The sequence below is a fragment of the Balaenoptera musculus genome, chromosome 7, assembly GCF_009873245.2.
Source record: "Balaenoptera musculus isolate JJ_BM4_2016_0621 chromosome 7, mBalMus1.pri.v3, whole genome shotgun sequence".
Classification (NCBI taxonomy): domain Eukaryota; kingdom Metazoa; phylum Chordata; class Mammalia; order Artiodactyla; family Balaenopteridae; genus Balaenoptera; species Balaenoptera musculus.
In genome coordinates, this window is record NC_045791.1 from 70,478,272 (window position 1) to 70,547,109 (window position 68,838).

Here is a 68,838-nt window from a genome sequence, read left to right on the forward strand (position 1 = left end):
TCCAGGGAAAACATCTTGTGATGTGTTTACGTCATTGCTCAGTAAGAGCTAGATATTTTGTCTGGGACCAATCATTACCTCATTATGATTGTAAAAACATGAGCAACAGAAAAACTTTCTAAATAGATGACCATTTGAAGGAGTTTTAGAAATTGTTTTCTAATACAGTTATTACATGCTCAATGAATAAACATTTTAAATTCAGGTAAGCACAAGAAAAAAAGAAGTCATGGTGAAGAAGGAATATTTCCTAAAGCCTTCTCTTATCCTCAGGATGGTTGAGAAGTCAGAGGCCTGTGATGTGAGTCACGAGAGAGTCTACAATGGTAAGACTGAACACGTTAGAAACAGTGGGCAGGGTGTTACAGGTGGCTAGATTTGATTTGTATAAAGACTCTAGCTTTTCTCCCTCCAAAGAATTCCTAACTTGTTGCCAAATTAGGAAAAACAGGCACAACACAAGGCATTTAACCCTGTGGAAACCTTGCTAAAATATTGCTGTTAAGAGTTTTGGGAGCTAAGGATATCCTCCTTTTCCTTGTTGAATCACACCAGGGCTTTGCTTTCCTTGAAGAAGACAAATGTCAGTGGTTTTCTTCCTTTAAGATCTCCAGGAAGAGGCTGTTTTTAGCCAAGAGCTGCTGCTTTGCCTATCACTGCAGTGCTGTGTAGGATGCCTGGTAGAGAAGGCAGCTGGAGAGGAGGACGTCTGAAACTGAGCCCGTGCAAGGAGAGAGCTGGGCAATCAAGAGAGAATGTGCTGGGACTTAAGCACCCAGCAAGTGCATCTTTTAGGTATAGCAGGCCAGGGAGCCTTTGGCAGTGTCTAGCCTTTCCAGGCTCTTTCATTTGCCTGGTGTTCTAGGAAGATCTGATTTATTTGTAGCATTTCAATGATATTGTGAGGTTAAAAATGTTTCCTTGTGCATAGTAATTAACAACAGGCTCTGCAGAATGGAATATTCCAGGACTTGGAGGATGCTAGGTATTTTATCAGCTGCAGCCAGCAGATGGTGGTAGCGTACCGTAAAAAAGCAAATAAATTGCGCTTGGTGAAGCTGGGAGGTTCAGTTTTGTTTTGCTTTGTTATTTAAGCTTGACAGTGCCCGTCTATATATTCTGTGGGCGCAGAGTGTTTGAGCCCAGTCTGATCTTAAACTTGTTTTATGATGATATCATTATTTTTTACTGCTACAAATTAACTGTCGGTTTCAATCTGCCCCATGTTTCAGCTGCCTTGCGGGATCATCTTGTCATTTATGCAGCTTTCCAATTTTATGGCTGAGATCAAGAATGATTCCTTAAAGGCACACGGGAAACACAGTGTGTCCTTAGAATGAAAAGTGGGAAAGTGGATGTGAACTTTGCTACATCGCATACTGTAGGTAGGCAGGAAAGATAGATAAGGGCAAATCACTAAGGCCCCTTTCAGTTTGAAATTTGAGTGTCTTGACATTTACTCAGGTGCAATCATTCATGTAAGTATCCATAGTGACCTACTATCAATGGAGTGAAATGGAGCTAGGTGAGTGCCAATATTATCTTACAGAATTATATTCAAACATATGAAAGTGTAAAGAGGAACTTGCAGGCAGCACCAGTGCTTCCAGATCTGTAGGAGAGTCTTTCACTAGGATATAAAATATCACTTGAAGTCATTCATTCATTCTTCCTTACATCTAATGCTTATTGAGTGCCTACTAGGTGCCTGCTCTTGTTCCAGGTGCTGGGGAGTCCTTGCAAACTTATCAGGCAGAAACTTGATTGCTGCTTAATCTTTTCTGGAAGTGTAAGGGCAAAAAAGAGATTAAGATCCCCTTTATAGAGATGGCACAGCACCATTGATTGATGATAAACTTGAAGGAGAAAGGGGTCATATCCCAGCTTGCCCCAGTCAAAGATTTCCATCAGCAGCACACTGTCATAAATCTATCACTGAATTCTGCTGCCAGCTAGCACGCTGTCTGAGGATGTACTGAGAGACAGGGAGAACTCCCTGCCAAATTATCTGCCGTCTACAGAATGTTTGTTACTCTAGCTTCCTAAGTAATGTGATACCTGCTCCTAGAACTTGCTGGTTTTTATCAGAATTGAATAAAAATGGCTATTCTATAGCATGCTCAATATGGGCCAGGCGCTTTTCAGGTACTGTTTCAGTCTTTATAACACTTATTCAAGGTAGTCATTATTATACTCTTTTTAGATATAAGATAACTGAGGCTTAAAGAGGTCGATTAACTTGCTTGGTAAACAGCCAAGCCAGGAATTTCACAAAGGGTCTGTCCATGCTCCTCCCACTATGCCATACTCCCTCTCTTTTGAAGCATTGTTTGCTACAGCACTGTTCCATTGGCTAGAACAGGTATGGAAGAGAGATAAAGGCAGCCATCCCAAGATTTGTGCTGAGAGGATGACAGATGTAATGGAGTCAGGCAGAATGGGCCCTGAGTCGGCCCCTCATCTGGTCTGCCGAGCTTTGGAATGTCGGGAAACAAAATCAGCAGACATGGCCTGGAGGTTTAGCCAGCAGAAATGGGGTGGCCTGTTCTGAGCAAAGTCTTCAGGGCAGCAGACCAACTGTGGAGCTAAAGGCAGAGAAACAAAAGCACAGTTACAGCTGCCACACCAGGAAAATCTTTACTTGAATGCAGGGTATAGAGAGGATGGATAGCGATGCATTGGTCTTTTCAGCTCCACTCTCAGGCAAGGGTAACAACGCGGCTGACAGAAGCATTTTGAAACTCAGACAGCCACCGATATTTACCTATAGAGAGAAAGTGTGCAGGGTGGGATAAATGCACAGAAACACTTTGAACACTAAGCGTCGTGCAAATGCATCCACTATTGATTCTTAGCGGAAATGTTCACATCTGCCTCATGAACAAATATTACTCCTGAGACCACCTTTAACAAAATATTTAGTCTGACTTCTCCAGACTGCATTTACAAGCTCCTTTCTCTCTTTACGTTTAGGGCTTTCCACTGAGATGGAAGTAGGCTCTGTGCAGCAGTCCTAGAAGACTTGCACAAGAAGAATTTCAGATGACAGAAAATAATCCTAAGCTATTGTGCAGTGGGTTTCCATTGAAAGGTATCATATCAATGCCGTAGAAAAAGAATGAGAATTATAGGAAGTTAATATAAAGAGATATAAAGGCACATTAGGGTATAGCATCAACTGGTGTGGCAGACCTTGGAATGCCAGGAAGCAAAATTGTCATTCATTGCCTTTTAGGTTTTCACCCCCAACTTGACTCCTTTTCCATATGCACATGATTGAATCCATTGTGACTGTGGACATAGCCAAGTTTGGAGAAGTACTTAGGGTAGTTTAAGAATCCATTAGAATCATTAGCTCTCCTCTGAGCTAGCCAGAATAATCAAATTTTGTCCAAGTGGAACTAGTGTAGTTGTCGATCTTACTTACTTTTCAAAAGAATTGCAAAGAAAATGTTATGCAAGATTCACTCACAAATGCCTTCTAATGGTTCTTTAAAAACATTCTACTCATCTCCAGTAAAAATAGCTTCAAATTTATGTTAGTGAAGGTCATTTTTCAAAATGTATTGAGACTTCATTTTAATAGTCTCTGAACTCAGGTTACCCGTAGGATGGTTTGGAATTGAGCAGTCTGTGACTATAACATAAGTGATGTAAAAAAAAAAAAAAAAAAAAATTAAGCTGCATATTTATTTGATTGCTCAAAGTTCTCAGTGCATTATCTGGATAGCCTGTCCATTTTTGTCTGGGTTAGTGTCAGAAATTTTCAATTGCCAGTCCCTCCTGCGCAGGACTGATGTCATCTCCATCACTTTGAGAGCTCCAGGCTCCTGATCCAATAAGCATTTCCTGAGTGCCCATTATAAGACAGGAATTCTCGACTGGAACACAGTACCCCTCCATCCAGAGATGGCAGCAAAGACATTTTCCTCCCTGCATAAATAAATGTGTGGCTACTCAAAGCTTTTTTTTCCCCCCTTCTGCAAGCTTCTCTTTCCCCTCTCCTGATCCTGTAGAGGGAAGGAAGGTGTGTAATTTTTTGAATTTTGAGTGTTCAATTGAAAGCTAAGGCTGATGTAAGTACGATTTGCTCAAAGCTATGGTGCTTGATGTTGTGTGCAGATATTTGGTTGTGTTTGGTCTTTCTGTCTCATTCTCTGTCTCTGTCTCTCTCTTTCTGCTTTTGCTGTAATCTCCTCAGAGTCAGGAAATAAATACACTGCATTGTGTCAACTACCACACCCCCTGCAGCCACCGCTGCTCTTTTATGCCTCAGGGCCTGCCACCAACAGCTTGGAGGCACTTTTGGTCATTGAGCTGTCTTGATCCTGTAAACCACATGATGTTTGCAGCTGATGTAGGAGAACAGGAACCCAAAGATACCAATCAATAGTTTTAGATAGATCCCAAAGATCTATCAATCTTAGGAACCTCACATGTTCAAAACTCTGTCTCGGTGGAAACATTTTTGGTATGGCTGTATAGACATCTGGAGTATTTGCCTTTTGATATAAATCATTTATATTTGTAGAAACTATTGTAGTTTTAGATCTTTTAATCACCTATTCTGGACAGTGTTGCCAAAGGTAGGGAATGAAGTATAGTGAAAAGCCCAGGGGATGAAGCCTATGACGCCACTCTAAAACTTACAGATTGGAGCAAGTTACTCTTTACAGGTCTCACTATTTCCATCAGTAAAGTGCTGGCAGTAATGCCTTCCCTGGCCTTACTTAATATAAGAAAATACAAGTCTTTTAAAATTCCAAAGTGCTTTACAAGTATATGGTTGGAAGGAAAAATAACATTTATTCAGCCTCCTCTCTGTATGACAAACCATGCTCAGGTAATAAGCCATGCTTATACTATGGTATAAGGAGAGAGCCTTGTCAAGAATAGTCCTTACTCTAAATTCTTGTACATAAACAGAGCATCATGGCACAAGCAACAAGGCAGTGTTAGTTTCATGGCTAAAAATTGGATTTTGGAGCCTTGGATTTTGGAGCCAGGCAAATATGGATTCAAATTCTAACTTTGCCATTTTGTGACCTTGTCACTTAACGTCTCTATTTTCTCATCCATAAAATAAAGTGAATAATTTCTATTTCATGGAGTTTTGGCAGAGATTAAACAAGATACTGTGTGATAAAATATGTGGCATGGTGTGAGTATGAAGCGCATTTATTAGTTAGGAACTTGAGTACTTTTCCACCTGAAAAGGTAATTTCTATTTGCTTTAGGTGAAATATTATGCCCTCACTAAAGTTATTAATTCATAAGAGTTATATATTTTATTTCATAAGCGTGCTTGAATTTCACACGAGAGAAATCTAGCTTTAGCCAACAATTTTTCCTGTACTGACCTCTCCCATTGAGGAATTAACAAACTTGTAGCATCATCAGCTTTTGTAGTGATTAGTCACTACACTATTCTGTTCTTAGATTCATGGTCTGCCACAAGCTCTCGGCCAAAAAGAGCCCATCATCATCTTATTGCTGTACTGCTCCTGCTATGTCAGAAAGGGCTGAGTTCAAATTATACTGGATCCCAGGGAATGTGCTTCGTCAGGGAGGTGTTAAGATTTAGCACATGGACTTTAGAGATAGGTCACCTGAATTAAATCCTGGCTTTGTTCATTATTCACTGTATGACCTTGAGAAAGTTACTGAACCTTTTAAATCTCTACATTTTCATCTTTAGTGAGTGGATAATAGTAATAGATGAGAAGTATTCAAGCTCTTTCCATGTGCCAGATTCTATGCTCAGTGTTTTTTTACATGTACTAACTCATTTAACCTCACCACAACCTGTAAAGTGGGGATTACTTCCAACACTCATTTTAAAAACAAACAAACATAGAGAAAGAAACCCAGAAATATATTTTCTGGAGATACACAACTAGTAAATGTTCCAGCTGGGCTTCATTCCCACCTACTAGCTTGTGTTCTGGAAGTGATAACACTTCATACTAGGACTGAACTCTTAACATTGTCTGGCACCTGTAAACACGAAAAAAATGTCAGTTAATGCTATTAGCAAGAAGGCTGCTTCTCTGGTTTTAGTGCTTTTGTCCACCTAGGTTGCGTTGTCCTTGGTTGAATTTCTGAAGAGGTAAAATTCTCAGTTATGAGACTGAGCTCAAGCTTATTAAAGAGATAAATTTGTATTAGTGTTAATTCAGAAAACCAGTCTAATCTTAGACGTCTGTAAACTCCACAAAATTTTAATGTTTTTACTTCGTACTTTCTTCTTCTCCATGTTCCTTTTCTTACTTTATCAATACATTTTATAAATATTCATTGATCCCCCCAACTAAATACAAATATTAGAAATAAAGTTTTATTCTCTTGCACCAATAATAAAACCAGAAGCTGCCATTTACACTCACAAATCAGGATTCTGATCCCCAGAGATGGTATATCAACTTGATCTGAGTATGAACAAAACTGTGCTGACCCTCAGTACTCCCTCTGGAGAAGGTCAGAACACAATTGTGGCCACAAAGAATAACCACTAAGCTCGGATATAAATAGCAGTGAATTGGTCATGCTGACTGCCAGCTTTTGTTGCCCCTAGGCTAAAAGATGTTTGGAGAAGGGTCAATGAAAGCTAATTATAACTTGAGGGTCTTGCCTTGATTGTATGAGGCCAGGGTTAGAAGCCCTTGCAAAGCTGGAATTTTGCTCTGCTTTTTAGAAACGATTTCTTTACAGATGTGGATGGAGCTGAGGAGTAAGGGAGGATGCCAGAGGGAGCCTTGTAATAGCTTACAGCTATCCTTTAACCGGAAGTCAATCTGCCATTTTCCTCTTATTCTCTGGTTCTTGGTTTGTAATTTTTTTCACTGCAGCAAATATTCTGCCCTCTTCCCTGTCACAGAAAATGTGACTTTCCTTATCTGTAAGGTGTCTTTAATTTAGTGGAAAATAGAATTGAGTCCACTGCCCACTCCCTGTTCCAGGAATGTTTTTCTCAAAATAGGAAATATATAATGTGTAGGCTGGGTGGCTAGAATTAGGTTGGATCAGTATGAAACAGGGAGATTTGTTTGCTTCAGAAAAAAATCTCCCACTGCCTTGGCTGCTGCAGAATCCAGGACAAATATCTGGACTCAGAGGTATAGAAACCAACTATCCTGAGTGGATTAGTATAATGATGACTCTCCCCATGGATTCCCACATGCCCTTTTAACAAAGGCTTTTGTGGCCAAACTGACATTTCTAGTTAAGATTTTGAAACCATTATTTTTGATGCCTTCTCATATTGATTAGGTCAAAAGAGAAAGAAATGGACTTTCCTATGGAGATAGGCAAATCTTTTCCTTCTTTGTCTGTATTTATAATGAACTCAAATATAAAGCTGGTCTGTTCTCTAGATATCCAGATGAAATTAATCACCTCAAAATGGAGAGGAGGAAAGTTCCAAGTGCAAAATATTATGTCTGAGTTTTTTGGTGGGTTCAAAGCACCCATCTGGGTAAAGACTACCGATTTATTGCTGTCTAGCCTTTGGATTCTTATTTCCTGTCTACCTGTTGGATAATAAAGGCTTAGATTTGTTTTGACTGTTTCAGTACATCACAGAGCAACAATGAAAATGAGAATCACTCCATCTCCAGCACAAAGTCTAGGAGGAAAGATGGGGAAAATGACTCACAGCATGTTTGGAATTTGTAGTGCCCATAATTGAGAGATGGGGAGGGTCACAAACCACAGGAGAAGTGTACATTTCTTACTGGGTGAAGGATTTCCATGTAACATGACTCACAGAATGCAAATAAAACTTGTAACTTAGGAAAGGAAACTTCTTTCTACTCCCCCAGTTCTCTCAGTCGAAAACTTCATTCCTCCATTAAAAAAGAATTGTGCTTTGTGATTTATAAAGGCTATTGCTTTTTCTTTAAATTGAATGTTAACGTTCTGCCTTGTGCCCTTAACTTAATGGGTATTCTCAAAACTGGCAGCTTTTCTTTCATGCGGGAAGAAGGAATAATTCTGAATTAAGAGCACCAAAATAGGTTAAGGATACATTATGTCAGAGGCTGTAGATTGTTAACAAGCAAAGAAAGCACAAGTCACAGGGGATAATACAATTAAAGGCAACTGGGTAAGATTGCCAGCCATTCCATCCCAATGACTTCACCTGTTGATGCCAGGGTGACCCTTTCCAGTCTGTCTAAAATTTGACAGCGTCCTAGGTGTTTTTCTAATTTCTGAGTGAATGGCAAATAGCATAGTAGATGCTTTAGGTGCCCTGCTTGAATCCCTTTACATTCTTCTCCAGCTGCTGTGAGCATTGGTTGCTAAAGGCCCACAGCAGCATGCCCCACCTCCCTCCTCTCTCTCCCTCCTCTTCCAGAAAATTGCTGATGGCAGCTGCATCTCCCGCAAGGTTATGATCCTCCAACTAGGAGCAGCCAATGATTGATGGATATTGGGCAGCAAATGGTTGGCCCCTTTGCATCAAAGGAGAGGGTCCTAATTAATTCTATGGTGTGATCCCATGGATCAGGTCAAGACTAGTCTGTATACGGGACCACACCCTTGCTCAGCCCTTTCCTCTTCCCTCTCCTGCTTATCATACCATCCCCTGAAGAGCTTTCCCCGAAGAGCGCTCCTTCAATAAACTTCATGCCCCTAAAATACTGTCTCAGGCTTTGATTCTCCAGACATACAACAGTAAGTCTGCCCATATATTTTAACTTATTTTGTCCCGATGAATTAAACAATGCAATGTCGTTGTTAACCAGAATTCTACTGGCAAACAATAAACTATTCTCTCTGAATTGTTGACTTCTGTTCTTTTGACCCTTAATAAGCCTTTGTAACAGAAGAAGAAAAGTTCCTTCAGTTCAGTAGTGTTCTCTGTGGAGCCTTTATCCATCAGCTTACAGAGAAGAAGCATGGTTGGCAAAGGATCAAAGCCACAAAGGTTGGAAATTTGAACTCAGTGCCTGATTTCTACTCTCTTCCTTCCAACTGTGGTAGTTTGTCTAATATTAACTCTATTTATAGCACTCCTTCTAAAAGCTTGGCTTTTCAAGTTAGAATGATGTCCTGCCACAATAGGAACAATTATTGTGGCCTTAGTATATGGTAGTCACCTGGGTGACATGATAAAAGATTTTCGCTTGGAATCAAACAGTCCCTCCAAGTCTGAAGTGGTATGTATTTCTGGGGTCTTCTGTAATTAGAAATGTGATTGTGTAAATGTCTGAAAATCTGTGCTGGTTTTAAAGATATTGGCTTAGAGCCCATTCTAATCCAGCTAAAATTTGCAGAGTTTGAAGGTCTCCTTGTATTGCTACCAGCTAGTGGTACGAGGGGGGGCTGATTCAGCAATTGGAAGAATGGTGATTCTAGCTGACAGGCACAGTCCTCAAGGAAATGTCAGGTTGACCCTGCCGCTTAGAAAAACAGAGCATACATAGAATTGATTAAAAAAAGACATAGAGAACAGAAATATTTTAAAGACAATATTTCTGTTGGGTAGGGCAAGGATTCATGATTCCACAGTGGAAGTTTGAACCCTTCATGGACATCAAAACTGGGCTTTGAATGAAACATAATGTCCAAATATGCTGACTGATGCACCAAATTAGATATTACTGATTCTCAATACAATATTTTGGTCTAAAGAAATTAGTTCTTTGTTTCTACCATGTTATGGCTTATTTATAATCAATATCTTCTAATTCATTCTAAAACATTCTTTGTAAAGCAATCAGGTGCTTGCTGTTTTCTGTTTAGCCATCTGATGTTCATTTTGGTTCAATTTTGGTCATGTTTGTAAGTGATTTTTGCTGGATTTGGAGGATGTAAAGTTGTAAGCATTGAACCTTTGAATGAGATTTATCCATCTGAAAGTCAGTACTGAAAAGTCAGGTAATTGTTTTTAATATTATATAATTTATGGTTTATTTGTGAAAATCACAGAATTTCGCGTTCTAAGACTATTTCCCAGGGATTCTGTTTCAAAAAGGTCACTGCTTTTTTTTTTTTTTTTTTTGAAATAGAACAGCTGTATTTATTCATGATACCAAACCATATATGTGATATACAACAAAAAGTTGTCCTGATACATTTCTAAAAAGACTCTATTGCTATAATTACTGTTTACAGAATAGTGGTATATAATCATTATAAGAAATCACAGAATGGTAACATTTAAGCATCACAACCCTGATCTCAAGGCTCTACTTTTGTGTAGTTTAATACCTACACAAGCTGTTAGAATTACAACTCCTCTTCAATATAAACCATCAGCTTTGAGAGTTCTAGGTCATGCCACAGCATGACAAGGTCACTGCTTTTTAAGGAAATACAAACACATTTTGTTGCTGTTCTTGAATTTCCAAACAAAAAAGCTTAGAACTTGCCCTTTTTTACTAAGAAAGTAGAGGTAATTATTATAGCCACTAATGCTCTTATTCGAAATCCTTTTCCCACTTGCCATATGATTATCATGCCACTTGAAACAGTTAGGTAACATAAGAATCTCTGAAAGTTAGGTAATTCCTATCCTGTTTGATAGAAAGAAAACAAGATTTGGTGAGTCAAAAGAAAACGGATTATTTCAGAAAACCTGAATTATTCCTTACTACTTTCCCTATGGCCCTCATGCATTTTATAACCATGCCTATCTAAATGAAAAGTCTGTTAAATTTTTGGAAACAAGAATGGTGGCACTGACAAAACGTTTGTGTTTAAGTTGTATCAGACAAAAATTGGGAATATAAAAGTGAACTTCAAATTTTACATTTTAATGTACTGTGTTATTAGAATGTTATATTCTCTAACTATTATATTTGTAAGATTTATTGAAAGGAAATTCAATGGAATTTGAAATGTTAAAATCCCATGAGAGTAAAATGTTGACTTTGATTAGCCCAAGCATCTCTAGTAGCATTTTTCTAAGTCACAACTTGGTAGGGAAAAAAAATTAATGGGTAAGAGGAAGGAGACATGCTATACAGTGATTATATCATCTCTGAGTTGGTTTAAAATATTGGTTTAATATTTAATTTAAAAATGTTCAAATTCTCTGGGGGAGGACCTTCAAGATGGCGGAGGAGTAAGACGTGGAGATCACCTTCCTCCCCACAAATACATCAAAAATACATCTTCATGTGGAACAACTCCTACAGAACACCTACTGAACACTGGCAGAAGACCTCAGACTTCCCAAAAGGCAAGAAACTCCCCACATACCTGGCCGTGTGGCTGATAGGGTCTTGGTGCTCCAGCCAGGTGTCAGGCCTGAGCCTCTGAGGTGGGAGAGCCGAGTTCAGGACATTGGTCCACCAGAGACGTCCTGGCCCCTCGTAATATCAACCAGCGAGAGCTCTCCCAGAGATCTCCAGCTCAACGCTAAGACCCATCTCCACTCATTGACCAGCAAGCTCCAGTGCTGGACACCCCACGCCAAACAACTAACAACACAGGAACACAACCTCACCCATTAGCAGAGAGGCTGCCTAAAATCATAGTAAGTTCACAGACACACAAAAACATACCACTGGACGCGGTGCTACCCACCAGAAAGACAAGATCAGCCTCATCCATCAGAACACAGGCACCAGTCCCCTCCAACAGGAAGCCTACACAACCCACTAAACCAGCCTCACCCACTGGGGGCAGACACCAAAAACAATGGGAACTACAAGCCTGCACCGTGTGAAAAGGAGACCTCAAACACAGTAAATTAAGCAAAATGAGAAGACAGAGAAATGCAGCAGATGAAGGAGCAAGGTAAAAACCCACCAGACCAAACAAATGAAGAGGAAACAGGCAGTCTACCTGAAAAAGAATTCAGAGTCATGATAGTAAAGATGATCCAAAATCTTGGAAATAGAATGGAGAAAATACAAGAAACATTTAACAAGGACCTAGAAGAACTAAAGAGCAAACAAACGATGAACAACACAATAAATGAAATTAAAAATTCTCTAGAAGGAATCAATAGCAGAGTAACTGAGGCAGAAGAATGGATAAGTGACCTGGAAGATAAAATAGTGGAAATAACTACCACAGAGCAGAATAAAGAAAGAAGAATGAAAAGAATTGAGGACAGTCTCAGAGACCTCTGGGACAACATTAAATGCACCAGCATACGAATTATAGGGGTCCCAGAAGAAGAAGAGAAAAAGAAAGGGTCTGAGAAAATATTTGAAGAGATTATAGTTGAAAACTTCCCTAACATGGGAAAAGAAAGAGTCAATCAAGTCCAGAAAAGCACAGAGAGTCCCATACAGGATAAATCCAGGGAGAAACATGCCAAGACATATTAATCAAACTATCAAAAATTAAATACAAAGAAAAAATATTAAAAGCAGCAAGGGAAAAGCAACAAATAACATACGAGGGAATCCCCATAAGGTTAACAGCTGATCTTTCAGCGGAAACTCTGCAAGCCAGAAGGGTGTGGCAGGACATACTTAAAGTGATGAAAGGAAAAAACCTACAACCAAGATTACTCTACCCAGCAAGGATCTCATTCAGATTTGATGGAGAAATTAAAGCATTTACAGACAAGCAAAAGCTAAGAGAATTCACACCACCAAACCAGCTTTACAACAATTGCTAAAGGAACTTCTCTAGGCAGGAAACACAAGACAAGGAAAAGACCTACAATAAAAAACCCAAAACAATTAAGAAAATGGTAATAGGAACATACATATCGATAATTACCTTAAATGTAAATGGATTTAAATGCTCCAACCAAAAGACATAGACAGGCTGAACGGATACAAGAACAAGACTCGTATATATGCTGTCCACAAGAGACCCACTTCAGACCTAGGGACACGTACAGACTGACAGTGAGGAGATGGAAAAAGATATTCCATGCAAATGGAAATGAAAAGAAAGCTGGAGTAGCAATTCTCATATCAGACAGAATACACTTTAAAATAAAGACTATTACAAGAGACAAAGAAGGACACTACATAATGATCAAGGGATCAATCCAAGAAGAAGATATAATATTTATGCACCCAACATAGGAGCGCCATAGTACATAAGGCAAATGCTAACAGCCATAAAAGGGGAAATCGACAGTAACACAATCATAGTTGGGGACTTTTAACACCCCACTTTCACCAATGGACAGATCGTCCAAAATGAAAATAAATAAGGAAACAAAAGCTTTAAATGACACATTAAACAACATGGACTTAATTGATATTTATAGGACATTCCATCCAAAAACAACAGAATTCACTTTCTTCTCAAGTGCTCATGGAACATTCTCCAGGATAAATCATATCTTGGGTCACAAATCAAGCCTTGGTAAATTTAAGAAAATTGAAATCGTGTCAAGTATCTTTTCTGTCCACAACGTTATAAGACTACATATCAATTACAGGGAAAAAAAATGTAAAAAATACAAATACATGGAGTCTACACAATACACTACTAAATAACCAAGAGATCACTGAAGAAATCAAAGAGGAAATCAAAAATACCTAGAAACAAATGACAATGGAAACACGACGACCCAAAACCTATGGGATGCAGCAAAAGCAGTTCTAAGAGGGAAGTTTATAGCAATGCAATCCTACCTCAAGAAACAAGAAACATCTCAAATAAACAACCTAACCTTACACCTAAAGCAATTAGAGAAAGAAGACCAAAAAACCCCCCAAAGTTAGCAGAAGGAAGGAAATCATAAAGATCAGATCAGAAATAAATGAAAAAGAAGTGAAGGAAACGATAGCAAAGATGAATAAAACTAAAAGCTGGTTCTTTGAGAAGATAAACAAAATTGATCAACCATTAGTCAGACTCATCAAGAAAGAAAGGGAAAAGACTAAAATCAATAGAATAAGAAATGAAAAAGGAGAAGAAACAACTGACACTGCAGAAATACAGAGGATCATGAGAGATTACTACAAGCAACTATATGCCAATAAAATGGACAACCTGGAAGAAATGGACAAATTCTTAGAAAAGCACAGCCTTCCGAGACTGAACCAGGAAGAAATAGAAAATATAAACAGACCAATCACAAGCACTGAAATTAAAACTGTGATCAAAAATCTTCCAACAAACAGAAGCCCAGGACCAGATGGCTTCACAGGCGAGAAGAGCTAACACCTATCCTTCTCAAACTCTTCCAAAATATAGCAGAGGGAGGAACACTCCCAAACTCATTCTATGAGGCCACCATCACCCTGATACCAAAACCAGACAAAGATGTCACAGAAAAAGAAAACTACATGCCAATATCACTGATGAACATAGATGCAAAAAAATACTAGCAAACAGAATACAACAGCACATTGAAAGGATCATACGCCATGATCAAGTGGGGTTTATCCCAGGAATGCAAGGATTCTTCAGTATACGCAAATCAATCAATGTGATACACCATATTAACAAATTGAAGAATAAAAACCATATGATCATCTCAATAGATGCAGGAAAAGCTTTTGACAAAATTCAACACCCATTTCTGATAAAAACCCTCCAGAAAGTAGGCACAGAGGGAACTTATCTAAACATAATAAAGGCCATCTATGACAAACCCACAGCCAACATCGTTCTCAATGGTGAAAAACTGAAACCATTTCCAGTAAGATCAGGAACAAGACAAGGTTGTCCACTCTCACCACTATTATTCAACATAGTTTTGGAAGTTTTAGCCACAGCAATCAGAGAAGAAAAAGAAATAAAAGGAATCCAAATCAGAAAAGGAGAACTAAAACTGTCACTGTTTGCAGATGACATGATAGTATACATAGAGAATCCTAAAGATGCTACCAGAAAACTACTAGAGCTAATCAATAAATTTGGCGAAGTAGCAGGATACAAAATTAATGCACAGAAATCTCTTGCATTCCTATACACTAATGATGAAAAATCTGAAAGAGAAATTAAGGAAACACTCCCATTTACCATTGCAACAAAAAGAATAAAATACCTAGGAATAAACCTACCTAAGGAGACAAAAGACCTGTATGCAGAAAACTGTAAGACACTGATGAAAGAAATTAAAGATGATACAAGCAGATGGAGAGATATACCATGTTCTTGCATTGGAAGAATCAACATTGTGAAAATGACTCTACTACCCAAAGCAATCTACAGATTCAGTGCAATCCCTATCAAACTACCAATGGCATTTTTCACAGAACTAGAACGAAAAATTTCACAATTTGTATGGAAACACAAAAGACCCCAAATAGCCAAAGCAATCTTGAGAAAGAAAAATGGAGCTGGAGGAATCAGGCTCCCTGACTTCAGACTATACTACAAAGCTACAGTAATCAAGACAGTAGGGTACTACTGACATATAGATCAATGGAACAGGAGAGAAAGCTCAGATAAAGATAAACCCACGCACATATGGTCACCTTACCTTTGATAAAAGAGGCAAGAATACACAATGGAGGAAAGACAGCCTCTTCAATAAGTGGTGCTGGGAAAACTGGACAGCTACTTGTAAAAGAATGAAATTAGAACACTCCCTAACACCAGCCACAAAAATAAACTCAAAATGGATTAAAGACCTAAATGTAAGGCCAGATACTATAAAACTCTTAGAGGAAAACATAGGCAGAACACTCTATGACATAAATCACAACGAGATCCTTTTTGACCCACCTCCTAGAGAAAGGGAAATAAAAACAAAAATAAACAAATGGGACCTAATGAAACTTAAAATCTTTTGCACAGCAAAGGAAACCATAAACAAGATGAAAAGACAAACCTCAGAATGGGAGAAAATATTTGCAAACGAAGCAACTGACAAAGGATTAATCTCCAAAATATACAAGGAGCCTATGCAGCTCAATATCAAAAAAACAAACAACCCAATTGAAAAGAGGGCAGAAGACCTAAATAGACAGTTTTCCAAAGAAGATATACAGATTGCCAACAAACACATGAAAGGACGCTCGACATCACTAATCATTAGAGAAATGCAAATCAAAACTACAATGAGGTATTACCTCACACCAGTCAGAATGGCCATCATCAAAAAGTCTACAAACAATAAATGATGGAGAGGGTATAGAGAAAAGGGAAGGAACCCTCTTGCACTGTTGGTGGGAATGTAAATTGATAGCCACTATGGAGAACAGTATGGAGGTTCCTCAAAAAGCTAAAAATAGGGCTCCCGTATGACCTGGCAGTCCCACTACTGGGCATATACCCTGAGAAAACTATAATTCAAAAAGAGTCATGTACCACAATGTTCATTGCAGCTCTATGTACAATAGCAAGGACATGGAAGCAATCTAAGTGTCCATCGACAGATGAATGGCTAAAGAAGATGTGGCACATATATACAATGGAATATTACTCAGCCGTAAAAAGAAATGAAATTGAGTTTTTTGTAGTGAGGTGGATGGACCTAGAGTCAGTCATACAGCGTGAAGTAAGTCAGAAAGAGAAAAACAAATGCCGTATGCTAACACATATATATGGAATCTAAAAAAAAAAAAAAAAAAAAATGGTTCTGAAGAACCTAAGGGCAGGACAGGAATAAAGACACAGACGTAGAGAATGGACTTGAGGACACGGGGATGGGGAATGGTAAGCTGGGTCGAAGTGAGAGAGTGGCATGGACATATATACACTACCAAATGTAAAATAGATAGCTAGTGGGAAGCAGCCGCATAGCACAGGTAGATCAGCTGGGTGCTTTGTGACCACCTAGAGGGATAGGAGGGTGGGAGGGAGATGCAAGAGGGAGGGGATATGGGCATATATGTATACTTATAGCTGATTCCCTTTGTTATAAAGCAGAAACTAACACACCATTGCAAAACAATTATACTCCAATAAAGATGTTAAAAAAAAATTTCCTTTCCTAATTCTTTCTTGTCCATTTTTGGAAATAAACCATGATTTCTGGAACTGGAACTAGAACTTCACTGTCAACCTCTTTTGATATTTTGGTCAAGTAATTGTTTGAATAGACTAGTGGTTTTTAAGTCATTAAGGCAGGTTAATCACCTATGAATAAGTAATTATTTTTGTGGACACAAATATGGTAGCACATGGAAAAACAGATCATTGTTATAATGGAAACCTTAAAATAGTTAAGCCTCAACTATATATGTTCATAAAAATGGCAGAGATATTCCAAGAGATAAATACTTCAGAAATCATCTGATATGTTTACATGCATTTATTTGATAGAGCAGATTTTCTTCCATAATTAAAATATTTAACATCAAATTAATTTGCATTCTCTGAGTTTCTACCAACTGATGACACAGTGAGGTCATCTAGAAATACTCAGTGTTGGAGGTCAGACAGTCCAGAAATAAAACATTTATTTTAGGCAGTTAGCTTACTAAGTGAATAAACCACATTTGGTTAATTGAGAACTATCTTCAAGCAGGAAAAAAAAATACAAAAGCATGGTAGCTGCACGCACAAAATGCATAAATACCCAAGCCTTTGCAACACATCGTGATAATTATTTCATTGTGTATATAAAATATTTGCTAAGTTAAGTTGTTCAGATTCTCAAACCATATAATGTGAAATCTACTGTAGCTGTACTGAGAAAGGATGGAATTGTATGTTGACAAGTTACCTACTCCCCTTCCTTAGGAGTTTTCCACAGGGCCATCCCTAGCATGTAGTGGGCCTCAGGCAAAATTTTTTTTGTAGAGTCTCTGTCTATAAAAAAATTTTGATTTAAAAAAATGTTATAAAATTCATGGACCTATATAAGGTATGGTAATTTTCAATCAAGCTTCAGAATAATGGGTAAAGTAGAGCTATTTACACATTTGTTTATTGTCCAGTCATTGCATGTAAGGAATCTTCACAGGGGCTAGTACCTAGGTGCTGTTTCTTCTTGTTCTTTATTGTCAAATGCATGGTTCCTGGCTAATTTCATATCTCCCACTATGTGAGGAAAAAGGTAGCAATACTGTTATTGTTCACAATGCCATGGCTCTTCAGATTGCTTTAATTGAAACAATATAGATCTTCTTGCCTCTGTGGTTTCTAATACCATTTATTTAAGGCTGGTTACATCATTACTCATGAGTCTACATCATCCATCATGCCATGATCACTGGTTTCCCAGGACTGTCTCAAAGGTTTTGCTGTGCTTTTCTGATGATGATCACAAATGCAAGTCTTATCTAGTACATGCAGGAAATGTGAGTGATAAGTTGTTTTCTGGTCATGTCAAATTTAGTGTTCAGAATTTTATAGCATAAACATAGAATGATACATCCTTCCATTATGCCTTCTCTTGAACTCTTTAGGTGGTGACCACGGCATTCCTAGAATATGATCTCTTTCAATGTTGGCTATACCCCTGCCTTCTACCACTTTCACCAGTGGGAAGATAGGGACAAGAAAAGTGGTCCCATTTGTATAAGAAATGTCCATCCCTTGTCCAGCATGGCTTAAGACCAGCTTAGTGGGGAATAACATCAACACATGCTGTAAGGCAAGAGACGACATGGATTGGAAGAATCTCTGGTCATAGGGGAACAAAGGGCTCGAAAACTCTTTGCGGTGTTTGGGGAGGGTAAGGCAACCCTGGGGAAGTAGCCTGACACATGATGTGGAACCTGAGGAGGAAGTGGAGTGATGGCCCTGGGTGAAGGACCCCCTGCTGCCACCTTGCTCCCTTGGTGCTGTAGACGGGAGGTGGCACTCTGTCATAAAAGCTTTTGTACCAGCCCACATGCATGACTCCAGCCCAGGGGTTGGCAGTATACCATCAGTATCCCAGAGCACTGGACTTGTCTTGTGTTCCTCAGAAATGTGGGTTTCCCGAAATCAGCATGTCGGCACTACTCCAGAGGCCCAATCTCATTCATACTCTCACGGCTTCATTAAAGAAATACTCTGCTAACTAGGAGTATTTTCCTCCTGAAAGCTCTTTGGGGAATCTGGTTTACCCCTTGCATGGGGTAGAGGTTTAGACAGCACTTGAAGGAGAGAAATGGAGACTGGGGCCCACAAGGGTCATTATCTGACCTGAGTCTTCCGTCTGATGACACCAGAGGGGAACTTAGAATATTTCTTGGAATGTTCTTTAAGACGTAGGACTCCCTGAGGGGCAGGCACAGGACAGGGTCTCTGCTTGTCTGGGTTTAAGGGCAGTATGGGATTTCCTCATAGCTTCTCTGTTGCATTTCTCTCTCTAGCAGTTGCCTCATACAAGGGTTTGTTCTTAACTTGCTGCTAAGTTACTACTAAAGTGCCCTCTTCCATGTCCAAGTAGTTAACCTGTAAAGATGTGTTTTTAGGACATCTCTTTGCAGTGGAGATGAAGAACTCTACGCTTTTAAGAGCAAATGACACATTTCTCAAAAATTAATGTAAATTCTTAAGCATTCACATTAGGTTTAATAGTCCATCTACATTTCAGAGCAGTGGACCAAGCTCTGAGGAGAAACTTTTGGCTCATGGATGCCTCACATAGAGAAAACACTCATGGAAATTGGGGCCATTATTATTGCTTACTGTGTTTTCGTTTAAACTGATGAAAGCAGAACAGCTTGTCACTTCAATAGAAAAAAAACGGAATGTATGAATTTTGTGGATGCTTCAAGAGTTGCAAGTTAAGACTAGTAATGTAAATCTGTTTTTTAATGTCTAGTCCCATTCAAAGAACAATGAAAGGTAGTGGAAGTCTCTTCGTCTTTTTGTACTTAGAAGAAACAGATATGAAAAATTGGTATTCTAAAGCCATAGATCAAACACTGTAGTTTAAGAACTTTAGAATGACAATAATTAGAAAGAAATGCATGTTTTGTGGAAAAAAGAAAGTGCTTTTTATTTCTTTGGTGTTGCTATGGAGAAAAGATGTGGTAATGCTCACAGGGTGGAACTTTATTCTTGTTCTGAAGCATAGAAAAATTCCTGACTTCAATTTAGTTTTAACTGATTTATTCTGCTTTTCTATTTTCTTCCTTCTGTTCCCCCTCCCCGCTTCCTCTTCTCCTTCTTCTTCCTCCTCCTTCTTATCTTTCTTCTTCTTTTTTGGTACCCTTCCTTCACATGTGTGGACAGTCTGTCAAAACACTTTTGTATCTAAATAGATCACCTCCTCCAGAAGTTATTATTTAAATTTACTTTGGAGAAAAATTACTTGATTCTCTTCCAAAATAGGGACTCCTGGGGAACCCATCTGCTCTAAGAGAAATAGGTGTTTCAGGTAGAACAATGGGTCTGATACAGACTCTGTCCACCATTTGAAAATCCTTGAGATAATAAATAATCTGTCTTGGTTTTAGGGATGATTCATTCTTGATCGCTTTGCTTATTCTTATGACTATTAAAAAAAATAAAAAGCTACTCCTGTGTAGCTGTGATAAAGAATAATGTAGATCCATATTTGCAACTAAGGAAAGAGCACCAGAGAGATTAAATGAGAAAAGTTAGGTGCAACAAGATCCTGATTATTTAAATATAAAGAGAAAATATACATATATATCTTTTATATTTTTTCCTGGAAGAATACATAAGAAAACTTTGACCATGGTTATCATCAGAGTATAGTGTTCGGAGAAGTGGGAAAAGGCTAACTTCTTTAATTTCCATTTAAAACCTTTTTGCATCATTTGAATTCCCTTACTATGTTCCATTATGTGGTAGGCAAAATTCTAAGATGGACCTAAGATTTACCACCTCCCTGGAGGACACACCCTGCCTAATCCCCAGATCTGTGAATATGATAGATTTTACTCTTGCGATTTTATTATGTTACATGGTGTAATTTACTTGAAGAGAGATTATCTAGGTGGTCCTGACCTAATCACAGGAGGACCTATAAAGCCTGAGAGGTTTTTTTTGCTGCTCGAAGAAGCATAGGCAGTCAGAGATTCAAAGCACACTAAAGAATTGGATGTGCCATTGCTGGCTTGAAGATGGAGGGGACTACATGGTAAGGAATGTGAGCAGCCTCTAGGAGCTGAGGGCAGTCCCGGGTTGACAGTCAGCAAGGAAGTGGGGACTTCCATGCTACAACTGAATGCAGGGAACTGAATTCTGCTAACAAGAATGTGCCTGGAAGCAGATTTCCCCCGGGGCCTCCAGATGAGATATCTTAATTTCAGCCTTGTGATACAATACATTGAACCCAGCCATGTACAGCAGGGATTATCTGGGCATTAGGATTATGGACCATTTCCCCCTACTTAATAATTGTTTAATCAAATAAAAAATCTTAGGAAGTATTATTTTAAAAAACCAACTCTTATTGTAAGGAGAATATGTACTCTTTCCAAGTTGGATGTAAAGTTACTTTACCTAAAGTAAGTCAGATTTTCTCATTGATTTCTATTGTGTATTTTTAATTATTCATTCCTGTCTCATCCTAGCAAAGATACTATATAACAGAAATTAGCGATGTGTTTCCACGAGAGAAAAATTCCCTAAAATTCAACAAACAAACCAAAGTCCCAAAACAAAATGAATTCGAAAACTTTTGGCAAGAGAGTGACTAAACAAGCAGTTTATTCCAGGGCACATTGGGATTGCAGGAGGGAAGGGCATGTCTTTTTGGTTTGCAGTGAACCAGTGAACCCAGTACCTTCACAAGTCTTGGTATACAGTATGTGCTCAAAACTTACTTGCAAATTAAAACAAATGAATGTGCTTGCTGTCAGTGTTGCGTTTTTAAAGACTATAGGTTTTCTTCCACTCAGAGTCTCCCTTCCACCATTTTGTTTCACACCTTAGCACAGAGAAATCTCTACTCTTGTGTATTCTTTACATCCACACAACTGTACTTTGTACTGTTTAGATTCCTTCTATCTCCATTCTGGAAATTTATGGTATGTTACACAGCAGAGCTACAGGATCTCCATTAACTATCTTGTGTGACTATTTCTCAAATAACAGTTTCCTTAAGGCTGAAGATTTATTTTTCTTGCAGATTATTTGTTCCTTCTTGCTTTGCTTCTGTAAATTCTAATTTATGTGGGGGGCTCCCAGCACTTTCCCCTTGCTCAATAGATAGAAAGTTCCTAGATGGCAAAGACTCTTCTCTTGTCAGTCTTATCCACAGACCCAGCACAGGGCCTGGCACATATAGATGCCCAATAAATGTTAATAAAATGGATACCTTTATTGGGGAAATGTTTCTTGCAGATAAAAACACCCTGCAGTTATTGGATAATTCAGGCCTAACTACTTTCGTTTAATCTCTGAAAAGTCTAGCTACAAGGTAGTTGGAAAATATCTTTTGGTCTCTGACAATAAAAAGAGTGATAGTAGAAAGAAAAAAGAGAGAGAACTAAAGAGATAATGGAGTTACACCCAAGGTACATCAGTCTCCCTTTCTCTGGTTAATTTTTGGGGCAATCCCATAAGCTAAGATATTCCTTTTCTCCATCCATCCTGAGAGGGAAGGTGGGGGGGGGCTTCCTTTTTATTATGTAGGAATTGAAAATTATTGATTTAAAGTTCCTAGGACATTTGATTTTTCAAATAAGGGCATATTGCTCAGAATACACTGCCTTTCTCTGCATGTCATTGGGGTTCTGGATATGATTAACCTGCACTGGACCTTGGAGAACATAGCTAACCCATGTGTTTCCATAGAGCTTAAAGTGGTTGCAAGCATAAAGTTTCTCCTTAACAAAGGACATCTTTCCCCTTGTGCTAAATCGGTATCAGTTTTTTTTTCCCCAACTCTGAGCTCTGAAGTCTCCATTTAGCATCCAGAAAATTGAGCTGTGTTCTTTTCCTTTAGTACCTCATTACTAACAATAAAGAGTTGAAGAAATGGAGTGTCAGCTGGCCATTTTGCTATGAAATATGGCAGAGCAGGGTGCAGACTTGCTTTTTGTCATCTGTAGGACCTCCAGGTTATTGATAGGAATAGGTATTTTTCTACTGGAACATAGAAATGGAATAGTCACATTATATGCTCAGTTTACCCCAACAAAATACCAATCCCGTTGGCACCCAGGGGCTCTGCAGGTAACCCACAGGTAGGTAGTGCTGCTAATAACAGGAAGTGGTGCTATCCCATTAGAGAACATATAACCACCTTTCAGTGTGATTGGTGACTGTCTCCTCAGTGCATTGACTATGCAGCATTAACAGGAATCTTTTCACAAATGCAGTAAGTGGCAAGAGAAAATTTCTTACAAGTTCCGGCAAGGGCATTTTTGCATTTTCTATTTCCCTAAGAAAAATTTTGTGCTTTTTCTCAAGGCAAATCCAATCCTGTTGGTAGCTTTCTATTCCCATGTCTGTGCGTCCAGGTGGGGAAGGAAAACCCAAGAGTGTTCACTTACAGACCAGGGGTCAGAAACTGATGGCCTGTGCCGAGGCTACAGGCCAGCAGATAGTTCCAGTTGGCTCAAACGGTGATTAAAATGATTTGAGCTAGTTGCCAGAAATTAAAAGCCAGGAGCTTTTCATGCAAAAAAGAAATCTGAATTTTGGCCCTTCTTAAAAGAAGTTGAAGCTTTGGCAACACCGGGCCTGACTTCTCACATGGCAAATGGAGTTGGGTGGTAGATGCCAGTTTACCACAATTCAGGGTGGCTCCTAGAATGTACCGTCACTTTCTGGGAATTAGCAAATGCGCCACCTTCAGACTGGTGAAGGATGAAGGTGTCCCATAAGAGAGGTCACGGCCCACTTGTAACTGCTCTGCCACAACTGCTGCCACCACCTCGAACCATGTTACTTCTATGTGAGCCCTTCAGGCATTTGAGTTTGTGACCACTGCCTAAGCCCTTGGAAGAAGCCACTGACTGCAGCATACATCCTGATGAATGAGGGCTGGCCTGGAGGGTTTTCTTTGATTGCTTGCACCAGCATTTGCTTGATGTAGCTCCTTTTTTACGTTGAGAAGACAGCTGGACTGTTTTGCAGGAATCATCTTCAAAGGCCAGGTCTCCATATCGTCACGGTTCACCTTACTTCCCAAACACCCACACGTCCCCCACCCCATGCTGATTTGCCATTTGCTCGTATTTTCAGCCTATGAGAGGATGTGTCCAGGCGGGATAAAGCAGTTTCTCTAGCATGACACAGGAATCTGACTCCTTTAACTTGGAGTTTGAGGCAGACTTCTTGCGCCATCTTTGAATTAGCTGATTCTAGTATCTATCTCTGTTGACAGCTTGCGCTTATTAAACTGTGCCCCACAGTGAACCCTGCAGCCACTGACAATGGACAATGCCAAGGAGCTGAGGAGCCCCTCTGTGGCCTCAGCAGACCTGAATAACAGTCTCTCTGTGGCTCCCCAAGAATCGTGAGCTGTTTTTTCTTAGCATTAGTATGACAATCATTAAAATCATTTACAAAGTGCAGCTCTATGTGATGCTGTATAAGGCGCGATAAAATGGAGTTAATACCACGCCATCAGAGAGCTTATAAAGTGATTCATAGTGAAGCACAGTTGGGTGATACAATTAGGAGTCTTGTTTTGGCAGTAGCATGGATTTCAGAGTGGGGTTGAGCACTGACTCTGACACTCAACAGTTACGTGAACTTGGACAAGTCTTTTAACTCTGTGACCTTCAAGGGAAAAATAGTTAAATTGTAACATGGTGAGTGAGAACTTAGAGTGGTTAAGAACTCTGTAGTTCCCTCGCTCCCCTCATCAAAAGTCTCAGGTATAAAAACAGTACCTTTCTAATAGGATTCATTTGATTAAATGAGATAATGTTTGTGTCTAGCATGTGGTAGGTATACAGTTCTGACCATTGGCGTGCCCAGCCGGCGTAAATTAAGCTATCAGAAATGTTCTCTCTCCCCCATGCTTGTGTCTTCCTGCTTTGGGCACTACGAATTTCCAAGTGGGAAGGACAGATGGTTGTATTGCTCAATAAATATTTACTGAATTGATTTTACAGTGGAAAGTCTTTAAGCATATGAATATCAAGCTGTCTTGCTAAAGGTGTAGCTTCGTAATTGGGGCAGTTTGCGTGGAGAGTTAAAGATAATTTTAGAGTTTCAAATACTACAGGATAATGCAATGGTTAAAACAAAAATAAGAAGAATGTATCTTTAATAATGTGAGTTACTGCCTGTTCCCTTTAGGAATGAGGTCCTGGCTGCAGAAGTCTCTATTTCAACACCCAGATCAAGGAGAATACAAAGCTTCAGTGCCAGTTTGATCTGAAACTTGTTTTGCAGTGTCACAGTCTTGCAGTCTTAGGAAAAGACTTGTGGTTGCTATGGAACTGTTAATAATGATTGCCACCCTTACCTCAATTCCTCATACTCCTAATCTCCAACATAAAATCACTTAGACTTAGGCCGTAGGGCAGTAAACAAACTTTTGAGCAAGAATTAACTGGGTTTGGGCATTAGTGTCTTAATGTAGGAAATGACTTTCATTATAACCTTTACTTACACTAGTGGCTTGGCTATGTCAAAGGAGCTTCTAGTTTCCTGATAGTGAACTGAAATGCAGGAGGTTCAAACCTTGTTCTTCTGCATGAGCATTGCTAAAAGCAGAAACATTTTGGGCTTTCATCTTACAATAAATGTAAGAAAAAAATATTTATTTTGTGCAGAACTGGCCTTAGTGTGGGTCTTTTATTTTCATGTATAAAAAGAAATTCAGCCATGTACTAGATTCTTAAGTGGAAAGGGAAAGAAGAAAATATTCCTGTTGAAATATATATGTCTATATATTTTACAAATAAAAACTCATGGAAAAATCTCATCGTTGCTCTATTTCTGTGAGATCTGTGATCTGTGTAATAGACACTTCTTGTTCCTGAATTATATTTCTAAGATAACGATCTCAGTGCTTATTAATGTATAATCCTTGGGGGAAAACTAATCCAGTTCTTGAGCTCCAGGCACATAAAGTTAGGAATGGGTTATTGGGTGGGTATGAAGAAGACATAACTAATTTGGGGACTTTGCAGCCTCACCAGTATGCAAATAGTTCAACAATAAACAGAATAACTAGTTTTCATTTCCACAACTGCTGCTCTCTCTAATCCCTACAGTATGTGTTTTCCAACAATTAGCTGGCTTAATTCTCTGTTCCATTGGTTAGGATTTTAATGTTTCAAATGAGGAACAGAGAATAAATGTCTGTCAGTCAAATCTAAAAAGATGCCTGACATGCAGATAGTTTCTAGGAACAAATAACATAAGCATTTTTGAAAAAGAAATGTAAACCTTGCATTAGCTCTGGATGGCCCAACTCCTTGGCTGCAAAAAAGTAACAGCAACTTTGTAAAGGTTAAACAGGCATGTTCAGGGCCCTGAGTGAAATTTAGTCTTCTACCAACTGGATGGCACTGCAGAAGACAAAGGTGTATCTGTGTGAATAAACTGAACATACAGTTCAATACATTCATGTTTGCAGGGCTATTTAAGGTATTATAAGGTCTGGTACAAAATAATAAAAATGCAGATGGAACTATCAAATTCATCAAGCTGCTACAATAAATTCAGATGCTCTCCAGAGCTGGCAAGGTGATGTCAAGAAAGTTAAACTTGGAGAATGAGACTTGGATTTCTAAATGAGATTGGGGAAAAAAGAAAGCAGAGTTAATAGGGGAAATCAAGAATAAAAAATCAACATTACGGCTACATTTGGAGGAGAGTTTAATAATCAATTCTTTCTGCTTTTTTTTAAAGTTTTCTGCCAAGAAACTGACATTGTTATGTACTTTTTATTTTTTGGTTTATTTAGTCTTCTTTAACACAGCCATTGTTAGTTCAACAATCTAATATTTGGGGTACATTATTGCAAAATAAGGACACAGCTGTATCAGTTATGCCATCAATACATTTGTTAATCCTATCCCTTTTATAAGGCAAAGCATAGTTTGTTAATACTGTTTTAGATTAGCTGTATTTGTAAGGTTACTTATAATGAGTGGTACATACCAAAGGTAGGGAATTTGCTCTCTGGTACAACTGTCTTTAAACTGTAATAGTTTTCTCAAAACATTACCATTCTGTAATTAAAAATAAAGCAATATTTTAGTATAATGTTAGGCAGTAGTAAAAATTACCCTGTCTGAGTAAATGTGCACATATACATAAACACTAGCATGCTTTAAGAAGTTGAGAAACATATTAATATTCTGTGAAATTAATATGTAAATAAAATATGACCTGGAATGAAATTACCATTATGTACAAAAAAGGAAAACTCGACTCTTTCCCTTCCCAAACCTGTTGATTCTAACATGTTACAAACCTACATTACATCATTTGAAGTGTAAGGATTATTTCAAATTTGGAAAACATTAAAGAATAGTACGATCCAACTTCCTACAAAAGGCAGTATGTATTAATTAATTTTGAAGATTTATGTTCATTCCAATGTTAAAGAGACATCCTTTTGAACTTCCTTAGAGAAATATTTGTAATGTCTTTTATTAAGAAAAAAATGCAGCTTTAACACAGTAAAATGTTTTTTTAGATTATTTGAAAATATTAGAAAATAAAAATATTGTGAAGATATAACATATTATTCTAGGATAAATGAATTTCTTCAGCATTGTTATATGAGTAAATACTTGGACTAATATCGTAAATATTTTACTTTTGAGCACATGCTTTTTTCTCTTTGTCTTCATTCTCTTTGCCATTCTTTGTTTCCTGTTTCTTTTATTTTCCAACTTCTCCTTAGTTTTCTTTTTCTAATAGTCCCAACTTTTCTACATATCTTAGTTCGTTAGCTGAACATTATAGTCTTTCAATTTCTCCTTCATTTTCAATAAACAATGTTTTCTACTAAGTAAATAGCCAACTTTCTCTTCTACCTTTTAAGAAAAGTGTTTTCTTCTTGAAATATGAAGTAGTTCTCTTTAGCTTAAATACATATGTATATTATATATCACACACTTAAAGAATATAGATTCACAGAATTCTGTGGAAATTCAATATATTAGTGGTACGCTTATTCAGCAAGCTTATGGAATGACAAAAAATGAATCACATTTCATGATTAGTATCTTACGTAGCCTCTGATGTTTCTGACTTAGCCAAATTGATCAGTGTTTTTTGACTGCTCCATTTCTTCTTCTGGGCAGTCTTGGAGAACTACAGAAATGGAACCTAAGAGTAAATTAGAAGTGTAGACCTTGACAGGTTGCCTTCATAGTAAATCTCGGGCACGTGTGTGCGCCTACTGTGTAGTAAATGATGACTACCTGGACGGTAACACGGTGTGAGTGGGGAGTGCTGGAGATGTACAGGAGTTTGTTTCTAGGCTCTGGTTACCCACTAAACTGAAAGCACAGGCTGGGCACAGAGTGCTGTGCCTTTAGGCGGTCTGGTCCACCTGGAGCACAGCTGGCTGCACCGGCTCCTCATCTGACCGCTCTGCCTCGTGGGAGGTTAGCACGTAGCCTCCGTCATAGCACACCTGCTGTGCCTGTTCCAAGGCCACCGACTCTTCTTCTTCATCTTCCACAATGGTCAAGTCGATGTTACTGTCCATGGCCGAGTCACTCCCTCTTGAGGCCGCCCTCCCAGCATCCCCCTCCGTGCTCTTCCCTTCCACCAGTACACTGGTGAGGGATGCTTCGGAAAGACCCTCCGCGAATGAGCTCTCCTCATGGTCATTTGGCACCTCACTGCTAGGCATGTCTTCTGACTTGGTCTCATTTTCTGCAGGGCTTTCTCCCTCTCGGACTTTCTTTCGACCAAAAGTGAGGGGAGAGACCTTGAAGGGGGAGCTTTTCCCTGAGGATGTTTTCTGGTGATTGGAAGTGAGAGATTTCTTAATCTTCTCTCTCCTCTCTGCAGATACGATCTTTGTCCCCAGCTTGTTCATCTTTTTCTCGATGTTCTGGCGAGAAAATGCTTTCTTGAGGCTATCCACTTTCCGGAGACTGGATCTTTTTATTTTCTCTGCCCGGCTTTCTTCCATCTTTTCCTCTGCACTGTCTTCCAGGGCCTCCTCGTCATGGGGCAATTCATCATCGGACGAGAGGTCCACTGTGTGCAGAGTTTCCTTCAGGGACTTGTTTTCATCAGCATGCTCCTCTTCCTTCCCTTCCGCTAGGCTGGAAGCTGGCTCTTTCACAAACACACTGGCAGGGATCTCATTTTCTTCCTGAAAAGATGGACAATGTAAATTTCATGTTAATAACACATTTCACAAATAGTCCTGAACTGCTGTAATTTCTGGGTATGTGTTTTTGGCATGACAGAAACCAAAGGTCTGTGGCTTTAGTTTTCTAGAATATGAAAAGTTAATTCTAAACTGATCAAGTCATTCCGCTTAGGCTGGATAAGGCCAACAGCTGCCTGTTGGGAATATTATGAGGGCATCTGGCAAGGGCTCTATCAGTGACAGGCAGGCAGGGAAGTGGGCTGTGGGTCAGACAAGACAAGGAAGCTGCCTAGATAAAGGAGCTAAAGTAAGTTACTGTGAACCCAGAGGGCCTCGCTCTCATACCCTCAGGCTCTATTCCTGCCAAAATCCCACTGCAAAAGAGCCTGGAGGTCAAGTTAGAAGATAAAAGATGAGGACTTCCCAGTTCTCTCCCCTGACCCATCTTTTCCTTAAGTGTCAGGCACCAGGTAAAGCCTCTATCAGGTTCCCTCCCCAAGCAGAAGTCAAAAGTAAAGGCATGGTCAACCTTGGTATCTGTTTAAAAATGCACACTAATTTTTCTAATGACCTAATTTTGGAGTAAGAGAAGCAAGGGCCAGCCTTACTGGGGACCCACTCACGAAGCCTTGTGTTTAGAATGTCCTTTGTGGGTATTATAAGGAGAGATGGTATACTACGGCCATTTCTGGAGTAGTAAGGGGGAATCATGCTGCCAGGCGTAGCTTATCAAGCCTCTCTGTTAAATAGGGCTTCCTTGGGCAGGAGTACTTCAGCCTCCACCTAGGGTGAAGAGTGAAGAGGGAAACTCAGGAATCTGTGCCCCCTCCCCTTATTCCCAGCACACCTCTTTCTCCAGCTTCTGGGTGTACAAAGATCTGCCTCTCCCTCTGCCTCAGGGAGCAGAGCCTGAAAACTTGCCTCCAGAGAGTGCAAGGGGGATGGTTCTCCAGCGTAGCGAAGCAGGGAGATTTGAACTCAGACAGACTTGGGTCACACAGCATAGGAATCCCTTTGATTTTTATATTTTTCTTGAAATACAGGAAAATGAGAGCCAGCTAGCAAAGTGCCTTCACATTTTCATTGGAAGAAATGGCACAGTGGAAAGAACGTGTGACAGGAGGCCTGAGTCTCAGTTCTTTCTGTACTGCTCAATGGCTCTGAGGCCTTCAGCAAATAACTTAATCTCCTTGGGTCTCAGTGTCTTCCAAATGTGAACAAGAGGATTTGACCCAGATTAGCAGCTTTCAAACTGCACTCCCAAGGGTGTTAGGAGTTCTGCAAGAATGCCAAGGTGGGCCAGGCTCCAGAGCCCACTGCCAGCTGGGCTTCAAGCAGAGCCTCAATGTTACCTGATTATATTGTGGACTGCCCAGTAAACTTTCAGTTTGAAAAATAACTGGATTTAGTGAATTTAAGAGTCTGTGTGTTAAAAAAAATAATAATAAATTAAATAAATAAATAAAAGCTCAAAAACAAAACAAAACAAAAAGTCTATTTGGGAGCTAAACTTCATGCAAAGTTTATGTTAATGGTAAGAACTTCCCTTCTTGTTTTGCGATTTTGATTGACTGAAAAGTCAGTAAAATTGGGGTAGTGATCAAAAATATGTTCTAAGGGTATACCTGTATACTTTCAACTTCTCACTACAAAGACTAAGTGAACAATGTTTTAATATAGAGAAACTTAAAAATCCCTCTCCTTATTAATCACCAAATAGTATAATTACAATACTCTCTGAAAAGATACAGCCCCATGTCCCCCCCTTACACACACATACTCATAACAGAGTATGAGTTCCATAAATTGGTTAGAAACAAAGTCTTGGGTAGAGTAAAAAGCAGCACGTCTGGTTAAATAGAATCCTTGGTAGAGTTAAGAAATCCCAAATTCTGTTTCCCAAAGCTTACTCCCATTTTGACTATCACAGAATGTCAGAAACACAGTATAAAAGATAAAGTAAAAACTTGAAATTTGCACGGGATTCCCACGAATAACTTATGACATGGACCTTTACAGAGAGCAACTCTGCCACGCTTCAGGTCTTGACTTGCCTCTTTTTCTTTGGCGTGTATTCCCTGTGAGGGTGGGAACTTTTGTCTCTTGTTCACTGTTAAGCCCCCGTGACTAGAGTAGTTCCTGACAGCTCAGCAGTTATTTGTTGAATGAGTGCATGTTGAGTGAGGAGGCTTTCTAAGACAGCCCTGAGGGTGGCTAGAGTGGAGACTGCCCCTTTGTCGGGCACTGCAAAAGAATGGACTTAGCTCTGTGTCTAGAAGGACATTTGCTGACTGCTGCTGCCACTGGGAAAAGAGGAGAACCAGGCCTTAGGGGCTCAGCAGTTTCCATTTTTAAGGAAGGATTTTATTCTCAGTGGATGAGCATTACTAAAAGAGGGGCAGACTGCAGAAATAGCTAGGGCTCTGATGCTTAGTCCAGAAGCAAAATTACTTCTGGGGTTTGACAAGAGGGTTGGGAAGGTTTGACAGGAGTTGCTTGCAGGAAAGGAAGAAACCAAGAGCTCAGTAAAACGTTATTAAAAGTCCTCAGTAAAGAAGGCAGAAAGTCAGGTGGAAAACTAAAAATAAGCCTTGGTTACTAGAGGAGAGGTACATTTTGTGTAGTATAATCTCAGGTTAATCAAAGGTTTACCTTTGATTACTGTTGATTACCCTGATAACTTCCCTTTCTTCAACCTCAACAAAAGATGTCCATATTAACTGTATTTCTAAAAGAATTAAACCAAAAATATTGCATTTTTAATGAAGTGTAAATTTTATTGTTAAAAAAGCACAGTTACTGTTGAGTCTTAGACTCTTGTCTCTCTCACCATGTGTCCTTTGAGGACAGGTTTGGGAAAAGTGCATTATCAGGTGAATCAGAAGTGATCTGTTGGTAGATCACACTGCATACATGAGGGCAGTCGAGAGATGGTGGGAAACCCAATTGAACTCTTTCAGACAATGTCGGGGAAATTTATATAAGAACTCTTTGATGCCAACTATGAAAATAAACCCAGCAGGAACAGACATAATCCAGAATGAGTTGGATGTGTCTTAATACAACTAGAAACAAGTGAGATATGCCTTCTTGGCCAACTGCTATGCTTCTGCTGTCATTTTTATTACTCAAGCAGTATTTTGGGTTATGTCTACTGGACAGTGTTTATTTTGTGACTTCTTATAGTTCTACTCTGAAGGTAAGCAAGCCCTTTCCTTGCACACAGAAATTTGTGAATGTCCAAGTACATGTGGGACTTAAATTTCCATAATGTTTGTTTAGAAGCAGAAAAATGCTGACACTCTTCAAAATCTCTATTCTTTAGTAAAATGTATACATGGCATTTGACTATAAAGGAACGATTATAGTGGTGGAAATTCAACTTGAACTTCAGACAGTGGCTCCTCTGTAACTGCACTGGCCCCCAGGTGTCCAGTCTTACCTGGTCATGTGTCCTCCTTCAGTCCAATTACACATACCTTATGGAAACACTTGATATTTCACCTGCCTACAGGTGAGGTGATACTTCTGCCTTCAGCCTCCTGTTGTAATGTTTTTGATCTGCTTTCTCTTACAGATTCTAAGATTGATGGCTCTTTCAAGGGGGAGGATCAAATATACATCCTCAGTTCTGTCACCGCTTAACTATGCTAGTTACCCATATATCCACTTGGGGTTTGTAACTCCTTAACATGGCATTAAGAATCCCTTGTGAGTTGCATTGCTTCCTTGGATAGTTCTACCCAGGAGAGGCCCCCAGCTGCAGCTGACTATTTGCCCTATAGAGTTATTTTTTTATTAAAAAAATTTTTTTTAACATCTTTATTGGGGTATAATTGCTTTACAATGGTGTGTTAGTTTCTGCTTTATAACAAAGTGAATCAACTATACATATACATATATCCCCATATCTCCTCCCTCTTGCATCTCCCTCCCACCCTCCCTATCCCACCCCTCTAGGTAGTCACAAAGCACCGAGCTGATCTCCCTGTGCTATGCGGCTGCTTCCCACTAGCTAGCTATTTTACATTTGGTAGTGTATATATGTCCCTGCCACTTTCTCCAGATTTATTTTCAAAAAGGTACGTAGCCCCACTGATGCAGCTGCTCCTGGTTCTGACCTTTCACAAGGACCCTTAGGGGTTTTTAAAAGGAAGGGAGAATTAATCAGTACACTTCTAACATGATATGCTTGCACCATAAAAGAGAAAAGGAATGGAAAGAACTCTTGAGAAAGTGGCATTTTTCCTTGCACTTTCGCTTGTTTGCTGTTCATATTGATTCTTGTGAACTAACAGTCTCAGTCTTACGTGCAGTTATCAACACAGAGAAACTAGCCAACATGCTGGGTACTTCTTGGGTTGGTGCTCATGGAAGCAAATCTTCTTTGCATGTATATAGATACACACACTTTAAAAGAGAAGGAGACTCTATGACTAGCATTAGAAAAGGAAGCTACAGTAAGTCATTTAAAAGCTTGAACAGGCAGTTTGCTCTCCTGTCACTAACTTATCATCCCCATTGTTAGAAGAAAATAACGAAGGCTGTTACATTCCCACAGGGATGTGGTGGCATCCTAGAGGGATATGAAGACCATAAATCTGTGTCCATGGAATGTTTTATCCAATAATCTCTAAATACTAGTTATTAAAATGGAACTATGCTCACCTGACATTCTGATTTATAGGTCTCTTTTACACATTGATGGTTTTCTCCAATTTGTGTTTCTGAGGTATAGATTGCCAAGTGGATAAAGCCATTGATTAGAAATGTACCCCTAAGGCAGCTGTTGGTGGAATCAGCAAGTCATAAGAATAAAATGCATTAGTTATAATCCCTGAGCAGTCTTTCACATTCTCGAGGATTTAAAAGTTTCATTATTTTTCAGTGTTATCGAGGGTTCAGTTCTTTTTTAAGATCACACTGGTTAGGTGTTCTTTGTTGCACACACAAAAAAAACCACAAAACAAAACAAAAAACAAACCACACTGAATTATTTAAAAGCTATTGTAGAAAACCCAGTAAACATGAACTTTGCCATAGTGGGATTATAGTGTTTGTTTTCACTCATTTCATAATTCAACTCTATAATTTCTGTTATTAATAAAATGAAACCTTGCTAGTCACTTTGTTTCTCAGGGCCTCTGCTCCTTTGATATAAAATGAGGTTAAACTAAATGATTGTTGAGGTGCCTTCCAGCTCTAAAATACTTGATTCTGTGATATTAACCTAAATCCCATGAAAACAAGTCTAACAGATTGCAAAAGTGATCTCACAGTGTACAAATGCCAAACATGCTTTGTTTCATGCAAGAATCAAAACTATAGGACTTGAGTTGCATTGGAGAACCCTTTTCATTTGTTCAATTCAAACAGATACGGATTACAAAACAACAGAAGGGGCAACATTTACTTGGAAGGGCTGCATCTGAGATAGAGTCTCGTTTTTTAATATATGAGAGAAGTAATGATTCTTTTGAAGAAATACCGACAATAATCAGTTATTCATTTAAAGTGCCTGAGGCAGTGCTGACATTCAATAAGTGTAAATAATAACAATAAGAACTAGTATTTTGTTTATCTCATAAACTAAAGGGCACTGGATAAGTAGCACATCAAAACCAGTATCCCATTATGGGAATATTAATCAATGTGATACAAACATCACGAGCTGTCATATAAAGGTGACTTTGGTTATCTATATGCCCGTTTCTTCTAAGTCTGTACTACTTTAGCAATTTTCAGAGCAGTGGCTTTGGATAAATACAGTCTTTAAAAAAATTAATTTAAAAATAATCTGAAGATGTTATACTTATAGCACCTTTCTAAAATTCTGTTCTCATCAAAGGAACCCAAATGATGAACATCTGAACACATTTATAGGGTTGATTCTCCATGAATGTAGCCACAGCAAACATCTAACTTATACTCTTTTCACCCAATTTCACAATTTTATGTGGATGAAAGTGTAAACTGTCCATGAGTACTCTCATTTTGTTCCCTGGATTTGAAATCATTCCCAAACTGCTTTGTCAAGTAATCATTACTAGAACTTTAAGAGGCCTTAAGTGGGCATCACACTCTCAGTGCCAGTTACCTGTGAAATTCTAGTCTCTTCAATCAACAGAGAAAACTTTCTCTTAACTGTAAATTCACTGATTTTTGTACAAATTTTATTTTTAGTAAAAGATACATATGCACTTACAGGCAAAGAATTAGTCTTATTAGTCTTTAGCATTTTCTTTTTGATCAGCCACCTGAGTCTTATTTCATTTATACTGGCTCCTGTTACAGTATTTTGAATTCAAACATTGATCTTAAGCCATTATTTAAAAAAAATATAAAACAGGAAGCTGCTAGGTTTAACAAGGATTTTACAATTTATTTTATTGCTCAAAAGGAGATGCATTTTCTCCAGTTTTAGATTCTACTGGTTATAATTTGAAGTAATTGCTAAGACATGAGAGGCTTAACAGCTACAACAATGTTGTGAGTTTAGCACAGACTTAAATAAATAAATGACATATTTTAAACAGGACAAATTAAGGACAAATTTCAGAATTTAAAAAAATGCTAATATGTATCTCGTGTTACTAGCATCTAGTAGATCAACCAACCAACCAACAAACCAACCAACCAAAAAGCACCTGTAGATTCTGGAGAACACAACGGGACTTTACAAACTGGAAACATAATCTTCTAAACACTATAGGACTGAATATGATCCAGTCAGGTGGCAGATTTTCTTTCTTCACTCTCCTATTTTTACATTAATTCTTTCTGTCTTAAACTAGAAAACCAGTGGATTTAGTAAGGGAAAGTCTAGCATAGGGGTCAAGTGGACTGAAAGTGACAAACAACTTAGAGACCTGAAGTGGCACCTGGTACATTATCTGCCCTCCTCACTCTGCAGGTCTAGAAAACATCTACCCTGTGCCCCACTGTGAAGACTGTGCTGCTACTAGAAGGGTCTATTTAGAGTAGGCCCTTTGGGCAGAGTCCTGTGCTTTTAAAGGACTTTTCTTTCCTTTGCTCTGGTGGTGATGTAATATTGATTTCAACTTGGTAGTTGTCATACAATGTATGGCAGGGAGTGGGAGTGTGTGTGTGTGTTTGTGTGTGTGTGTGTGTGTGTTTAGCTTTTAATAAATCCCAACTAAAAAAGCAAAAGCATAGCTGTTTGAAGATCCTGGGTAGGGTGAGATCAGTTTTTACTAAAAAGCCATATTTCTAACCAAGCACAAGTATAGCCTCCTCTCCATGCAAATGCATTGCAGATCCACCCAGGAAGAGCTTCAATTCTTTGAGCTTACACCATGACAGTCGCTAACCATTTAAAATATGTTATTCCATTTATTCCTCACCCTATGAGAGAGATATGAGGGAAGAAGCATTAATGTTTAAGAGCGTACACTTTGGAGTCAATTAAATATGAGTTGAAACCCCAGCTTCACCACTGCCTACTAAATAGTTTCAGACAAGATATAAGTATCTCTGAATCTCAGCATCCTCATCTGTAAATTGGTGCAGTTGAGATAAACTACAGAAAGATACTTAGCAGAGTATGCAGGGCTTATTAGAGCTCAAAATACTTTTGCTCTTTCAAATATTAATAAGATGTACAGATGAGGAAACAAGAGCTTGGAAAAGCTACACAATGTGCACAAGATCACATCTGGCAAGTGGTGAAACTAGGATTTGAACCAGTGTCTGTATGACAAAATTTATCTTTTCTCAACCCCTATACTGGACCACTCTCTAACACAAGTTATTATTATATCCACTGGCATAATGGATATAATAATTATAACGGATATAATAATTTACTACCCTAGAAACCCCTACTTTAAGAAGGATCAAGAGAAAGAGCAACTTTTCCACTGAGGGACTTCATTTGTATTTGTTTTTTCAGAATAGTCATCTTGCAATGCCTTGAGAGTTGATATTTCTGATATCCTTTAGGCTAATAAAAGATCTTACATTACATGACTTAAGAAAGGTCCAGTTCCTTGCCCCTCTAGTTCTTTGTCTCCTAAACTGCTCTTTCAAAAAAGTCCTTGGGGGCTGCTTGCTAAGAGGCCCTGAATGGAGCCTGAACACATTGCTTTGGATTCTCTTAGCTTCTACCTTGGTCTTGAGCCCCTGTTTCACCTTGTCCTCACTATATGGCGAATTCCTACCGTTTCTGGCTGTAATTTCACACCTGTCAATCCAATGTGACAAAACAGGAGACCATGGCAGGGCTTCAGCAGCAGCCCGTGTCTTTAAGTTCCCAACAGTTGTTTTTTTAAATGTCAGATTTACAGTTCTCTTGAAATTTTTAGTCACGTATCTTCTCCATCCCTCTCCCCAACACCTACAGAACATCCATGGCAAAACAAAACAAAAACTGATCCCAACATACTGTGATTTTCCTCTACTACATAAATAATTTTTTGTTTTTCTTCCTTAACTGAGGGACAGGACAAGAGAGAATCTCTCTGATTCATACTGGAAGGAGGGAAATTTCCTTTGATGACTCAGATTTAAACAGGTCTGTATATGTTTGGTTTTGTTTGGAGATCAGTGTTTAATTTAGAAATGCCTTGAGAGTTGAGATTTATAATATCTTTTAGGCTAATAAAGTTAGGATCTTATATGGCTTAAGAAAGGCGCAGTTACCATGTCTCTTTTTAGTTCATCTGGTTCATGAAAAGCTATTCCATTTGCATTAAAAGCTAAAAAATTTCCGGTCTGCAACAGACTGCAAGGTATAGAAGGATATCAGCTGCCTGAAGCTTTACAACATCAAGTGCAATGTGGGGGGACAAAAAAGCAGCGAGATGAGTCTTTCCTTTTTTGGAGGAAGGAGGCTTAGGTTCTAAATTGGCAGAGCAGATTCATTTAGAAAAAGAAGGCTTCCTCGGTTTAAGTTCCAATTTCTAAATCTCTTTGGGGAGATGAAGGCTCTTCTTGTGTGCCTTTCACAATCAAACATTTGGTTATAGCCTCTCCCCTCCGTGGCTCTGAAATCCTCTCCTATTCACGTGGTCACAATGCGACAGCCCTGGGGCAGGGATGGCAATTGCTTCCTGGGCTCTGTGCTGGCTGGGCTCCACTGGGCGGAAGGGCTTCCAGCATTAGGCAGGGCTGCCCTTGGATTCACAAACGCCCACCACGTGGCGGAACAACAGTCCCAGGCAATCTCCCTGTCCCCAAAGAGCCTCTTGCTACATTGATTGCATCATTAATGCATTACAAAAATTAAGTGGCCTTTTCATTCCAAGGCAACCATTTGAAGGAGAAAATATCCTAGGCTAGCCTTTGTAACTGTAACTGATAACACTGCTTTTGTTTTACTTTACAGTTGTGGTCTCTCTGAGCAACGAGAAGCATATCTAGTGTGTTTGTAGAGTAATGCTCTATAGTTTCAGTGCATTATTTGCTAGAAAAAAGCTCAACAAGATTGCTTTAGCCAAATGAGTCTCAAAAGTAGAAGGCTAGTTCATCTCTAATGGAATCAATCTTCAAGACTTGGTTAGTCCCCCAAACATTGGTGAGCTTTGGACAAAGGGAGGCTTTAAAAAGTTATGAATTTGACTTGATTAAAAAAACAGAAAACTCACATGATCACCTCATTTCCACAAAGAGTTAATGAACAGCCACTGCATTAATTTGCCCTGTCCAGCTAACAGCTGCAGTCAGAGCCCCAGGTTCACAATGCAAAGAGACAAGTGAATTTGACTAGTGTGCCTGCACCTGCTCACCTTCCCAACCTGTATGGAGGTGCTCCTGACAAATGACCCCGACCTGCTAACTCCTGAGGCACCTGCCTTGGGTTTAGGCTGCAGTGACCTGGGGACTTCCCAACCCTGTGTGTAGATTTCACAGGTGCCTGCTGAAGGCAGCGGGGACAGTGCCTCGTGTGCGTGTGCGTGTGTGTGTGTGTGTGTGATCCCTGACAGGCAGGACAGATGTACAGATGGCTGTGAGAGCCAGGCGACTGAGATCATGGCTGCGGAGGAGTCCCCGCTGGGTGGGCGGAGAGTAGGGGCACTGACCTGGAAGATGAGCACCTTGAAATGGTTGCGCCTGAGGAGCTGGGCGTGGTTGGTCTCGAGCCGCTTCACTTGCGCGCACTGCCTCTCCAAGCGCTCCTTGACGGCGCGCGTGTGGGCGCTGACCTTGCGGGACTTCTCCAGCAGCTTGCTCACCGTGTTGCTGGTGGAGGCCTGGTACTTGGAGAGCTTGGTGAGGTCGTTCTGGATGCCCTTCACGGAGCCCTCCAGGCTCATCTGCCGCTGCTCCATCTTGTGCTGGTTCTCCTGCACGGCGTCCAGCATGTTCACCAGCTTGTCCAGGAGCGTGAGCACCGTGACGGCGTTCACCTGCGCGTTGTCCCGGATGGCCTCCTCCGTGCTCCCCGGGTTCAGGCTGGGGCTCGGCGTGGAGGAGGGCGCCGGGCTGGAGCTGCCCGGCTTCTCCTGCCGTATGTCAGGACCCGGGTGCTGGAACTTTTCGGCTTGCGCAGCGTCCTCCCCCATAGTTGGGCAGGTGGGAACTTTCTTCTGGCTGCGGCGAGAAGGACGGTGGAGAGGGGTGCAGAGCGTGGCCCTCTGGTTTGAGCTCGGAGCACCGCTCTCTAGGACTGGCAGAGGTTCAGACAGGCAACAACTGGCTACACTGATCAGGGGAGCTGCATTCCAGCTGCTCTTAAAAGACCTACTCCACCCAGTGGGAGGCGAAGGATACAGAACGGAGAACCACTCAGGGTTTAGAGGCATGCACACACTTCCTAACGGCGTACTCCTCGGCACAGGTCACTTTCCTGCAGTTCAGCTTTTCTTTCCTGTGCCTCTTCCCTTTTAAAAATAAGTTCAATGTCATATTTCACTCATGACTTCATCTAGAGGCGGAGAAAAACACGCTAATTTGGCCCAGCTCCACAGTCTCCAATTGGCTAAAGCTAGTAAACTTTTCTCTGGCTGCTATGCTGCGTATGCTACAGAGTGCCTGCTTCTTTTTTTTTTTTTCCTGGATACTAGTTGTTGTAACGGAAAGTATTGTTTGCCTTTGCCCTAGAACAGACTGATGGGCTGCAGGACGCCTGGTGTCCTAATGGAAGGGGCCAAGTTTAAAGGGTACTTGCAGTCAAGCTTGTAGTGTTACTTTTTAATTTCCAAAGGGATAGAAGTAACATAATGACAAGGAAAACAGTCCAGTTCTTACTCTTGCAATTGGTGTTGCAAGATAAGATGAAAGAGATGGAAATTCAGGGATGTTAAGACATGCGAGGCTGTTACAGTTATCATGTAGTAGATGGAAATTTTCTGAATGACCACTTTAAAAAAAGAGTTTCTTTTGAGAAGTAAAATTGACATAGGAAAAGCCAAAAAAAAAAAAAAAAAAAAAGTATGGTTTCTTTAAGAACTTACCATGCTGATTTGTTTTAACTACTTTTGAATCAGGGCTGAGAGATTTTATCAAATGCCCACCTCTGCAAGGCATTTATTGACATGTGCCCAGAAGTGTGACTCTTGGGCAGGTTGAGCTGGAGTTTCTGAAGTGCTTCTAATGTTTGACATTTCCAAATTCTTGCTCAGTGAAGTGGCACACCTGTTCTAAAATGTGGCCCTCCTCAGCTGAGCCCTTGGGACTTGGGGCTTATTTCCTAAAACGACTTTACATGCTTGAATTGGTTTTAAACGTATCCAGCCTTTGAAAGTGCTTTCAGCAGGAAGTTTGTAACAGGCCTTCAATGTACAATTTTAAGAACAAATACCAGCTCATTTTGGGTCAGGGTTGATAATGGAAAAAGTGTCATTCTTCAAAGGCAAATGTACATGTGAGCCAATCAATCAAGAGGTCATTCATTGTCACATTTATTGAATTTGTGAGTCCCCACTATCTGTTTGGTTCTATATTTGATGAACTATCTAGAGCATACTAATAAAGTGATCTAAGACCCTGCCCTCAGTGCATATGCCTGCTAGTTAGGGAGATGAATCAAAGATTTTACAGAGGCCCCCAATTTTCCTTAGATAATTGGTACCCCCCAAACCCACTTAAAGTGAATCTTTTCAAAATAGGGAGAAAAAACGCAAAAATATTTGGTTGAGACAATATCTTTTAAAAATGTAAGAATTATTAAAATTGATTTACCTTACATTTAACAAAATTTAGTTGGTCGGTGATGTGTTAAACATTAGAACAAAGGATGAATCAAGTGTTAATTCTGAGAAGCATAATTTTCTAACAAAATTATATGGTATCATGACACAATATCCATTTTACATTTGACTTCTGTGGGCAAATCATAAAGAGGGTCATTATTACAAAAATATTTGAGGGCTTCATCAGTTTTCCAAGAGCCTCTCTTAAATTTTGACATTCTAATCATTCCCTTTTGAGGCACTTATTGTGCCATCATCTGTGTGGATATTTTCTTCTTCAAATGTTAAGTATTCCAGCTGCAGATTCTCATTTCCCAGAAGAGTTGCCCACGATTCAAGGGCTTCTCTAACATTACCTTCATCAACTTCATGATTTCTTAACATATTTTGAAAGGTTTGCAATTTCACACTATAATCACTTTGCCCTGATTTTGCATTGATTTGCACTGATTTTGCATTGCATTGTTGGGTATTGTATAATCAGTTAGATGAATAGAGACATTAAAGACACGGGATGAGGTGGGAAAAGGAGAGAGGCTAGTTGTTAAACAGGAAGAAAGGTTTGCATGTGGCCTATTTATTTTTTAAAATTAATTTTGAATAACACAAGTAACTTAACAGTTGTCTATTGCTGTGTAACAAACCAGTCTGAAATTCAGTGGCTGAAAACAACAGTCATGAATTTTATCTACTCATGATTCTGGGATTGGCTAGGCAGGGCTTAGGTGGAATGGGTCATCTCTGCTAGGAATGTTCATAGAGGAATCTGAGATGGTCTCAGTCACATGTCTGGCTCCTTAGCTGGGATGACTAGAATCCTGGGATTTCTCTGTCCTCCATCTTTAAGCCTCCAGGGACTCTCACTCTGATCTCTCTAGTAGGGGAGTCACACTTCTTTACTTGGTGCCTCAGGGTTCCCAAGCAGTGGAAGCAAAAGCTGCAGGATCTCTTAAGGTTAGGCTCTGGAACTCTGTCCCCTTGTCACTTTCATCACATTCTGTTGGGCTAAGCAGGTCAGTCGGTTTCAAAGGGACAAGAAATAGACTTCACCTCTTTAGGGGAGGAGCAGCAAAGTCCCATGATAAAGGATGAGCAGCATGGCAGAGATTGCTGTAGCCATCTTTGGAGAAAATCTACCTCAGCATGAATATATTTTTCTTTCAAAAGACTATTACAGATAAAGCTGAAGACCCTATCAATCACCATTTTCATTCCATTCCCTTTCACCTTTTGTCAGAAGTAATCATTTTTATGGATTTGGACTATATCTTTGGAAATTATAAGCGATCAATTCATTAGTGAATAATTTCATGTTGTGTTGTAATTTGCTTTGTTGTACAACCTTATGGGATCCATGAGGAGCTGTATAATGGTAACCTGTCCTGTACAAGATGGCATGTAACTAAGTAATAGAGTGTGACATAAATTCTAAGGGCATTGAGAATTTATACAAGAGGAAAGCAAAGGTAATAAAAGAAAGCACTGTTGATGAGTTAGAATTTGAGGAAACCCTGAGCAGCTACACTCACCATCTAGCTGACCTTAAGTCCTATTTCTGTCTGAAAAAGATTAGTGAAATTCAGCAATCAACTCTTACAAGAAATTTTTGAAAAATTATATCTACTTATTACATACTATGATGTTCCTTAGAAATTAGGTAATGGAGTTTAGACTTGATACAGTGGCAGATAGGAGGCTCCTAGAGATTTTTGAACATGTGAAAGTTTGTGTTTAAGAAGGATTAGTACAGCAATAAAAGGTAGCAAGGGTCACTTGGTTGGTAATGTTTGTTGAATGGGAAATAAGTGCTGGGCATTGGGGCTGCAAAGCTGAGTGACATATATTTGTAGCCCTTTAACAGCTCCCACTTTACTGGGAGAACTAGGCAGGTAGACAAATACTGGGTATAGATATACAGGTGTGGTGCTGAAGTGGGGTAACATGAGGGCTTTAGTCATGGCAGGGGATGGTTAGGGGTCTGAATTCTCTAACTGACCACCAGCTGCCTACTGTTACCTCAGGTCTCTAAGTCATATAAGCACAGAAGTCACTCCAAGAAAATGCTTTATTACTGACTAGGGCATCCATCCCAATCTCCATGTGGTTTCCCATTCTGGATCATTAGTAAGCCCCAGGTCTTGGTTAACCCTTCAGTATAATTTCTAAACCAGAGGCAGAGGCAGCTCAGTGGCCGCCTTGGTTCGCCTTTTCCATTTAAACCCATAATCCTGGGAATCCTGATATTCTTGTTCTTCCTACTGTGGCAGGGATAGGAGACCTGGAATGATGAGCCCACAGAAAAGAAAGTTTTTTTCCTCTGGCTAAGGAAGCAGAGAAGACTAAGCTGGCCACTCCATGTATCTTTTCCTTTGAACCCTATATTGGTATTCAAAAATCTTTCAAATGTTGGGTTCCTTCTTGAGTATGAGGTCATATGAGTATATAAACCACCTGAAAGAAAGAGGAACAACATAACACAGTTCTGTTTTTTTTTTAAATAGAGAAAACAAAAGGAAGGTGTCTTCCAGGAAGAAGAGAAATCTTTCCACCTTTTTACTCTTAATGAAATATCTTTCCACCACCTACCATATAAATGTGAGGTCTCCTTTATGTCCCTAACTTCTGGCTGTTGAGAGGCAATTCTCCATGGATCTTTCATATTTCTGAATGTCTTTTGAGTGGATACACTGACAATCTTTTGTTCTGGACTGTCTTTTCAAAAATGTTTGTATAGTGAACAACTTTGGAAAATAGAGATAGTAGCAGAGGATATAGAGAGAGAGCAGATGGTAGGGTTATTTGATGTCCAGTATGATAAAGATGATGTTTTCCTCTGGGGCAAAGGTTAGGCAGCTTGTTTGCCACCTCTTGTAAAAGCTTGAGGTTTCCTAAACTTGGGGTTCCTCAGATGTGATGCAAATCCATGACATGTGCAGGATCCACCTATACCCACCTCTGTGTCACCCCCATGTGACTTGGAGGGGAGGCAAAGGGAACTGATGTGAACATGAAGCTTATGTTCCTGCTGTGTCATGAGCAATAAAGTTTTTGTCTCTAAGCCAGGAGTCTCTGACCTTCTGCCATGAAAACTGTAGCAGGTTTAACTTGTTTGTCTGCAAGTAGGGTAAAATGTCTGACCATTCGCAGTTCTTGACACTGGTCAGTTTTTCAGTTAACGATAAGTTGTATGAATGAAGTTAAGAGAATGAGGCTGAGAATATGGAAATTTGTTTAAAGGCACTGGAACCAGAGGGCTGGCTAACTCAGGAGCCTCGAATGGCATTTGCATCTGCATTTTTTGTGGACTGAGTATTGCCTGGAGAGATGTGTCGGGAGATGATTTCTAGTGGTAATCTTGTCTTGGCACAGTAGGGATTTCTGATACCAGGGCATGCTCACAGCTCAGTGCCTTTGCATCAGGAGAGAGTGGCCCCTACACGCTAGGAAGGTCTCCAGTAGGTATAATGGAATCTTGGTGGCTACAGGTTTTATTTTAGAGGCTGGGGAAGATTCCTATCAAAAGAAGCAGAGCTTCTGTGTACATATTCTTGCTTGGTGGTTTTGGTTTTAGTGAGTGGCGTGGATATTTGCTACCCAGATTTATTTATCAAGCTTCTAAGAATGCTTTAATTCATATATCCATTGAATAAATATTTATTGATCACCAATCATTTGCAAGGAATTGTACTCATTTCTGAATGCATATTATTGCATAAAATACATTTGTCCTTATTCTTACAGAATTTAACTTCCTTAAATTAAGGAAGGGAGATATAGAGTCTGTGTTTTATATTGAGGTTATGTTCCAAGAAAATGCAATATGGTAGATTAAAATTACTTGCTACTCTTCCCACTGAGAGGTGGAGTCTAATTCCCATTTCCTTATATAGTATCTGGAATAGCCTTAGTGGCTTGCTTGGCCAAATAGAGTGTGCCAGAAGTAACATTCTGGTACTTCTGAAGCTAGGACATGTGAAGGTTTGTAATTTTTGTGTCCCAAGGGTTTCTTGGGACACTAGCTTCATGTAAAAAAAAAAATCTGACTATACTGAGCCTTCCATGCTGTGAGGGAGCCCAAGCTAGCTACATGGAGAGGATATGAGAAGAAAAAAATGCCTGGCTGGCCCCAGTTGTCTCAGCTATCTTTAGCCACTTGAGTACTTCCTTACCCCTTCCCTGCCCAGATGATGCCACAGTCATTGCAGAGCAGAGATGAGCTATGCCCTGTCCAAATTTCTAACCCACAAAATTGTATGCCTAATAATTTTTGTTTTATGTCATTAAGTTTTGCAGTGGTTATGCAATAATAGATAACTGTACACATGTAGTTTGCAATGAAAATGCAGTTCATTAAGAATTATTATTAACAGTGTAAGTTTGTTCACAAAACTCTTGTATCAAATATTTTTATATGTCCTACTGTTCCCAGAACTTAACTCCTGAAATAATATTGTACAGCAAAATAAAAGATTTTGTGTAATTATTCTTACCTTAAGAAAAACTTAACTCTGAGCTTCATACCAAAGGTGGTGGGATAAAAGCATATTACTGATAAAAGGAATTAGGCAGAAAGGAAGGAGCTGAAGGATCATTTGACCATATCCCCTTCACTCTATACTGCATCCTGAAGTGGGTACAGATGAAAGTGAGGGTGCAGTTTGGAGAAGGCCTGAAGATCATGCCTTTTCCTTATCCTTTTGCTGAGACAACGGAGAGGAAATGAGTGTTCACTTTCACTAGAAAGATTAATGGTGAAAAAGCACATGATCACATGACCCTAATCTCTCCCAACCAAGTCGCCATATAACCCATCAATGATGTCAGTGTGAAATAGAGCAACATATAAGGAAATCCTATATAAATGAGTGATGGAGCATAAATAATGTATAGCGTTGATGTAAGAGGTAGACTGTACTTCACTTCCCATATGCTATCACTTAGGAAATATCACATTTTTGGAAAGTCTAGAGGGGCTTACATTCTTAAGGCCTCCTCTGCCTCTTGGACTCCCATTTCCCTGCATGCCATTTCCATGCTTCTCCATTCCTGCCCCGTTGTGAACTCCAACCCCTGCTTTAAGCGTGTCAGAATCCACTCACACAAAGCACTCACAAGTGTAGTGAGTGTTAATGAAACTTCACGGTCATAGTCAGGAAGATTTCTGACATCTTACTGGTTCCTGTCTTCCCAGTTTCATGTTTTCTGTTTTCTCCTTACTTCCACTTCCTATTTCATGAAGGGAAATTTTACTCAAATACTGGCTTTGGGTTTTATCCTCTATCTCAAGGAGATATGTTATTTTCATGAAAGACAGTTTTCTACTTTCCTAAGAAGAATTCTGGTGCCAGTTAAGATAACTAAACCAAGGGGGGAAAGTGGCGGGGTGGTGGTGGTGGTGGTGGGATGAATTGGGAGATTGGGATTGATATGTATACACTAATATGTATAAAATAGATAACTAATAAGAACCTGCTGTATAAAAATAAATAAATAAAATAAAATCCAAAAATTCAAAAAAAAAAGATAACTAAACTCTTTCCCATCTTGTTTTATTGTCAAGATCAAAGGCAGGGAGACAAGTTAGAATATTGTTTATTCATCATTCATTCCTTCATTCCACAAATATTACTGAGCAACAAGTAGGTGCTGGGAATATAGCAGTGATCACGAGACAAAGTCCCTGTTCCTATGGAGCTTATGCTCTGAGGGTTGGTGGTGGAGACAGATGATAAAAAGTAAAATGTAATGTCAGACAGTGATAAGTACTATGAATAAAAATAAAGCAGAATAAGGGGCCGGAGAGTGACATGGGTGCTGTGTTAGATAGGATGGTCAAGGAAGTCCTCCTTGAAACAGGGCCATTTAAGCAGAGAGATGTTGCAGGAATCCAGGTGAGAGGACAGGGCCTTCTTCTGTCATAACATAGTGTTTTTAACACAGTGATGGAGTTTTAGGAGGGCACATGTCCACCCAGCTAAAACTACACTTCCCAGCCTCTCTTTGAGCAAGGTGTGGACGTGTTACTAAGTTCTGTTCAGTGGATGTAAGCAGAAGTGGTCAGGGTCACTTCCACAGCCTGCCCTTCAAAGGATTAGGTGTGTGCTCCACAGATCCCTACCCCTCTTTCCTCCATATTCTTTTCCTAGGAGTTGGTAAAAGCTGACTTGGATGCAGAAATGGAAACCATTGAATTGCAGATTGAAAATGGCAGCTCTTCCTTCTCTTTCACTCTTGCTCCCTCATAACTCTCCCTCCCCCCTCCCCCCCTTCCCCTTTCTCTCTCTTTGTCCCTGCCCAGGTGAGTCAGCTTGCAAACAGTAAGAGCTGAGAGCCTGGACTCTCAAGCCAGACTTCCCAGGTTCAAATACCAGCAAGGTTGTATGACTTTGGAGAAATTGCTTTTCCTTTCTAGGCTCCAGATTCTTATAAAATGAGGATAATAATAATTCTTACTGTCTTTGTTATGAGGATTAAATGAGTTAATATTTTTGAAATGCTTGGACCAGTGCCTGTAGCATGGTAAGCAGCATATGTATGTGTTAAATTCATACATTAAATAAATAAAAACTCTTAGTATAACTGTCTAGTTTAGCTTCTTGGCTTTGAAGATGTGATTTGATTTTTTTCAAAAATATGTTCATGTCTTGTGTTGCAGATGCCATATTCAAAATTAATACTTCTTCTGCTGTTTGCTTCTGCTTGCTCATTCACAGAGCACTCCATGGCACACCCAGAGGAAATATATGGGGGTGCCTCAGCCTTCCCTACCAATAAATTAATCAACTACTTTGAGTTGCTACATGCTCAGCATAAACTGAGACTCTTAGATAACACGAAAAAAATGTAAATCAAGGTCTTCATCCTGGAGAAGTTCAGAGTCTTTGGGGAAAAGTAAGTTTTACGCACGAGAAGCAATTAGAAGACAATACAAGGCAATACCTAGTGAAGCGCTGAAGTTGTCCCTTTTCGGTCGCAGGAAACCCCTTAACCTTCTGATAACCTTAGCTTTGCTTCTCTCATTTCAGAGCCCTAAAACAAACAGGAACTGAGGCAAAGAGATTTAAATGAGAAGAATAACTTAGTACTAATGCTTTTCTTAGACTACAGTGCTTTTCATGTATGTTATCTCAAGACACTGTAAGACCTTGTAAAACAATATTTGAAGGAAGTGAGCAGGAATTCTGCTGTTTTTTCATGGCCATACCGATACTTGGGAAGGCCTAGGGCTCTGGGCAGACTGAGATGAGCAGATTAATTTGTCACTCCCTTCCTCAGTTAGATAGACCTTCTCCAGCCTTCTCTCCATTTCCCCTCTCCCTTCCCCAGCACCCTGCCGCTGTAGTTGAATCTTATGAAGGAAATTCTAGAGATTCCCTTGGTCATCTGTTTCAAAGTTTAATAAGCCTTACTTTTAAATAGTTAATTTTGAGGCCTATCTTGTGAATTTGTTCCTTGAAGTATCACGGTGAAGGGATATTAGGAAGTCATACAATTTTATCCTCTGTTTCATACACACAAAAAAACAAAAATCAAGGACAACAAAAACTTCTTACCCTGTCTTAAAAGGAAGCTATATTAGTTTGAAACCTTTAAAGAAGGAAATTCCACAACCATTTTGGTAACCAAGTCTGGTATTTGTCAGGAAGTCCTTCTTCACAGATAATTTAAATCCTTGTAGCAGTAAAAAACCATTTCCTCTCATTCTGTTCTTTGTTTTTGAGTCAATGAACATCTACATAATGGATTTCTATAAATTACCTATTAACCATATTTCTGTAATTTCTACATATTCATGTTAAAAGCTAGGATCCTTGATTAAATTGAGGCTGTATCTATGTAGAACCCACTTATATAAATATTCTTTATCAAAAATATTTTGGCAGTGCAACATGTCTTAGCAATAAAATATTTTTGTAGGCAAATAATGGTGATAGCAAGAAGCACTTGCCTGGTGGTTTACACTTAGAAAGCACTTGAACTATCTTGAATTATCTCTGAATGCTAAAAATGTTCGATTCCAAATTCCTCTCCCTCTGGGCTCACATTTGTTGGCCTCAAAGAACTGTTATCTTAGTTGAAGCTATGGTTCTGTTCCAACTGAAAAAATAAATAAATACTGAGTGAGCCACAAATCCAGGTAACAAGCAGAGGTGACAAGAGCAGAGGCAGGAAGTGTCTGGCTGCTTGTCCACATGTGCGGGACTGCTTTATTAGAACGTATTTGAGTATCTCTTTCTAAAACAATTTTAGGCTCTTGCATAGACATAGCCATAATGCCAGGCCTGATTAATGGCAAACATGATGGAATGTACTATAATGCAAAAGGAACTTAGTGTCTTTGGGCCTTACTTTCCTCATTTGTAAAACTTGTCTACTTGATTTCTAAGGCCTTTTCTAGTGATAACATTTTAAAATTTAATGAACGCTTTAACATATTTTTTGCAGAGTAATTTTGTTAGTATTGTCTCAGATTCTCAACTTTAAAATTGATTCTGACAAACATACAAACTCATGGGTCAGGGACTTCTACGAGGGAGGGGCCCAGTCACTCTGCCCTACAGTCCTACACCTCCAACAATGGACTCTACTGCCCCTTCCTCTTTCTGGTGTGGGATGGGGCCTAGGCTGGGCCTGGGGTCTGACCCTGTGGCTTGGAGCCCAGGTCCTGGCCCCCCACTCCATCCCTTAGCCCTTGGGATGAGCTGCAATTGGGATCCAGAAGGCTCCCTCCCTGCCCATGAGTCTTTCAGGTCCTGACCTCTCACCTCTCCCAGCACTTCCACCTGCCCTCCCCACCCAGCTTACACCTCAAGCCCAGCTCACAGTGCACCTTGAACAGAGGGAGGGGAGGTTTCATGGCTCCCCCTCACAGCCTGAGGGACCATAGAGCCTCCTCTTCTTCTGCTCTTTGTATTTAATAAGAACTAAAAACAAACAAACACAGAAACAACCAGGAAAATAAAATATGACTAGAAATCTGAAACAAACAGACAGACAACACAGCATCCTTTGGTTACTGGATCTCACCTCTGATCACAGCCCAGGTAGTTTGACAAAGTGTGGCATTGGAGTGGATTGGGATGTCAAAAGACCTGAACTTGATTTTCAGCTCTGATACTAACTGGATGACATTGAGCATTCAACCTTGAGGGACTGGGTTTCCTTATGTGTAAGATGAAAGGATTGACTGGATGATCTTCAATTCAGTTCAATTCAGTAAACCTTTATTAATAGCTTCCTACATTTAAGACTCTTAAATGGGACACAAGGGTGGAGTTGGGGGCAAATACAAAGATAAAGCTGTGCAGAAGCTCTCATTGAAATACAAATCCAATGGGAAGAAAGACAGGGTTAAGGATTGTAATAGAAAAAATAAATCACAAAGTTCTAGGAGCACAAAGGGGCATGATGCAATTTTGAGTTCTCAAGTATTATGAAAGCTGATGCTCACCTATAGCTGAAGAGCCTTTCAAGGAAAGGTGTATTTGGTCTGCATTTTAGACACTGTCACTAGTGCATACAGTTCATTGCAGCAGCTGCTTAGAACCACAAGCTACTATGGTGATTAGGCATGTCCGTCTCTCCCTGCTAATTGCACTCCTCTGCTGGGTGTAAGAAATGAAAACATGGGAAGATGGAGTTTTTCCAGTTCAGGGATTGACCTTTAAAAGAATCAGGGCAGAGAGAGGGTAATGAAGCCAGTAGAGGAAACTGGTGTAAATATCCCTGACATAAGATTGAACTAATTTAGTTTAAATGGGAGGAAGTCCAAACTAAATTGGAGAAAAATATTATCTGAATTATGGGATTTTTTTAAAGAAATACAGTTATATTATTTTCAAGTATGTGTGGTAAGATGAACTGATTTCTGGAAAAGCAGTTGTAAGTTTAAGTGCTATTGGAATCTTTTAATGAATAGACAAGTTCTGATTCATTAGGACTATCTTTTGAATGCCTATAATTCATGTATTAGCCTGTTTAAAATAAAATGAGTAATCAAGCTCTTTAAATTTTGTTCCTGCTGCTCCTTTGTTTAATGACTCCCCCCTCCCCTTTTATGTAAACAGGTCAGAGATAAACTGGAGTCCAACGTACTTCTAGTTTTCAAAACTTTACAAATTAGTGGGGTCTGAGCAAATGCTGTCTCATTGGTTCTTGTCTAACGTTGCAGTTTTATTACAATCAAATCTGAAACTTTTATCTCTAAAAAGCTGTCCATGAAAGAGACCTCACAGAGGGTGGCCAGCTGGTTGCTTCAGGCTGTCATATGCCATGACATAGTGAAGGGAGACGTGACGGGAGAGCTTCTGGAAGCGCTTCTCGAACACAGAAATATTGACAGCCATTGGGAAGACGGAAATAAAACAAAGAAGTAAGGAGAGTCCCTCACAGAGTCTGCTCAAGCTTGGCTAGTAGTTAGGAAAGAAAGAGGTCACATTTAGACAAGAGTTAAGGAGAAGCTGAGATGACAAAGTTAAAAAGCATCCTGAAAGGGGAAGCAGTCTGGAGGCAGGAGCCGCCAGGAGCAAGAAGCTACCGGGTGGTTTTGTTGAAGAGTATTTGAATACGTGGGCGACATTGTGTGAACTTCTGGGGTCAGCTTTGGAAGCTATGAGAGTGCTATTAAAAAGGCAGGAATTGTCATGTGCTGACCTTCCACTCTGTCCAATTTTCTAGTTTGTAGTTCCAGAAGTTTAATCTTATCTGCTCACTCTTGGATGCTAAGGTTTGGGGGAAATTGACTCATGCTATTCAAACTCACAAGAGAATGATTTAAAAAGCATGTGTATTAACTAATAGAGAGCTACCCGGCATAACAATCCACAGTGGTCATTTCCTCTCTTCTGGCTCACTGTCCTGGAGTTGTCCCTCCTCAGGTACAAAATTACGTATCAGAAGGTAGCTCAGTAAGTGCTGAAATAAGGCAGAGGAAGACAAGTATTCCTAAAAAAATATTTTACTGAGGTGAGAGTGACTGTAGGTACTGCTCTTTCAGGTTTAGGGCATATTTCTGTTTGTTCTCCAATTACTAGCCATGGGGGTGTTTTCACAAATCTATAGTAAAATTAAAAAAAAAAGGGAAATACAATGGTCTTACCATAAAACCAAATATAATTAACTTAATGTGCTTTATTCTGTGATTATGGCATTGTTATTTTTGGTGTTAAAAACCTTGATTTTAGGGAATTATAGTACTATCTTTGTAAACATTTTTTTTTAACTTGGCAGAATGAAAATACTGGCAACCCTATGACAGTCTCAATTTTTCCTTTTTTTTGGAGGATGATTTATATTTCCATGAAATCCCAAAGTCTGAGAACCACTGGGTTAGAAAACTGAAATAAGATCTGTACTATACCAATGGCTTTTAAACTTCTGATCAAGACCCACAGAGAGAAATGCATTATCACATCAAAAAGTACATGCAACCCACACATATATAAATATGTATATACAAATATTTACAATAGAAATAAGTTTCACAAAACAATACTTTACCTCATGCAATATACCCTGGTCTAGTCTATCTTACTTGTTAAAAATGTCAGTTACTAAACAACAATGTGATTTCATGACCCACTAATGGGTTACAGCCCATAATTTGAAAAACACTGCTCTAGACTCAGAGCCCTCTCATCGCAGGACACAGCTGAATAAACACTGACAGGTGTTTCCTTTTTGGATCTCCTTTTCTGGATTCCATTCAAATCACATCCCTCCTGCTGCACATTTTTTTTTGCCCTAGAAAGGTTACAATACAATTGATTAAATAAGAACTGTCTTTATGCTAGTTGTATCCCTGTCCTTAGGATATTCTCTTGCTGCCTTGCTTAGATTGAGAAATGTTCTCTACCTCTGTTAGATTTAGAGATCATGTTGGTTCTTTTTACAGCACAAGGAAGTCCCCTGGACTCATCAGCCCCACATTTACAAAATACATCTCACAGCAGGTCATTCTGCAGACTAGCAATTCACATCTGTTTTAATTGATTCTATTCACTTCAGTTGCAAAGCATGACATTTTAGTTACTACTCAAATTCAAGATTTGGGGAGGGACAGAAGGGGACATCTTATTCCAGCCCTCCAACACTGACGAAGCATGCAAGATAGAGTCCAGAGGAGAGAAGGCAACTCAATTAAGCAAAAAGAATGGTTAAGAATAAGTTAAAATGCCCAGATATAATTAGTTTGGCTATGTAAGCCTGCCACCAGAGTAATGAAGAACGGAAAATATGCCAGGCATGTTTTGTAGTCGCTATCATTTTCTTTTGGACCCTAGGGTTGAAGCCAGTGCAGCAGTGTCATGTGATGGTTCAGAGCATGCCTGTGGTGACAAACTGCGATCAAACCCCTCCTCTGCCTTTTACCATCATAGGTAGGTACTGTTTATGTCCCGTTTTCAAATGAGGGGACTGAGCCCGCCCCAGAGAGATTAAGTGACCTTGGACGAGTTTCTTAACCTCGCTAAGAGCCAGCTATAAAACGAGAAACACTAAGAGTACCTACTTCATAGGGTGGCTTTGAGGATTCAGTGAGTTTATATATGTAATGTACTTAGCCTGGCCACATGGTAAGCGTTTAATAAATTTTAGTTATTATTGTAATTATCAGCTAGTTGTTTACAGGCTGAGTTTTAGAGTCAAGTCACCTGGATTCAAGTCCTAGCTTCTACTTACTAGCGGTATAATATTGAGAAAAGTACTTAATTTTTCTAAGCCTCAATTTCTTCATTAAAAAAAATTGTGCTACTACTACTTACTGTAGTGTTTTTCCACATTTCACAGATTTAATAATACTACACAGTGCCTATTACATAGAACATACATAAATACCAGCCAGCTAGCCAAAATTACCAACGTGCCCTTATTTTGCATTTATTTATTAAATACAGTCTTTCTAATATATTAATTGAGATCTTGACGTATACATCGGAATCTTGGCTGAAGCACAGTTTAATAGCTCTTTATCTCTTTGTTTTCCTACAAGAGAACAGCATTCCTTCCCCCAAAGAATCAGATGAACATGAATCTTTAAATGAAACTGAAGAATTCACTCCAGTTCAATAACTGTCCTTTTGAATTTCCATTGTGTGCTAAGCACAATGTCCTATAAGGCAAATTTATGCCTGGCAAAGGTTGAAGAAAAGCCAAAATGAAAAGACTACTATAATTAGAACTTTTGCTAATGGCACTTAAACTGATTAATGTCCGATAGTACCTACTCTACCGAAGCATCATTTTTAGGCAGTTATACATTTATATTAAATTAAACATTCGTTGAATAGATGAGCTTATGTAGTAGTGTTTCCATATAGCTCTTGGAGTTAATTCTGTAATGACACGGCCAGTGTAGCTGAGGGCCTTCTCCCTTACTGTTTTCTGTGCCTGGAACGTTCTTGCCATTTCTTCTCACGTGGCTGGCTTTTTTCTCATCATTCAGAGTAGTCTTCCCTGGCCGTTCTACCTAATGTGGGTCTTATTCTCAGCTTCTCTCCACCACCACCACACTGCGTATTTTTCGTGGTACATTATCACTAGTTGAAATAGTCCTGTTTATTTGTGAACTTGTTGTCTCTCCTGCTAGATCTAAAGCTCTGTGAGAGCAGGGACTTGTCTATACTATTCACTATCTGTATTATTTTTTCTGTTTAAATTTAGCAGCTTAAGACAACACACATTTAACATCTTAACAGTTTTTATGGGTCCAGAGTCCATGCCTGGATTAGCTGGGTCCTCTGCTCAGGGTTTCGCGAGGCAGAAATCAAGGTGTTGGCTAGGCTGCAATCTCATCTGAGACTCTTCTGAGCTCATTCAGGTTGCTGGCAGAATGCAGTTTCTTGTAGTTTTAGGACCTAGGTCTTCTTTTCCTTACGGGCTATCAGTTGGTGTGATATTTTCAGCTTCTAGAGGCTACCCAGGGTTCTAGCCATGAGACTTTCCCACAACGTGGCAGTTTATTTCTTCCAGATCAGCAGGAGAGTCTCTGACATCTAGATCTTTTTTTAAGAGATCACCCGATTAGATCAGGCCCACCTAGGATGATTTCCTTTTGATTAAGTCAGAGTCACCTGATCTAGGGACCTTGTTTACACCCTGCAAAATCTCACTTTTGCCACATAAAGTAACTTAATCAGGGAAGTGATAGCTCATCATATTCACAGGTGCCCCTGCAGTCAAGGGGAGGGGATTATACAGGCATGTACACGAGGGGTGGAACTCCTGGAAGCCAGCTTATAATTCTGCCTATCACACTGTTGTGGCCCTGAGACCTAGAAGAGCATCTGACACTGAGTAGGTATTTAGTACATATTTGTGAATAAATGAAAGAATAAATGCCAGTGAAACAAGAACCAAGCAATCAGTGAGAAATGAAAATAAACTGTTGGCTCTGTATTCAGATATATGTTTAGCATCCTATATTGATTTCAAAACAGTCATGTGATTTGATTGTCCATTTAATTTACTTTCCTCCCTGAGGGGGTTTATGACTATCACAGGATATAAAGGGCAATCAATCAGTATTTGTTGTATTATATGAGCAAAGTTTCTGTAGTATAATCTTGGTGAATTATTCTGCCCAGCAACCCTATGCAGATGAAATCATTAAACCTAAGGATGCTAGAAAGGCTTGCACATGGAAGCCCAGCACATCATTAGCAAATCAGGAGTAACTGAGATTAGAACTTGGACTTTTGCTGTCTGTTGTTCAACATTTAATACTGCACTGCTTCCCCAAATCAGAGAAGAAGGAGGCATTTTCATTTCTAGGAGAAATGATTTAAAATCAAGTTCAGAAAGATGTTGTCAGGGCTATATCTAAGATACAATGTTGTGAAATGACCTTCTTAAGGAAAAGTCGGCAGTCTCATTATTTGAGAACTAAACTGGAGGGATGAGGCAAGCATAGGATAGTGTATTAATCTGCTTGGGCAGCCACAACAAAATAGCACAGACTGGGTGGCTTAAACAACACACATTTATTTTCTCACAGTTCCGGAGGCTAGAAGCCCTTGATCAAGGTACCAGCAAATTCCATTTCTGGTGTGAGCTTTCTTCCTGACTTGTAGACCACCATCTTCTTGCTGTGTCTTCATATGTTTCTTCCTCCGTGCCTGCCCTCGGGGAGTGAGAGAAAGCTCTGCTCTCTCTTCCTCTTCTTATAAGGATACCAATCCTATCGAATTAGGGCCCCGCCCTTATGACCTCATTTAACCTAATTACCTCCTTAATTAAACACCCTATATCCAAATACTAGTCACACTGGGAATTAGGGCTTCAACATATGAATTTAGGATGCACAATTCATGACAGACAGCCAAGGAAGTTATAGGGGAACACAGGGAGCCAGGTAAGCAGAGCAAGTAAGAGCTCAGGTTTTGAATTTGAATTCCCACTCTTCCTCTTGCTTGCATCAGGGGAAAATCCAATTGTTGTGGGCCCTGGAAAATTTTATATTCCCTGTCTTAAAGAGGGCTTTAAGACAGGGAATACAAAATTAAGTGTGGAGTCTTGGAAGCGGCTTATGCAAACACTGGGCTCTGAAGCTTAAACTTCACTAATTTGGCAGCAAGTCCGCCTCTACGTGCTGTACAGCTAAGCAAGTTACTAAACCTCTCTGAGTCTCGATTTCCTCAGATGTAAAATGGAGCTAATAATTATTATATTTAAATCCTAGAGGTGTTGAGAGGATTAAATTGCAACTTATAAACTCTCTTCATTAGCTATTATTATTGTTACCTTTATTATTATTGTCACTCTCATCATCATTATTCAGCTCCTTCATTTTACAGATGAAGAAATAGACAAAAAACTGTTATATCATTGTCCTACACCACACAACCAGTTAGCTAGGAGACTGGGCCAGAGTAATTCCTCCTGACTCGTGGTCTGTCTCTTTCTACGGCTCTGTAGAGATGGCCTTTTGTACTTTCTTTCCCCCGTATTCATACCTGTAAAGAGGATGTTGGTATAATCACAGTCTTCACCCCCTAATATCTACTCTATGGCTGTTATAGAATGAAAGAGATCCAAACAGCAGATATTACTTTGGTTGGATTTAAGCTTTATTTTCATTTTTATCTACATCTAATGGGGTTGAGGTCTATGAAATAAAAAGCTATATACATTCAATCTAAATTTTTTATCATTTCTAATTGGAAGGCTAAGTTTCCATCTGCATTTGGGATGAAATGATGACTTGAAAACAAAGAAGTTCTCATCTGGGAGTGATTCCCAAGTTCCCACATGCACAGATTTTGCCAGGGACCTTAGAAGATTTTCCTGGGAAAGTTCCGAGGAGTCAGTCCCAAGGGCTCTAATGCGCCCCTTGGAAGTACGTACTGGATGACAGAACTTGGCTCTTCTCCATTCCCCTCACAGCCCCACATATGTGAGAATCGTTCCATGTTATCTTGACTCTGGCAGAACTCTGTGCCTCAAGCTAGTTTTAACACTTTTCAAGTACAGATAATGTTGATTCCAATGTACCGGAACTTTTTTTTTTACGGTGACCCACCACATATATTCTGGCTTGCTCATCAGGGCTGGGCAGTTTCAGTCTGATTGATATTGGACCCGAAGATGCTCGTCCTTAAAATTAGTACAGTGTGGAGGATAAGCAACATTTGACTCAGGGCTCTAAATCTTTGGCCTCTGGGTCTGAATGAAAAAAAAAAAAATACAGCCCAGTAGTAAATATCTTTCTCATTTCTCTCATTTCCAAATGCACAATTACAGAATCGTGAAACTATCAAAACAAACTATGTAGCAATTTAGAATCTACAAATGTATAGGACATGGTTCAGCATGGGTTTTCCTGCTCTGCTATTGGCTGTAATAAACGTAGGTAAGTTATTTAACCTGTAGTTCTTATTTATGTATAAATAATAAAATGAGGTCCTTAGAGCTCCTAGAGGAAAAAATGTCACTTATCTACAAGGAGGCTATGAATATTATTTTATTATCATTATTAATATATCTATCAGAGATAATGTTGCTAATGTTGTATGACTAGAAAACCAGTGCTGATTGTTGCTTTAGGATCTTCATGAGGACACTCCGGGTTTGTCTACCAGACCTGCTGCTTGTTAAACAGCCATGAGCATATAGTAAAACCGGACAGTTAGGAGAAGTGTAGTGACAGTCAAGCACATCTGTCAGGGGACCTCTCCCTTTCTCTTCTCCATCCTTTTAGATTTGTAGTGGAGAGGCTGGTGGACTCTTCCTCTGGGCTCTGCACCTTTCCTAACCTCCTGCCTGCAGGTTCTCTGCTCTGCTGGTTTCGGGCACCTGCACCATCATCCTCTAACTTCAGTCTTGCATCCCTGCTTACACTTGCTCCTCAGCATCACAGTTTCTTCTTTCTAGTCTAAGTCCCTTTTTTTGGCCCCATCCTATTCAGTAGAGATTCTTAAAGGTATCAGGGCCTAATTTATCTGCCCTATTTTTTTGTTTTAACACCTTGTTATATCTTAAGTAGTTATTAAGGTGTTACGTTCCTATAGACATAAGAGAAGAAAACGCTTGATCATGAGGACTACCAGTCTTTTCTTGGTAAACTCTTTTTGTATAATATTGAAAGATGCAAAGAATGATTTCTTGGTCAGTTACACATCAAAACAATAAAAAAGAAGTCTACATGGATCCAGATACTATCTTCTACCAAGGTTCCTCTTCTGACGCCCATCACCACATTAGTCTATATGCTGATATTTGCCAGCATGGGACTGTTTACTTCTTAATATTTATGAGCAGAGTATTACATCCAGGAACAATATCTTCTCAGACTTGAACTTAGAATAGTCATTCTCAATCATCATTTATTCAACAAGTATGTGCCAGGCAGTGTTCTAGGTGCTTGGGATAAATCAGTCAACAAAACAGAACCACCCCCTCCAAAAAAAAAAAAAAAAAATCTCTGCCCTCATGGGGCTTGTTTTTCATGTAAAATGTTTATGTAAAAACACAGGTGAGTTTCTATATCTGCTTGCATCCTCCAGATATTCCTGCATTTTGCCCTTGGGTGCAGTAGTTTGTCTTGCATAGGAAATAGCGTTCCTCCCAACACAGTGGAAGTTATGTCACAGGCTGACTTTTCAAACAGGATGAGATTGGCAGGCTTCTCTTGAAGCCTGTGAGAGACTTTTGCATGCTTCTCCAGAGTACCAGTGTGACACACTTTTCAACTGGAGCAGGGTTGTGCCACCGGTTGTGAAATGCTGTAATCCCAGCTCAGGTTTGCACAAGCAATGTGTGGTCAGTGTTAGCCAGAACCACTATGCAGAGCTTTCATTTATTTTTTTGACAAGACAGAGTTCAAAAACAGTTAAATAAAACAAAGTTCACTGCAACATTTCCAAAAGTAGTAACTACTATTTGACTATTTTCAGTGGTAAGAATAAGAAGTTTAAGAGTAGGCTTTAGATAAAGCATGGAGAATTGTCACTGTTTAGGAGTTTTGGAAAGTAAATAATTATGCTTGGATTAAAAGAAGGCTAATTCATTTTGCTGTGCAGTAGAAGCTAACACAACATTGTAGAGCAGCTATACTCCGATAAAAATTTAAAAAAATAAAAGAAGACTATTAACACACACAGGATGTGGATCAAAATGGATTGTGTGTGTGTGTGTGTGTGTGTGTGTATCTTAGGGAATAGAAGAAATGTGATTTGTGAGTTGGGGAAATGTAAGGTATCTCTTGGCTTCAGAACCGGTAATCTCTCATATGCTTCGTAAATGCACAAGATGCTCCCTGGGCTGGATTTGAAAACCTCTGAATTTGCTGAAACAGCTGTAAAATCACTTGGAGACAGTTTACAGTTGACTGCAAATCAGAGGAGGCTCCTACATGTCGTTCGTCCTAGCAGGCACGGGGAATGTATTGAACTTGTGAAATGTGCCTTTGATAACCCGTTAACAAACTCTGCCTGGATTACAACCTCCAACCTTCCAAACTCCCATTTTCCCTTTTTACCCCCATATTAGGGATGGTTAAAATCCTCAGCCCTGGGAGTGTGGAGGAGGCTGTCTTCATCACAGGCTGTGGTAACCTGTTGAGTGCACCTGGGCTGTGTTCTTGGCTAGACCCCCACATACCCAGTCTGGACATCAGAACTGATTTCTGTCAGCTCTGATGTGCCTGAAAAATTTCTTTCAAGGCAGTTTCCTCTTCCAACATATCCCAGGGGAATTTCCCCTAGGGGGTGTGAGGCAACATTAGATTGTGACTGTGATAAGATATTCCCATGTTGGAAGAGTTTTGTATGACAAGCAGCATGTTACATCTGTTGTTTTCCTGATATAGGGTGTATTTCACACGGAATGATATTGGAACACAACCCAGGACTCTGTCTTAACTCCCCTGCAGTCTTGTACTTCCCCCTCCTCAGTGATGGCAGACCCCGAAACACATAGTGACGGATGGTAGCCTATCTGTGAAGTGTGCCGGATGCAGTGCATTTGCTTTCCGACTCTGGAGAATTGTGTTTCATTTTGGGCATCATATTTTTTGAAGGGATGTTGACAAACTGGAACTCAGCCACCAGCAAACTTTTTTGGAACAAGGTCGGAGAGAAAATAATTACATTCATGTTTGCATAACTGGTACCTGAGCAATAGAGGACTCCAAGGATGGTGAAGAGTCAGCAAAGTGCAATGAGAAACCGTTTTAAAAGAACTGGAGGTGTTCAGCCTAGCAGGATCCATTATTTATTTATTATTTGCAGGGGGTGGTGGCCGTGAGCCAAATGTTTGAACGGCTGTCATGTGAAAATGCAAATTATTTTTTCTTTCTCCATGTAGTTCCAGTCAGCAGAACTAGACTCAGTATGTGGGATTCATGGGTAAAAAGATTTTTATTCTATGTAAGGAAGATCGTTCTGCTTATTAGAGTTCTGCAGTGATGGAATATATATGTGCAAACAAAAGATATAAGATCTTGTAAAGAGAATCCCTATACTGAATAAGTAGTCAGGTCAGATTTGTGAAGATTTCTTCCAATTCAAATATTCTATAATTTTCTGAATTAGGAGTTTCTTGTTCAATTTTCATTTTGACAGAGGATTGATAAAGGCTTGAAAGACTTTTTTTTCCCTTCCTATGTCCCCTAATAGCATAAGACAATTGAGCCAACTAAGCTATTCCATGGCTTTAACAAAATTGGTCTTACATCTGTTTGTTTTTGTTGTTTTTTTTTTGAGTTATTTTCCCTTTTGAAGCCTATAATCCTGTATTAAGGAAAACTTACAACATCAACTAAGTATCCATGGATCCTCATTGTAGCCTGGACAACTTCCTAAGATTTTAAATGAATGTTGGTATCTTGTTACTTCCTTGCCTGTAGAGCTAACCTGTGGGTTTTACCCACCCAGTATCGGTTCCCATTCCCTCTCATTTTCCACGCCCCCACTGCATGCAGTCTTGGTATTTCCCTCAATCAAAGCTCCCTGCCTTTTCTAGGCTAAGGCATGGGGGACCGACTCACACGTAGCCAATCAGACTCTCTTGGGAATTTGAGTGATGAGTACCATGACACAGGGACTGAGAGTGGTTGGAGCTGGTGGTCTCACTGCAGCTCACTGTGAAGGTCAGGTCTTTTAGTTCTGGTTTCCTGGATCTACATGCAGTTGGCAGCTTGATCTCACAGTTGTTTGTTAGGTAGCCATATTGCTTGATTGTTAAACGAGGAATTTATATCAAGATTCGGAGTGTTTCCTTGTTTCCAGTGAGAAGGGAAAACGATACATACGCAGTGTGTACAATTAAGCATCTTTCGGGGAGAGGCTTCCATGGGCTTGTTTAACCAGAGGCCTTAGGGTGTGAGAATTCCTGCTTCCTGAAGTGCTGGAAAGTTAAGGTCAAATGCTGGATCTGTTTCAAGTTCTGAGACAATACCAGCCGATTTCAAAGCTGGTGTTTGTGTGTGAGTGTAGATGTGTGTGTACAGAACTGGAGAGGAAAAGCAGCCTCTAAAACTTTGCTTTGAAAGATGCCAAAACACTGGGAAAGATCTGTGTGTTTGGATGAAACCTGTCTCTTGTAAATACAAGGCGCAGGGAAGCCTGACTCCTCTTGCCCTGCTTGTGAACTTTTGTTCACATTAAGCAATTTCCCTCACCTTGGCTGTTGAACTTCCCTTTGTACTGAAATTCATGAGTACAGTGACCTGGCAAGAAAATGGTAGAAAGAAAGGGTGTGTTGGACTAGATTGCATTTTTCCTGAACACTGAAATATCAGGATGTATGGAACATGAGTCATCACTTTCTGCTGGAAACTTTTATGACCTTTACAGAGTAGGTCAAATTCCTCCCAAGCTGTGCTTCTTCACACCCCAGCGCATGACAGTAAAAGGGCAAATCCTAGGGAGGCAGAAGCATATTCATATTTTTTTCTTGCAATCTGTTACACATTATTTTTTTTTGACACACTTTGCTTCACATGATGGTACTAATGGTGGGAACTAAGGTTAAGTGTGATGGGAGATTTGCCTGGTCTGCCTTTTATGAGTGTTCTAACTCAGGTGGGGTAACCTGGAGCCCTGCTAGACTTAGGATGGTGGTAAAGGGGAGGAGGGTCTCTTTGAGGACTTGGGAAAATCATTGTAGGGGAGGCCCCTGAGGGAAAAGCCACATTCCATACTGTGAATCCCAGCCTTTCAGCAAACTAGAACTTGATTTGATAAACTAGAACAAACAGGCAAAAGTACTGCAACAGTGTTCTGGTTAAGGGCCATTTTGAAGAGGGCCACTTAGTTCTGTTTCTCTGTCAGTTCTGAGGGCATCACAGTTTGATCAATGACGTCAATAGAGAAGAATCTGAACTCTCAAGAAGAGTTTATGTTGCATATACTGTACTTTTAAGAATCTGGGAATTGGGGTGTGGTGTAAGGGAGCAGGCTGGGAAAATGCCCTGAAAAATTAAGTTTGAGTAGAAAAACTTGGTCATGGAAGAGCCCCCAACTATGTCAGCCCCCATTTTTTTATTCTACAGGAATACTTCATCTTTCTAAAATCATTTAGAAATGCAGAAATCTACACAGTGGATTTTTCTTATCTAAAACATACCTTTAAGGCTTCTGACCACTTTTTACTTTAATCTTTTTAAAATGAATTACACACTTCTTTGCTTTCTTAAAAGATTTAGTTAAGATAATATAACATTTCCATTTTTCTGTTTACTGTCAGATGCTTGGCTGTCACTTCTTACGGCTGCCATTCCTGCCTCTAATGGACTTTCTCCCCATGACTAATTTGCTGCTTTTAAATGGCAATGGCTAAAAATTCAACATGGATAAGCTTAGAAATGTTGATGATATATGTCTTTGAATGGGAGAGAAGAAACTCTCAAGTCAAGAGTATGAACTTTAACGAAATGAGTTTGGTGACATGCATTGTCTCATCTTGGAGACCTTTGCAGACATTTCCCAGAGGACCTTTTTTGTCCATCTTTGGTTCTCAGTGGTGTCTTAGATGTTTGCAGTTACCAGATAAGTGACCCTCAGATAAGTAGGGACTTTTCTTCAAAGGTTAGAAAAAGAATCAAAGATACCTATCACCCAATTGGGAGCTGGGGTCAGCTGCAGAGTATGTGGCAAAGTCATTTAAATTCAACAGCTTGATCGCTGTTCCCATGCTGACTTTCTCTGAGTGAATGCAGAGGAGTCTTCCACAGTGAAGATGCTGTGCCAGCATGAGAAGCAGCAGACAGCTCCTAAGGATGCTACACATTGGGGACAGGCTGGAAGGGCAGTGTTTGGAAGTAACAGACAAAATGGGGAGGAGCCTTCTGCAGAGGGTGGCTGACAGACTCTGTGACCATGACCGAGGGTAGCGCTCTGGGTTTTTAATTGAGCCATCTATAAAACTGAGTGACCTGTTCTTTGGGGCTGTATTTATCAAGAACTCAAATGCCCTGTCTTAGAGCATCTAGGAGCTTGGAAAAAGCACCCCCCCCCAATACTTTTATTTTAGACTAAGCAACCTAAGCGGATGAGAACAAGGCTGTGCCCTAGGATGAGCTGGCCAAGAGCCCAGAGTCTGTGACTCCAGAGCCATTGCTATTTTTTCTTATACCATAATGCTTTTACATGTAAAATGTTGTGAATGCAACCAAAGATCTTCCACTAGAAGCAAACCTATTACCAGTTTCTGGATATAAAAATCCTGATGCTAAGGTTAGGTGATTTTTCACACTTAAGCAAAAGATGGCAATTGATCCTCTGTGGTAAATGGTCAAATGATTTAGAAAAGTTGTTTTTATATTTTTTATCTATCAGTAGATGGCAGGAGATACCATCAAATTAAGATTTAAAGAGGAAAGAAAATGATAGAATTCAGTCTTTGTTCCTTGTATTACCTGGAAAAACTGGTATCTAGGGTAGTCAGTGTGCTGTTATGCAGTACCTAGGGAGACAGTATTTCTGAATATGGATTTGAGTTCAGTTATTAGTTTCCTGATTAATCGGGCAAGATTACAGTTGCTTTAAAACAATAGTCAAATGCTGGAACTAAATTGACTCTCTTTTGAAGAGACACCAGGAGAAATGATTCATCACTCATGTTGCTAAGATTAATTGGGCATTATAATTGTGTTAAGTGGATTCACACACCATGTAAAAATCTAGGAGCTTTTCCTATTTTCTTTTTTCCTTCCTTCCTCCCTTCTTTCTTTCTTTTCTTTCCTTTCTTTCTTTCTTTCTTTCTTTCTTTCTTTCTTTCTTTCTTTCTTTCTTTCTTTCTTTCTTTCTTTCTTTCTTTCTTTCTTGTCTTTCTTCGGAGCGGTACCTTTCTTTATCTTTCTTTTCTTTCCTTCTCTCTTTTCTTCCTTCCTTCCTTCCTTCCTTCCTTCCTTCCTTCAAGCAGAGAAGAGAGAAAATAGAGCTAGTTACCTTCAATGTGAGTTAGGGAAATCCAGCATCCTAACTGGCTTTATCTAAGATTATGGGGATAGAGCATCACAGTTAAAACAATACTAACTAAACATAGGGATGTTTTCCACATGCCTTAATGGACTCTGGTTCCATGAGCTGATGATTTTCATGGTCATTTTCATCAAGATTAAATTTGATTTTACTTATCAGTTTTTCTGAAGTGCAGACTTCTCTTAGAAGTACTGGACCCATTTTCCCCTTATTTGGAGATTACAGAAAGTTGAAGTACTGTGGAATTTCCAAGTATTGAAATTGTCAGTCTTCATGTTGTTCCTTTTTTATCTACTTGCCACCACTTAACAATGATATGATTCTTCTCTATGATACAAGCATTTGAACCAGCTACTTTATTATTATTTTTCCACTCTTTCCCCATTTGAATTTCTCAGAGAATTTTTAGAAAAATCCTCAATCGTTTATTGGCTTTTTTTCTTTCTTTGACAACAACTTAAAACCATCTGTAGGTTAGGAAAGCCAAGTGTAAGAGCATTCACATGGGGATCACTTCCATCACTAGTCTTTGTTAATGCGGAGCTAGAAGTCATCATGGGTGTGGCCCAAATGGCTCCCCAGGTTGGGAGCATTCAATCCTGGAAGACAGAAATGGAACTGGATTTGCTTTCAAGAGAGCCCTACTACTTTTCCTTATAAATACCTCTACTAGGAAAAATCTTTTAATGAAAGATACATTATGTCCTCCTTTAAAAAAAAATCCAAACTGTGACCAGTACCAAAATATCTTGTCAAGGACTATAACAAATGATCTGCCCAGTCTCTGTGGTCTGTCGCCTGAAATTCCCACACTTGTCAATCAGTGTTACCAAGCTCAGTACTGTGCTGTTGCACTGTTGGGTCAGGGTATGGTACCTCTAGGTGGGGCATGGAGTAGCCTGAAGACCTTTTTTACAGAGATTTTTAAATTTATTATATGCTGTAAATTTAATATTCTATTCTATTTTTCAGGAACACTCCTTCCACTCTCTAAAGTGACGACAAATTACATGTCCACACTATTTACTGGTTGTCTGCTTCTCCTCACTTCCCTTTCAGATGACTCTACCTTCCTGTTTTGTGTGTACCATTATCTCTGAGCTCAGCTGCTAAGGATGCCTGTTATATATCATCATATTCTCCCCCGTATAAACTTGTTTACAACAAAGGATCTTATAACTTATTTCACGTAATAAGTTACAAATGACTAATAAACATCATATAAAGTACTAACTCTCTTAAATGTTTGCTGATTTTAATAGAAAAAAAAAAACTTTAAAGCCAAAAAAAATACATCTCTAATCAGATAATTGTGAGGCACTATGGAGAGTCTGAGACTTTCCCTACTTGTACGCAATCAAGTTCGCCTGTCATAGTTTCATGGATGCTGGCAGAAGATATAAGACTCCTGGGTCAGAATTCAAGGACAATTTATTACTCTCAGTGATATTAGTAACCAGATATTGGCCTAATTCTCACAGGGTGGTGCGAAGAGGGCTAGGTGACGGTAGCACATGCAGTGATTTGTATTACAGGAAGGGAATCCATAAGTTAGTGAACCTGAATCTTTTATAATGGGCAGTAAGCCTGTCTGGCCTTTGCTGTGGAGAGAGATACTATCTATTCCAAGGCTGTTCACTACACAAACACACCGGAGAAGATAGTCAAGAATAAAGAAATGCAGAAACATGAGAGACCCATGGAGATTTGTCTCCCAACGGTAGTTGCAGATCAGTAAAAGGACTGGTAGAAGTCATTTGGGGAATCTGTTTTTGGCAAATTTTAAGTCTTACTAGAGGCAAACATGTACCTTGCTTATGCATGGGTCTGACTTCAGTTTTCTAAATTATCCCAGAAAACTGGTCTTCCTACTTTAAGTACAAGTATACCTCGGAGATATTGCAGGTTCAGTTCTGGACAACCACAATAAAATATCACAGTAAAGCGAGTCACACAAATTTTTTGTTTTCCCAGTACATATTAAAGAATTATTATTGGGCTAAAGTGTCTAATTTTATTTTTAAGTTTCTTGATTGCTTTTGCCCGATTGCTTTCAAGAAAGATTACATCAATGTATACATACACATGACAGTCTTCGAGATTGCTTTTCTCCCCACATAGTCATCACAGTTGAGTGTTTTACTTTAAAGAATATTTTAATGAAATAGTTGAAAAATATATTTTTTACTTAGTATGTCTGATTGTTAGTGAGGAGGAAATATTTTATTTTATGTTAATTGGTTACTTAAATTTGTTTTTATGAATCATTTATTTGTGTTCTTTGCTCATTAATCTGGTAATATTTTAGTATTTTTCTTACTAAGGAAGAAACCTTCCATGTAACATTTTGTGTACTAGAATTTTGTCAGATATTTCCCCGATATATTATTTTTTAATGTGCTAAAATTATTTTTAGACATTTGGAAATTAAAACTAATCTAGTAAAATAATTAACCATTATCCATATGATTTATTCTATTGCTTAAATATACTTATCCACTCAGGATCTTAAATATTTACTATGGTTTTTTTCAGGTATTTTATGTTTTACTTGTACATTTTATTTTTTAAATCAATACTTCTGAGTACATTTTGATATATGATATTGGCAAGGACATTTCCTTCCCTGAAATTTAAGCCAGTTTCCCCAACAGTGAGTGAGCTATATTTCTTACTCAATTATTTGTGGTGCTTTCTTGACCGTGTACTAAATGTAAAATTGTAGGGTGTCTATAAAATTTAGTGTTGGAAGTATATTCTTCTCTCCCCTCACAAATGTGTTGTTGAATGACAGTCTTGTTTTGGATACAGGCTACATCTTATTGTTGCTTGTCTCGTGAGGACTGGCATAGATATATTAGAAATATTTTATTTCATGTATTCATAAGAACAATTAAAATGACCTAAGACTCATTATAACTCCAACATATGCTCTAAGTTCAACAAAAATATTTTCCAAAATTTAAGAAAATATTTAAATGGTAAAATATATCATAAGTTTTTCATCAGTTTTGCATTTTGAATTTTTTGAATTTTTGAGAAGTGAAAACAAACCGTATTCTTCTAGTGTGAAGTAACCTGCTTTAAAACTCAGTTGCTACCCATTTAGAGAAGAAAATTGCTCCTCAGGTGGTACAAGACTTTTTTTTTTTTTCTATTGTGGTGGAGGTCGGGAGGATTCCTTGAGAAATAGTTTACATTCTTTGGTGAGGAGGAATAGAAAAGTATGAAAGATTGAACATTTTCCTTTTTTTTTCTTTAGAGCCACATAATAATAGGCAAAGCCAGGTTTTATGGAAAATCAATGGAAGTGAGTTATTCTGACAGAAATTTTTCATCCTTCACTGATTATGTGATGCTCCAGATAATAAATACTTTAAGTCAGTACATGTTGGTAACTTATTAGGCGTATGAAATAATGAAAACAATACAAAGTCTGGAGATGAAAATACTTAGACTGGTGAAACAGCAAGTCTATATAACTATTAGGTACTACCTAGAGTTTTAATATTATAGGTTAGTGGACCAGAAGAACATGGTTAGTAAAAGAACTGGGCATTTTCCATTTCTTTTAAAATTGCCCTCCCTCTATATTTTTCTACAAGGGTTATCCTTTTACCCAAAAAGAAAAAAAACTCAGAAAAAACATCTTTTGTTACAAGTCTGGGGATTTGTAGTTTTCTTTCTATTTTATTTCTGTTTTCCTCCAAATCAGACAATGCATTCACATCTCTAAGTTCAGAAGTCATTCATAAGGATCAATGCAAAAATTACATTCTTC

General features: G+C 39.3%; 1 protein-coding gene across 1 annotated transcript; it reads right to left on the bottom strand.

Annotated features, from left to right (window-relative positions):
* Nucleotides 1-26,569: 26,569 nt before the first annotated feature.
* On the bottom strand, nucleotides 26,570-39,848 carry CAVIN2 (caveolae associated protein 2). Its single transcript, XM_036858120.1, has 2 exons — nucleotides 39,028-39,848; nucleotides 26,570-28,987 (listed from the first exon to the last, which is right to left on the bottom strand). Exons 1-2 carry the CDS (start codon nucleotides 39,748-39,750, stop codon nucleotides 28,193-28,195), a joined length of 1,518 nt encoding a protein of 505 aa, XP_036714015.1. The 5' UTR covers nucleotides 39,751-39,848; the 3' UTR covers nucleotides 26,570-28,192.
* Nucleotides 39,849-68,838: the final 28,990 nt, after the last annotated feature.

Coding starts and splice junctions, on each gene's coding strand:
- CAVIN2 (XM_036858120.1), bottom strand. CDS start 39,750: ATGCCTCTAAACCCTGAGTGGTTCTCCGTTCTGTATCCTTCGCCTCCC. Junction 28,988..39,027: donor TCAAGGTGCTCATCTTCCAG/GTCAGTGCCCCT, acceptor CCATCTTTTCAG/GAAGAAAATGAGATCCCTGC.